This window comes from Parasteatoda tepidariorum, chromosome X2, assembly GCF_043381705.1.
Source record: "Parasteatoda tepidariorum isolate YZ-2023 chromosome X2, CAS_Ptep_4.0, whole genome shotgun sequence".
NCBI classification, from domain to species: domain Eukaryota; kingdom Metazoa; phylum Arthropoda; class Arachnida; order Araneae; family Theridiidae; genus Parasteatoda; species Parasteatoda tepidariorum.
Genome location: NC_092215.1, coordinates 28,925,719 through 28,997,807, shown reverse-complemented (window position 1 = coordinate 28,997,807; position 72,089 = coordinate 28,925,719). Strand labels below are relative to the sequence as shown.

Genomic DNA, 72,089 nt, shown 5'->3' with positions numbered 1-72,089 from the left:
TTTCTCCTCAGAATGAAGCAGCGTGACTGGAGGGCGAATCAAGAGAGAAATTTTCTAACCTCCGCTTCTCCTTGTTATTTCAATGGAAGAAAATGAATGCTGGCAAAAATCTTAAAATATGATGGTATACTTGTCTACTGGGCTGCGTTTTGTTGAAAAGAAAAATTTGTTAACGAAGAACATTATTTATTTCATTGGTAGATTAGTTTATCACTTTTTGGAACTGAAATTGTTATATTTATTATATAAATGAACTTTATGGAATGTTTAGAATGTTCTACTAAATCAAATTGAAATAAGTTTTATCAAAAAATACATTTTGATGTCTGTGATGAATTATAAATGTCAAATTATATAAAAATAGCTCAATAAATAAATTAACTTTTAACCACCATTTTTGTACTAAAAATGTAATAATACTTTCTTTAGATTTACATTATAAATAGTTATTTATTTTTCCTTCTAGTTCTACAGTTTTTCTCTAATATTTCGTATTAGTTAACTTTTTCGTTAGTAACGATTTTGAAAACTATCGCAACGTCTTATTTTAAGTAGCAATCTTATTTGGAGAACGTCATCATTACAAAGATAAAGAATGTTAAAAAAATTGATTTTAAATGTGTATCTTGAAAAAATACTTCAGTTCGAAACTGGAAATAGTATTCCAGTTTTTAAGGAAAGTTATGTACACTGTAAAAATATCGGATCAAATTACAAAATTAAGTTCCGGCACTTTCGGTGCATCATCCGTAAAATCTGTAAAATATTATAACTTAGTTTTTACTGTAATAGGTATTTAATTAAGTGATTATTAATTTAATATGTACTAATTTAAGTGATTTAATGATGTCATGGTAATTTTTACTGTAAAAATTACAGTATATCAGATTTTTTGCTCCGTAACATGTGGTTCCATAAAAATGAATTTTACGGTAAAAAGTACCGGCACTATGAGCGCCGGAACTTTTTACCGGAATTTGATCCGGAATTTTTTTAAATGTGGGGAGAGTATTGGGGCTTTGATCAATATTAGATTTTTATTTATTAGTTTGCTTGTTTGTTCTTTCATTGTATTTGTTTGTAATTTCTTAAGCACGATCATTTTTATAAAAAAAAATCTTTTAAACTGATAGAGTGCTTATAAATTAAATCTAAATTAGCGGAAAAGAAGTAAAATGTATAAAAAAAACTTTTATAAAAAAAAATAGATATTTTAAAGCGCTTTATATCGTAAACATTGTTTAAAATAAATTGCATATGATTTTCCAAAATAAACTTTCAAACTAAAGAAAATGATATGAATTAATAGTTTTAATATTTAGAAGTAATCTTTTGATTTCCTGAACTAAAGACATAATTTAAATTTGAATCTTTCTCAAATTTATAGATGCTGTAAATGGGGTGCGTTGTTTTCAGGAAACGTTTCACGACCAGCTATGGCCAATGGAAGCTCAAGATACCTCAAGCTTAGTGTATACGAAAAATTAACATTTAAAGGTCCAAACTTTCAACTGCTCTCCTGGACAAACAAACGGTACATATTCCCCAGATTGCGGTTCCATGTACTACCAATGTTCAACTTCATAGCCTTGTTATTTTGAACCAAATCCAGAAGAAAAGGGAACTCCTGGATCAAGTATTGGGAGAAATTTGCCTTCGTGGAGGACTTTTTGATGGAACTAACCCGCATTTGCTTTACAGGGAGAGGAAAACCACCCTCCCACGGTTAGCCTGATGGCAAGGGGACTCTAACCCATGATCCATCTACTACTAAGGATATTTCACGTCACCACTGTGCTCAGTGCACGCCGGATGCGGAATTTGTATCAACCAGCCATTGCTGGGATTCGAACCCGGTTCGCCTCATTGGAAGGCGAACGCTCTATCCCCTGAGCCATCACGGCTTCATGTATTTTGGGAGTCAGAAATCTAATTCCGCCGAAAAAAGTGTGCGTTTAATAAGAGAAAGCACGTTTTAATGTCCAATCTCGTAACTTAAAATATTGACTGCTCTGAATAACCTCGAATAACAAGATTGTGTCCTAGCACGTGAAAATCCGATCATTATTATAAAAAAATTATTCATGCTTATTCAATTTTTTTTTTTTTTTTTTTTCTTTTTTAATGAGATGATTATTNTTTTTTTGCATATTGCGTATTAAAAACATTAAATTAGTGGAAAAAACACCTAGCAACGCGGTTTTCAAATTTTTTTAATCGAAACTTAGTTTTGAAATCTCTATTTCATTAATGATAGTTTGTTTTTCGTTTCATTACCGATTATATTTGTTTTTGAATGATGTGATGATGTGCATTCTGTTGGCGGATTAAAATACTGCACTTTTAAGCCAAATTTAATCCCTATAAATTTAGTGAAAATTCGTAAAATCAAATAAAAATAGAAAAATTTAAAATTTTTGTGAAAAAGGGCAGAGTTAGAGCGCATGAATAACGGAATATTTATACAATATATGACATTACCAAATATGCCAATTATTTTCTGATAACAGAAATATTTGATGTTAACTCTATTGAAGTAATATTTCCTCTCGTTAAAGCAGCCATGAAAAATTTATATGCTGCAAATGTAAGCATATTTTGAAGATTATTATCAAACTTCCAGATATAGAGGAAAAGTAAAATATGTCAAAACCTTGACACTCGAAAAAAGTTAAAGTCTGCTTTCGTTTTTCAACAATTTAAATTCTTTATATACATATTTATTTTTTGGTAATAAACAATCTTTTGTTTTCATTGTCAATAGGCACAATTTATTGAAATATGAACTCAGCTATTTTTTCTAGCAAGATATGATAATAAAATTTTGAATCCTAAATACAATAAAGAATTTTATAAGTGTTATTACTCAAAAAAAAAGGATNCAGCAACTCATTTTCTGAAGTTTCTTCTTTTCTTCACAAAATTTATAATCGAAATTTCTTGATTATTTTGACGTTTTGTGAAGTCTTCTGCAAATAAATGCAGTTTGCATCTATACAAAATCAGCATAAACCATAGAAATGAAATAAAAATAGAGTGTGCACATCACGGTAATTTTTGTCCTCAGAATGAAACAACGTGACTGGAGAGCGAATCAAGAGAGAAATTTTATAACCACCGTTTCTCCTTGTTATTTCAATGGAAGAAAATGAATGCTGGCAAAAATCTTAAAATATGATGGTATACTTGTCTACTGGGCTGCGTTTTGTTGAAAAGAAAAATTTGTTAACGAAGAACATTATTTATTTCATTGGTAGATTAGTTTATCACTTTTTGGAACTGAAATTGTTATATTTATTATATAAATGAACTTTATGGAATGTTTAGAATGTTCTACTAAATCAAATTGAAATAAGTTTTATCAAAAAATACATTTTGATGTCTGTGATGAATTATAAATGTCAAATTATATAAAAATAGCTCAATAAATAAATTAACTTTTAACCACCATTTTTGTACTAAAAATGTAATAATACTTTCTTTAGATTTACATTATAAATAGTTATTTATTTTTCCTTCTAGTTCTACAGTTTTGCTCTAATATTTCGTATTAGTTAACTTTTTCGTTAGCAACGATTTTGAAAACTATCGCAACGTATTATTTTAAGTAGCAATCTTATTTGGAGAAAGTCATCATTACAAAGATAAAGAATGTTAAAAAAATTAATTTTAAATGTGTATCTTGAAAAAATACTTCAGTTCGAAACTGGAAATAGTATTCCAGTTTTTAAGGAAAGTTATGTACACTGTAAAAATATCGGATCAAATTACAAAATTAAGTTCCGGCACTTTCGGTGCATCATCCGTAAAATCTGTAAAATATTATAACTTAGTTTTTACTGTAATAGGTATTTAATTAAGTGATTATTAATTTAATATGTACTAATTTAAGTGATTTAATGATGTCATGGTAATTTTTACTGTAAAAATTACAGTATATCAGATTTTTTGCTCCGTAACATGTGGTTCCATAAAAATGAATTTTACGGTAAAAAGTACCGGCACTATGAGCGCCGGAACTTTTTACCGGAATTTGATCCGGAATTTTTTTAAATGTGGGGAGAGTATTGGGGCTTTGATCAATATTAGATTTTTATTTATTAGTTTGCTTGTTTGTTCTTTCATTGTATTTGTTTGTAATTTCTTAAGCACGATCATTTTTATAAAAAAAAATCTTTTAAACTGATAGAGTGCTTATAAATTAAATCTAAATTAGCGGAAAAGAAGTAAAATGTATAAAAAAAACTTTTATAAAAAAAAATAGATATTTTAAAGCGCTTTATATCGTAAACATTGTTTAAAATAAATTGCATATGATTTTCCAAAATAAACTTTCAAACTAAAGAAAATGATATGAATTAATAGTTTTAATATTTAGAAGTAATCTTTTGATTTCCTGAACTAAAGACATAATTTAAATTTGAATCTTTCTCAAATTTATAGATGCTGTAAATAGGGTGCGTTGTTTTCAGGAAACGTTTCACGACCAGCTATGACCAATGGAAGCTCAAGATACCTCAAGCTTAGTGTGTACGAAAAATTAACACTTAAAGGTCCAAACTTACAACTGATCTCCTGACCAAATAATCGGTGCATATTTCCCAGATTGCGGTTCCATGTATGTTTTTTTTTTAAATATATAACCGTCGTTGAACCGCCGACCCAATTTTTGGGTTTACGACTACCAATGTTCAACTCCATAGTCTCGTTATTTTGAACCCAATCCAGAAGACAAGAGAACTCTTGGATCGAGTATTAGGAGAAATTTGCCTTCGTGGAGGACTTTTTGATGGAACTAACTCGCATTTGCTTTATATGGAGAGGAAAACCACGAAAACCTCCGACGGTTAGCCTGATGGAAGGGGACTCTAACCCCTGATTCCATCTACAACTGAAGATATTTTACGTCAGCACTGTGGTCAGTGCAAGCCGGATGTGGAATTTGTATCAACCAGTCATTGCTGGGATTCGAACCCGGTTCACCTCATTGAAAGGTGAACGCTCTATCCCCTGAGCCATCACGGCTTCATGTATTTTGGGAGTCAGAAATCTAATTCCGCCGGAAAAAGTGTGCGTTTAATAAAAGAAAGCACGTTTTAATGTCCAATCTCGTAACTTAAAATATTGTCTGCTCTGAATAACCTCGAATTACAAGATTGTGTCCTAGCACGTGAAAATCCGATTATTATTATAAAAAATTATTCAGGATTATTAATTTCTTTTTGCGTATTGTGTATTAAAAGCATTAAATTAGAGAAAAAAACACCTAGTAACCCAGTTTTCAGTTTTTTTTAAATCGAATCTTAGTTTTGAAATCTCCATTTCATTAATGATACTTTGTTTTTCGTTTCATTACCGATAATATTTGTTTTTGAATGAAGTGAGAAGGTTCAGTTGCCGGATTAAAATGTTTCACTTTTGAACAGAATTTAATCCCTATAAATTTAGTGAAAATTTGTAAAATCAAATCAAAATGGAAACTTTTTGTGAAAAAGGGCAGAGTTAGGGTGCATAAATAAAGGGCTATATTTTTACAATATATGACATTACCAATTAATTTCTGACATGTCAAATCTTTAGTGTTAACTCTATTGAGTAATATTTCCTCTCGTTAAAGCATCAGTGAAAATTTTATCTGCTGCAAGTGTAAGCATATTTTGAAGATTATTATCAAACTTCCAGATATAAAGGAAAAGTAAAATTTGTAAAAACCTTGACACTCTAAAAAAGTTAGAGAGCCTGCGTTCGTTTTTCAACAACTTAAATTCTCTCTATATGTATTTATTTTTTGGTAATAAACAATCATTTTTTTTTCATTGTGAATAGGCACAATTTATTAAAATATGAACTCAGCTATTTTTTCTAGCAAGAAAGGAAAATAAAGTTTTGAATGCTAAATACAATAAAGAATTTTATAAATGTTATTACTCAAAAAAAAAAATATTCTATATATTTATTTCAAAAAATAACAGATTCTTATTAATGCCATCATTATAAAAAGCCTTGACTGTGATATTTGAAAATGTGCTCACTCTTTCACTTACTTAATTTATCAGAGCTTATGTTACGAGAGATAAAGATACACTTATCTCTCGTAACATAATATGGTCAAAACTACCAGAATATGGTGAAATTTATCATGTTTCTAGCTCTATGGGAACATCAAAAGCTCGGTAATTTTTACCGAAGTAATAATAATGATGATTTTGGTAACATTAACAATAAAATGTTCTTTTATAATATATGGTAAATTTTTACAAATCATGTAAAATTTTGTAATATTATCATACCTTAGAGCAGGTATATGAACCATTTATTCGGTTAATTTTAATTTTCAATTTGGTAATTTTTACGAATTATGCGTTGATCAGAACTATAATTTTCAAAACCAGAATTTCCGTTTAACCATTACCATATGAACGGAAAAATTGTCATAATAATGGTTGAAATACAGTATATTTTGGTTTTATTAACCAGAATTATGGCTTTTTTTACCAGAAATGCCATTACTATAGGGGAGAGTGGGGTCAATTGTAACAGGGTACGATTGTAACAGAGCAAAAATTTCGAGTGTCGGGTTCTAGATTTCATTTCTAGGTGGCGCACAAGGTGTATTTACTAAATCTACATGTACACCCCTGCTGGCAACCATTTTTTTGTACTTTTAAAAGAGTTACATCACAAAAGATATTTTCCCGCTACGTAAATACTTTTTTTGGTATTACAATATTATATTGTAACAAAGTAATTTTGTTTAAACAAATAAAAATTATTAACCGAGCATGCAAGCGGACACCTTAATTAACATTTCAAAAAAAATAATAGTTTTGTTAATTAACTAGCATTGTTTTTAACAAATGAAGCTGAAATGGCGTCTTGAGAACGATTGTAACAATAAGTAAAGGGACGATTGTAACAGCTGAAAATAAATAATCTCATGTTTACAAACCATTACTGAACTCTTTAAGAATCACCAATAGTTTCCTATATCATTTATATTATGTTGCATGTGTATTATTTTATTTGTCACCTTTCACAGCATGAATTAAAACTTTTAATCCCTTAAAGTTAAAAGTTTAACCCTTTAGGTCTCTGCTCATTATTATTTTTACTCTTAAAATATCACTACTATTTTGATCAATAAAAATATATATCACAACTATGATAATATGTATAATTAACTATGTTTTAGTTGAATTTATAAACTGTTACAATTGACCCCGTAAGTGGGGACAATTGTAACAAGTACACGACTGTCAAAAATTGTTAATAACTAACATAATAACATTTAAAATAAGGTATATATTCCTTTTTCTAGTAGAGGATAGTCTACTTTACTCGTCTGTCAATTAATACTAATAATATATAGGATTTTTTGTTAGTTAAAAATAGTTAAGTTAAGTAAAAAATGTTACAATTGACCCCATTCTCCCCTACAGCTCAATAGTTTTACCAGAAAATTTTTTCTCTCCGTGCATTTGAATAGAATTAATACCATGTTTCTAAAGTTTTAAACGTTGTTGTTGTTGTTGTTGCTACTCATCCTCCTGGTGTAGGACAACCTACACCAGATCCAAGGGACCCCTTCACCTTAGAACATCGAAAATCTTCTCCTACTCAACCAGGAGGCTCCTAAAAAATTAAGAAGGTGAGCAGGACTAGCGGGAAGGGAACAAGAGCAAGGAAAAAAACTATTTTCCCTATTCTACGTTTAACATTTAAACGTTTGTGATATAATCAACTTTTTTTAATGTTAGAAAGATGGCCATATAGCCTGTTTGGAAGGGCACTGGGCCGATGTCGAAGAGATTGTGGGTTCGATCTCCACCGGTCGAAGACTCCCCGTGTAGGCAATTGTGACTGATGCACGTTAAATCTGTCGGGTCGCAAAGTCCTCCATGTTCCCATAACGAATCAATACCTCTAGGGGTACTGATCCAGGAGCTCCCTTGTCTTCTGGATTGGGATCAAAATTATAAGGATACGGAGTTGAACGTAGGTAGTCGTAAACCCAGAATTGGGTCAGTTGTTCAACGACGGTTGTAAAATTTTAAAAAATGTTACAGAGATGGATTGGCTTAAATGTTCTTGGCTTACTCAAGATGTGGTTATCTTGGTCAAATTTTATCTTTTCTTTCATAGTTCAGGAATAATCATAGTAAATCACATGAATAGAAAATTTTAATTATTAAAAAAAAATTAAACAGGCATTATTCGTTTTCAGTCATAAAATAAACAATCACAAAAACAATTCAACCTGGCAAATGGCTTTCTTTTTCTTTGTTTCAAATTTGCGTTTTTTGGATTAAATTTACAATCACGGCTTCCATAACTGCAACTGTATCTCAGTGATACATAATGTTAAATAGCATCTTTCAAGCTTTAGGTTGCCGTGTGTTCTTGATAAAAAAAAACCTATAGCTAATTCGCAATATCTAACCAGTAAATTCTTTTTGCCCAAAAATGAGAAATCAAAGGAAAGTTGTTTATTAATCCCTTTCGTGCAGATTAAATCCTCAACAGTGAAGTATGTTTCCTAAATATGTTTTGTCTAATTTATGAGTAAATAAAAATTTAGATATTAAAAGAACAACTATATTTTAGTACTTGAAAATTGAGTTTTTGCATTCATTTAGGTACCCAATACATTCTCTTGCCAGATTTATCATCCTCTCTTTTAATCTTGATTACTGTATCAAGATCATTTGGATTTCAAGAATAGGGCTGTCTACGGGCTGAGAAGATTTATTAAATCTAGGTTTCTTTCTAGAAAAACAAAGTGCTTAATCTACAAAACTCTTGTCCGGCCAGTCTTGACATATGCCTCTGAAGCTTGGACAATGACAAGACTGGAGGAAAATTGTATCGCAATATTTGAGAGAAAGATTTTGCGGAGTATACTTGTTGGTGTAAATGAAAACAATAACTGGAGAAGGAGATTTAACTTTGAACTGTGCACGATTTATAAACAACCTGATATTATTAAATATACAAAAATAAGTAGAATGAATTGGATCGCCCACGTTGTTCGAATGAGTGACGACAACACAATAAAAAAGATACTACTTTTTAGACCCACTGGAAAAAGAAAGCGGGGAAGGCCGCGGTTGAGATAGGCAGACTCAGCGGAGTCTGATTTTCTCGCAATTAATGAAAGAAATTGGAGATCAAAGATAAATCGGAAGTCATCATGGAGAAATCTTCAGAAGAAGGCATTGGCTCACATTGGGCTGTCTGGCCAAATATGATGATGATGATGATTACAGTATCAAGAACTAAACCACCAAAAATTTAACCCCACACTGATGAACATGCGTGAACATCTCCGTCTTAAATTTTCATCTTGTCTAATTTACACTTTCTTAAAATTCGCTGAAAAAAATGGTTAAATAGCAATTTATTTAATTTGTATTTTACCTTATTCAAACAAAACAATATTATAACCATAAATAAGATGGTAAAACCATTTCTTAACCTAATGCGGCTAAACAACCAGAACTTTACCCTACCAACTAGGCCCACCTAATGAAACCACTTAGTTCCTTGCAACCTGGTACACATTATAGCCAAGAGGGCTAATCTTCCAAAACCATTGACAGACAGAATGGGGGATCGAGTCCCAGAGTTGACATCACAATATTACCTCCATTTCTTTCATTCAACACAATGAAGAGTTTACAATGTCCTGCACTCCCCAATTTGTGACCCTGGACTATTAGAATACGGTACTCTCATTGGCGCATGGTTGACAGCCTTATAAAGCTGTTAAACTATCTCCAATGTCCTATTATATTTCTATTTCACAATTTTGGAACCATGCAATTGGTTAAAAAAAACTGCATAATTTTGTATTCATTGTTTTTTAACTATACTGGTTGTAAGCTGTTTCAAAACCGTAAAGGTAAAAAAAAAAAAAAAAAAAAATTCTTTTTCGTAAACTTACGGTTAATTGGATAGATAGACTGCTGCCGGTTATTTACCATAAATTCAGAATGAGGATTCTAACAGTGTAAATGCCCTGTTCATTTGTGTTCTTTTACAGCAAAATTTAACCTATACTTGAAGTATTGTTACCCTTCTACCCTTTAATCTTCAACTACTGAGTTCAAAATTGCCAAAATCAATTTCAGAACTAAATATAAATTATTTAAAAAACTTACGGTTAAACTTACGGTTAATTGGATAGATAGACTGCTTCCGGTTATTTACCTTAAATTCAGAATGAAGATTCTAACAGTGTAAATGCCCTGTTCATTTGCGTTCTTTTACAGCAAAATTTAACCTATACTTGAAATATTGTTACCCTTCTACCCTTTAATCTTCAACTAATGAGTTCAAAATTGCCAAAATCAATTTCAGAACCAAATATGAATTATTTAGAGAAAACTTAGCATACGATGTAATAAACGCTCATATTATAAAACATTGACACTAAAGCATATTTTCATTTGCGTGGAAATTAAGATTATCTTTATCAAGAATTCTGCCCCACATTTCAGTCATAAATAAATCTGAGATAGCATTAGATTTAACATCGCCCTCTTATACTTCCATTCAATTTTTCAACATTAGGCAATAAAAAGAGGAGAAGAAAAAACATGGTCAAAACGACCACAATAAGATAAAATTTGTCATATTTCTGGCTCTTTGGGAACACCAAAAAGCGGTGTAATTTTTACAGAAGCGCTTTGGAAATAATTTTGGTGAAATTAACAATTAAATATGGTTTTATAATCTGCGATAAAAAAATTTGATTTTATAAAACTTGACTATTAAATCATGATTCCTTACAGCCTGGCTATAAAGCCATTTATTTGGTTAAGTTCACTTTTCAGTTTTGCATTTCTTACAAAATGTGTGTAATTAAGAACTATAATTTTGAAAACCAGATTTTCTGGTAAACCGTTACCATATGAGCGGAAAAATTACCATGTGAATGGTTTAAATATTGATTTTATTATGAAATATTGATTTATGAAGTATTTTGATTTTATTAACTAGAATTAGCAGTCCGGTAATTTTATCAGAATTTTTTCTCCGTGTAGATACCCTATTCATTTGTGTTTTTTTTAAAGCAAAATTTAACCTATAATTGAAAAAATATTAACCTCCTTCTATTTAAACTTCAGTATCTGAATCAAAAAATGAGCTATTACTTTAAAATTTAGTATAAAGTGTAGCAGACATAAGTGCTATAAGTAATCAAACTAATCAATTCAAACAAATCAATCATAGGTATGTCACGAATTTTTTGATCAACCTACGTAAATATGCACTTGTTCGTACATTGATTTCATGCCCGGCGAACACTTATTTCGTGTTCGGCAAATACAAATTATGATTTAATTAGACAATAGACTAAATAAAAAAAATAGACATTTTAAAGTAAAATAACATTTCAAATGTTGCATCCAAATTTTGCAAAATTTCCAAGCTATAGATTAACTGTACTATCATTATTGAAAGCATCAATTCATACGGTAGATTTAAAGTATCTAAAAGTAAAACGTTCTAAATATTTAATAGCAAGCTACATTTAAAAAAAATTTGTAAACTATTTTTAAAGAAATTTAAATATTAATAATTTAGTTTGGGTTATTTTAATTTAAAAATTTCTAGTTTATGGATTAAATTTAAAAGCAAAAAAAAATTTAAAGAGAACAAATTAAGAAATCAAAATCTTAATTTAAATAACACAAATATATTTTAAATATAGTAAAACATACAAATACACCTACTTTAGTTCACTTAAAATTTGAATTTATTTATTAAATTAAAAAAATAAATAATTTAATTTAATATTAAATTACTTATTATTATGTAATAATAAATTAATTGAATCTCATTAATTGAATTATTTGACTAGTTCTCTTAATAATTTGATTTATTTATTAAAAATTTGTGGATTAAATTTGAAAGCAAAATAATTATATTATTTTAAGTAAGAACACATGAAAAAATCAAAATTTTAATTCAAGTAATGCAAATACTGTAGATATAATAACTTACAAATTCATCTACTTTAGTTCGCTTAAAATTTGAATTTATTTATTAAATTAAAAAACTAAATAATTTAATTTAATATTAAATTATTTATTATTATGTTAATAATAAATTAATTGAATCTCATTAATTGAATAATTTGACTAGTTCTCTTAATAATTTGATTTATTTATTAAAAATTTATGGTTTAAATTTTAAAGAAGAAGAAAAATATTATTTTAAGTAAGAACACATGAAAAAATTAAAATTTTAATTCAAATAATTCAAATATTGTAAATATAATAACTTACAAATTCATCTGCTTTGGTTCACTTAATATTTTAATTTCATTAATAAACTGATTTGTTTGAGTTTATTACCTAAAGCAATATCATTTAAATATCCAAAAACTAATAATTTTTTAAATAAATAATTTTTCTATTTTCAAAACTCGTTTAACTGTAAACAACTGTTAATTATTCTGAAATAATGTCACGATTAAACCCTAACAAAGAACTAAAATTATAATCAACTTACCTTGAATATTCTATGGTAGTGTTAGTTAAGATCGTTCCTTTTACATGATTGATCTAACGAAGTTCATCTTCCAATCATGACGTATATTCTCGTTCCCACCCTCTATGTAGACACCTTTCGAACGTTTTGCTTAGAAAACAGAAGATAAACGATTTTTTATGGTTTTAAATCTTTTTCGGCTCAAGGTTGCATGTTATTGGTACTTACTGATCTTTTAGAAAGAAAAAAAAAAGGTTTATGAATTTTGTGTATGGTCCTTGAAAAGATTTTCCCTTCCTTTGTTTTCAATTATGCAGAGAGTGGGTGATGTTATTTTGATAAAATTGATAAAAGTTGATTGAAGAAGGCTTTTGAGTATATCATGATAATTCAATATTTCATCTTATAGCGTTTTGTTTTGCCTTCTAAGAATGCTTATTTTAATCGAAAACGATTCTGATCAAATTTATTTTTGAATAATTTTTTTGTCTGTTTCAATTTGTATTTGATTTTTGAGGATAATATTTAGAAAATTATTCTAAATTTACCTAATTGTTCTCATGATTTGCCTCAAAAAGTAAATTGTTTATAATTTGCTTCATTTATCCCTTCTTTTCACAAAATATAAGGAAATTTTAATGTTTACATTGTGATGATATACAATGAACTTTAGAATACTCTAAACATTTAAAAAATGTCAAGTATTCTTGCAACATCATAATTGTCTTAAATAAGATAATTGCAAAGATTTATTACATTTATCAACTTTCTAAATACAAATTTTTACCTGTAGTTCAATATTTTGGTGACCCAATTAACCTTTTATCCAATTTATCTTTCTGTATACATATAATCCAATTTATCATCTTACAACTTTAGTCAAGTGATAAAAACTTAATTATAATTAGATAATATATTGATTTATTACACCATAAGTAAAGCATTTAAATTGGAATTTGTATAACAAGGACTGAAATTATTTATTTTTTAATAAAATTCTTATTTTGCGATTAAAAATACACTATCACAGGAACGAAAAATCAAACTTTTAATTAATCATAAATAATTTACTTTTTAATTAATTACAACTTTTAAAGAAGAGAGAGAGTGGTTGTTATATTGATTAAGTTGATAAAAGTTGATTAAAAAATTATCTTGTGTATTGCATCATAATATATCAATACTTCATCGAATAGCATTATGCTTTATCTTCTAATAATGCCTCGCAATAATTTATTTATTCCAAAACGACTTTGATAAATATTATTTTCGAATTATTATTTTTATCAATGTGGCCCAATTATTTTTTTATCCAATTTATCTTTCTGTATACGTATAATCCAATTTTTCTTTTTTCAACTTCGTTTCTCAAGACAAAAAACAAGTGGTAAAAACTTAATTGTAATCAAATAAAATATTGCTTTGTTACACGGTAAATAACGCAATTTGTTAAATAAGGACTGAAATTATTGATTTTTTAATAGAATTCCTTTGCGATATAGAAAACACTGTCGAAGGAGCAAAAAATCAATCTTTTAATCAATGAAAACTAGTCCTTTTTTCGGTTTATTATAAATAAGAGAGAGAGTTATTATATTGATTAAATTAATAAAAATTTATGAAAAAATTATTTTTTCATCATATTTGTGTACTGATAGTTCAAAGTTTCATCTTATAGCATTTTGCTTTATCTTCTGATAATGTCTTTCAATTATTCATTACATCCAAAAACGATTTTGATAAAATGTTATTTATGAATTATACCTTTTAACAATTTGCATTTGATTTTTGAGAATAATATTAAGAAAATTAATTATTCCCAAATTATAATTCCTGATATTATTCCCAAAGTACATTTAACAAAATTTATATTTTAAGACGAATTATAAAAATTATTAAGTTAATTAACTTAATAATTTTATAATTGGTCTTAAAATATCAATTTTGTTAAATGTACTTAATATTATATATTAATTTTACACATTATAATATGTAATATTATTTAATATTACATAATATTTTGTATAATATTATATGTTATAATATATAATATTATGTATTATAATATATAATATTATGTATTATAATATATAATATTATGTAATATTATATAATATTTTACATAATATTATAATATGTAATGTTATATATTAATATACACATTTTATAATTAATGTTATAAAATGTAAGAAAATGTCAGTGACACACAATGCCCTTTCGTATTCTTTAAACATTAGATAGATTATGCAAAAACGCTGACGCTATTTGAATGTCCCTGCCCAGGCGCGAAAATATCCCTGCTATAAAGCGAAATATCCCTGTAAGAGAAAATATCCCTGTATAAGTGTATAGTAACTTATCTCTAAGGGTCAGAAAATAAAGTTAGTTTTATGGTTAATGCAAGAAAAATATTACACAAATTTCTCGATTAAAACAATTGTAAAGCATTATCGCAACAGCTCTAACATTACTCGTCTTTAAGAAGAGAACTCCAAAGAGTCAGTTAATTTACCAGGTCTCTAAATCTAATTTTTAAGTCACAGTTTCATATTTTTGGTGGTCCAATTTCATTTTTTTTAAATTTATTTTCGTGGTCAAATGTAAGTGATAAAATTTTAATTGTAATGACCTAAAATATCGGTTCATTCCTCCTTGGACTCTCTTTTAAAAAAAGTGACTGAAATTGTCTTGTTTTTAATAGAATTCATCGTTAAAAAATTACAAATATACTATTGGATATGCAAAAAACAAATTTTTTAATTAAATACAATTAATCCTGTATTTAATTAACTATAATTAAGAGTGAATGAATGCTATTTTGACTAAATTCTTAACGTTTTTTATTCAAGAATGTTTTTGTGTTCATCACGATAATTTAGTACTTCATCATCTAGCGTTTTCTTCTAAAAACGCTATCCAAACATTTATTTAATTGAAAAACAAATTCAATCGAATATTATTTTTAAATAACTGTTTGCCTGTTGCAATTTTGATTTAGTTTTTGAGGATATTATTAGAGAAATTTATTAATCACCTAATCATTTTTATATTTTGTCTCACAATATCAATAGTTTTTAATGTACATCAATATTTATTATGCTGGCATTTATTTTGCGATACAATATTCTTTCGAATATTATAGACATATTTCGACACAAAGAAAAGAATTCCACTCCTTTAATTTATCAACTTACTTAAAGCAATTTTTAACAATCAGAATATTACACCATAGGTAATTTTTTTTCAGCGAGTAAGTTATATACATTAAAAATCAGACTTTTTCATGAAGCTGTCTCCCAGAATATTATTCCCATACCACGCTCTGCCTTGCTCTGAGGTATCAAGATAAAATTACCAAACTTTACCACATTTACCAAATTTTATCACCTATTATAAAACCATATTTTATTGCTAATTTTTCCAAAATCAATACTAGAGTGCTTCAGTATAAATTACTGATACTTTTAGTGTTCCCATAGAGCCAGAAACAAGCTAAATTTTACCATATTCTGGTAGTTTTGACCATACTTTTTTCTTCAGTGTACAATCAACTATTCACTTTCATGGAATCAATCATATATGTGTACTTATTTTATCAATTTACACTTATTTTTATCTCAGAAGTATACTATTTTTACCTCTTTTAGATCAATGTTTTCCTTTATACATTCTGGTTTATTTTAATAACAGGCCAAGAAATATATGATCAGTACCTACACAATCATAGATGTGTACTTATTTTATCAATTTGCACTTATTTTTATCTCAGAAGTATACTATTTTTACCTCTTTCAGATCAATGTTTGCCTTTATACATTCTGGTTTATTTTTATAACAGGCCAAAAAATCTATAATCAGTACCTACACAGTCATAGATGTGTACTTATTTTATCAATTTGCACTTATTTTTATCTCGGGAGTATACTATTTTTTTCTTCTTTCAAATCAATGTTTGCCTTTATACTTTCTGGTTTATTTTAATAACAGGCCAAAAAATATATGATCTGGATGTTTTGTATCTACCACATTTGATATACATTTTTAAATTATTTGTCGAAATTGATTCATAAAGTCCTGATCATTAAGGTTAACAAATTAGCTTTTATGTAAAAAAAAGGGTTATCAAAATTTGATGAACCATTATCGAAATCAATCAGAGCAATAATAAAATTTCAACATAAAATACCTAGTTTATTTACCAATGAAAACTGGTAGTTGTTTTTAATAATCAAACTCATCTTTTTCGATCACTTTTCGTTCTATCAAATAAATGAACAGCTTTTTATATTTTTAATCTCATTTCAATGTATTTAACCTACAGAATTTAATGAAATTTTAATCAAGTTTTTATGATTGCCCTTTTAGAAGTTATAATAGAATATGTTTTAGGAATCATGCTTACGAAACAGCTTGTAAATTTGAATAAAATTATTTAAACTCAACTAAACTTTCAGAGCTGTGGAAAAAATGAGGAATTTTTTTTCTAAATTTCATTATTACCACTTACATATATTACCACTTATATATATTACCACTTATATGTATTATCACTTATATATATTACTACTTATACGTGTTACCACTTATTATACTTACCACTGTAAATTAGCTAAAATTTAGTACAATTGCGAATACTACTACTCAACTACTAATACAACTAATAACAATACTAATACAACTACTAATAATACTTTTGTACTAATACTACTACTACACCAATATTAAGCGTATTTATAGTAATAAAACACTATGTATTGAAAAATCATCAGTAGTCGTAATAATGAAAATCAATAAAAATTTCCTTTTAAATGCTTTAAATTTCTATCATAAAAACAACCACTTACAATAATATAAATAAAATGTTTTTCATTAATTCTGTTTCTAAATTCACTAAGGAACTTACTTCAAATTTCATACGCTTCTCTTGCTCAAAACAATGGATTTGGATTCTCCTAAAATATTTTTTCATGGCGTACTTAAATATTGAACAAAAAAAACGAGTTCAAGGCCTGCTTTAAGTTCATTCGATAATGATATTTATTCCTCTAAATTATAACTTTAAACGTAATGCATCGTAGTAACCAGAAGTTATAACTGCACATTATCTATCTTTGGATTATAGCTTTGATTTTAAGATAAATCGTTATGTAAAAGCATTATAAAATGACAGAAAGCTCCTCTGAGCAAATAACGAGCAAAACAAAGTATTTAGGGATCAAACTTTATAAAAACATTCTATAAGTGAACTTTTAACTTTGCTCACAATTTTTGAAATTATGGAGGTATCTCAAAATGAAATACACAAAGTTTTCAATAAAAGAGAGATATACAGGGGGTGGACAAAATAATGGAAACATTTCTATACTAATAAATTTTTACATATTTCTCCAGAAATACTTAACGAATCACTTTATAACTTCAGTAGATAAGGAGATTGACTTCTTTTAGATCATGCGATTTCTCATGCATATCAATGAAGTTTAAACCTTTTAGTGATTTGAAGGATCGACAATAAATTACAAGCGGAAAATAATTGCATATAGAATATAGCTAGCATCTATATTTATTGCATATAGAACAATCTATTGCATATAGAATATGCATATAGAATATAGAATATGCTAGAATATATGCATACGTCCCTTGACGACGAATATTACATTCACCGAGTTGCACCCTAGGCACTGCATTCATTACATTTTTATTTTAGTTACATGCTAAAGTGACATTTTCAGTTTGAAATTACACTTTATATTAAATGTAACAAAGTATAAGTGAAAAATATTAATTACTTGCTACTGGTGACTTACTTGCTACATGTTTTTTAACACCCTATGCCAAAAATTTAAACCAAAGATTTGTAACTTTTGAGACTGTTATTTTGATTACTATATGCAATAATTGTACAAAAGTTCGTAAGCCTAGTTTAAATATTTATGCAGATAAGAGCATTTTTATAAAAAAAACTAATTCTTTTGTCGCAACGTTTTTTTGCTATAACTTTAAAAAAAGTTCAATAAACTTAAACAAAATTTTTGAGCAACTTAAAATTAATTATAAAATTCTTGCTTTAAATTTTGAGAAAAATTCGTTTCAAGCTGCACAAGATATGAATAATTAAAGTAGTTCTCCCTTATACTGCGCATACTTGAGAAAAACTTTTTAAAAAAAAAATTTAAAAAAACTTAATTTTGCAGGAAATTGTATTTGGCAACTAATGAAAAAAGTCCAATTTGAACATCTTAAAAATTTAAAAAGTTTCAAGAAATTTTCAGAGTAGTTTTCGTACTTTTTGTTTAAAAAAAAAAGTTAAAATTGATAAGGGGTTTTCTACAAATATTTTGTATCACAAGGCACAATTTAATAACAAACGATAATACCTTACAACATACGTCCATACACCAAAATGTGATTTAAAAAAGAAAGAAATCAAGCGAAAAAAAAGATACTTTTATGTGGGATGATTCCTAACAAAGCCGGTGTCTTTTTTAATAAATCTTATTTAATAGTACAAAATGAAATATGTGGAAAACCACTTATCATTTTGAGCATTATTTTAAAAAGTACAAAAACTACTTCGAAAATTGCTTGAAACATTTTAAATTTTTAAGATATTCAATTTGGAATTTTTTTTTTTATTAGTTGCCTAATTCGATTCACAACAAAATTTTAAAAAAAATTCTTTTTTCCAGCGCATGCGCAGTATGAAAGAGCTACTTTAATTGCTCATATCCTGCGCAGTTTTAAGCAAATTTTTCTCAAATTTTAAAACAAAAATTATATAATTAATTTTAAATTGCTGTAAAAAGTTTAATTTTATGGAATATTTTTAAAGTTATTGCAAAAAAACGTAAGACAAGCGAGTTAGTTTTTTATAAAAATGTCCATAAATACATATAAAATATTTATAATTATCTACATTTATAATATGTATAAATACATAGATATATTATAACTGTATCTCCATAAATATTTAAGCTAGGCTTACGACATTTTGTGTGATTTTTGCATACAATATCCAAAATAACAGTCGCAAGTTACTAGTCTATTGCTGGAGTTGTTTAAAAACATTAATTTCCGTTTGTAGTTTATTGTCGGTCCCTAAAACCTCTAAAAACTTTTAACTTCGCTGATATGTAGGAAAACTTGCATGATCTAAACTTTTCTCAAGTCATAAAATAATTCGTTAAATATTTCTATTCGTTAAATAATTCTTTATAAAATATTCAAGCTAGGCTTACGACATTTTGTGTGATTTTTGCATACAATATCCAAAATAACAGTCGCAAGTTACTAGTCTATTGCTGGACTTTTTGGAATAGGTTGTTTAAAAACATTAATTTCCGTTTGTAGTTTATTGTCGGTCCCTAAAACCTCTAAAAACTTTCAACTTCGCTGATATGTAGGAAAACTCGCATGATCTAAACTTTTCTCAAGTTATAAAATAATTCGTTAAATAATTCTTTATAAAATATTCGTTAAATATTTCTATATTCGTTTAAAAAATTTCTGGAGAAATATAAAAAAGGGTATTAGTAAAGAAGTGCTTAAGCCTTATACTATATATCAAATAATAATTTACTAATGGCCATTGCCCACTGTTCGTTGATGCTCCGCAACGCCACCTTCCAAGATGGTGATGCAATCTTAAATGGTTTACTTTACATTCTTGTAGTTACCAAGCACTAATAAAAAATGTTATGTCCATTTAATAAACGCAATAACTACCCTAATTAAAAATTCAAAAATTTTAAAATGTGAGAAAATAAATGAAATGTAAAAAAATTAATGAAATATTGAAAATAAATGAAATGTAAAAAAATAAATGAAATATTAAAAATAAATGAAATGTAAAAAAATAAATGAAATATAAAAAAAATAAATGAAATATGAAGATATGAAAATAGAAAAGAAAGAAAATCTAACAATAACAATTACAAAAAAATGGGCATAGCACTTGATTTTTTTTTCTTAAGGAAAATTTTCGAGGTTAATTCCCCTAGAAAAATAAAAAAAAGGAGCACAGTTTAAGTGCCTTAACCCTTTAAAGCAAATAGGACACCGACGTCCCTTTTATAAATTTTTTTCTGCCACTCCAATTACAAGCAAAAATGTATTTGGTATTTCTTTAATTATTAAAAGCAGTCTAACAGTTACTATAAAAATCTGTAAAATTATCGGAATTATATATGTGCTATAATATAAAATCCAAAAAAATTAGTTTGAAAAGAAAAATTTCATTCACATTTAGAAATGTGTCAATAATTGCGTTTGTAAATTAAAGAAATTTTAATAATGAATAACTGTTTCTCTTAGATCTAAATAACTGCAAATGAGTGCTAATTTGAAAAATTATTGATTAGAAGTGAGCCGTGTTTGAAAGATTTTTCTTTTAACGCGGAAAAAGACACCCGTGCTTCATGCTGTATTTCTTAACCGTAAGTTATTAAAATGCTAAGTATAATATTTTTCACTTATTTTAACCTAAATGAATACAAAATAAGGGAAAAAAGTATGAAAAATGTGTTTAATAAAAATTCTGCATCAAGGAGTTGATGCTAAAAAGGAAAATGAATAACTCTGAATTATTTATTATATATTAACTATATTCTGTATAACCCCAGATTGAGCTATATATAAGCTTAAATTACTTGTGCCTTAAAACGGATAAATATCTTAAATATTTTTTTAAAAAAATGCTTTTACAAAAATCATCAAACAATGCATAGTTTGAATAATTTTTGCGTATTGAAAAATTAGATCACAAGCGCAATTTCATTTTATATTCACAAGATAATTTTCACAAAACTAAGACTTTTCAACTTCCTAACATTTTAAGACATTTTCATTATTAGCATAAGAGCGATGACTATGATGAAACAAAACTTAACAGTTGTGAAAAACTTCTTAACATTTTGAGCCATTTTCATTATTAGCTTGAGAGCGATGACTATGATGAAACAAAACTTAACAGTTGTGAATAACTTCCTAACATTTTGAGCCATTTTCATTATTAGCTAGAGAGCGATGACTATGATTAAACAAAACTTAACAGTTGTGAATAACTTCCTAACATTTTGAGCCATTTTCATTATTAGCTTGAGAGCGATGACCACGATGAAACAGAACTTAACCCAACAGTCGTGACTAATTATTACAAACTCACAACAGTAATAAAATTAGCCTATTATTCGCTATATTCATTAGTTCACGTGACGACAAAGCTTTCGAGTGACAGCCTTAAACAAATAATGATATAATTTAAACGAAGTAACTAGTGAATAATGATCGCACTGAGGGAAAGAAAATGTTCTGTTGAATGAGGTTTTTACTGATCTTGGATATTTTTACGTTGCTGATTTCAAATCTGCATTCGTTTTCCTCCTCCAAGCTACAACTTTCTTCTTAAATAACAATTTTAGTATTTTTTTTTCGCCGAAATCCACAAGTTTAAAAACATTATATAAAACTTATGATAGCATAAATGTTGCAACAAACTTATCGGAAAGTTAGGGCACATAATCAGGATTAAAATTACACACTTTCGGAAAAAAATCTCACTTTTGACGATACAACAATTCGTGAGCTGTATTTTGTTAATTATAAGAATCATTTTGTCACAAAACCATGCGATTTGTAACTAAACGCGAACTCTCAAACATATAACGAAAACGTTTCTTCAACTCGGAACCGCATCGCTGTCTCACCACCTCAAATCTACGAAAGTAATTCTTAATTTGACCAAACTAGAATGACGAAAAATGAAATATTTCTTTACTTTTGACGAAATTCGTTTCCTCGAGGAAGAGACGATACTTATTTTGTTCCTTGGACAAAATATTCCTTCGGAGCATATACCAGGANAGTATAAAAGAACTACTTTAATTGCTCATATCTTGCGCAGTTTTAAGCAAATTTTTCTCAAATTTTAAAACAAAAATTGTATAATTAATTTTAAATTACTGTAAAAAGTTGAAATTTACAGAATATTTTTAAAGTTATAGCGAAAAAACGTAAGACAAACGAATTAGTTTTTTATAAAAATGTCCATAAACATATATGAAATATTTATAAACATATATATTTATAATATGTATAAATACATAGATATATTATAAATATATCTCCATAAATATTTAAGCTATGCTTACGACATTTTGTGTGATTTTTGTATACAATATCCAAAATAACAATCGCAAGTTACTAGTCTATTGCTAGACTTTTTGGAATAGGTTGTTTAAAAACATTAATTTCCGTTTGTAGTTTATCGTCGGTCCCTAAAACCTCTAAAAGCTTTAAACTTCGCTGATATGTAGGAAAAATCGCATGATCTAAACACTTCTCAAGTTATAAAATAATTCGCTAAATATTTCTATTCGTTAAATAATTATTTATAAAATATTCAAGCTAGGCTTACGACATTTTGTGTGATTTTTGCATACAATATCCAAAATAACAGTCGCAAGTTACTAGTCTACTGCTGGACTTTTTGGAATAGGTTGTTTAAAAACATTAATTTCCGTTTGTAGTTTATTGTCGGTCCCTAAAACCTCTAAAAACTTTAAACTTCGCTGATATGTAGGAAAAATCGCATGATCTAAACACTTCTCAAGTTATAAAGTAATTCGTTAAATATTTCTATTCGTTGAATAATTGTTTATAAAATATTCGTTAAATATTTCTATTCGTTGAATAATTCTTTATAAAATATTCGTTAAATATTTCTATATTCGTTAAAAAATTTCTGGCGAAATATGAAAAAGGGTATTAGTATAGAAATGTTTAAGCCTTATACTATGTATCAAATTATAACTTACTAGTGGGCACTGCCCACTGTTCGTTGATGCTCCGCAACGTCACCTTCCAAGATTGTGATGCAATCCTATATGGTTTACTTCACATTCTTGTAGTTACCAAACACCAATAAAAAATGTTATGTCCATTTAATAAACGCAATAACTACCCTAATTAAAAATTCAAAAATTTTAAAATGTGAAAAAATAAATGAAATGTAAAAAAAATAAATGAAATATTGAAAATAAATGAAATGTAAAAAAATAAATGAAATGTAAAAAAAATAAATGAAATGTAAAAAAATAAATGAAATATAAAAAAAAAAAAATGAAATATGAAGATATGAAAATAGAAAAGAAAGAAAATCTAACAATAACAAGCTACAATAAAATGGGCATAGCATTTGATTTTTTTTTCTTAAAGAAAATTTTCGAGGTTAATTCGCTTAGAAAAATAAAAAAGGAGCACAGTTTAAGTGTCTTAACCCTTTAAAGCAAATAGGACACCGACGTCCCTTTTATAAAAAATTTTCTGCCACTCCAATTACAAGCAAAAGTATATTTGGTATTTTTTTAATTATTAAAAGCAGTCTAACAGTTTCTAAAAAAAATCTGTAAAGTTATCGGAATTATATTTGTGCTATAGTATAAAATTTTAAAAAAATTAGTTTGAAAAGAAAAATTTCTTTCACATTTAAAAATTTGTCAATAATTGCGTTTGTAAATTAAAGAAATTTTAATAATGAATAACTGTTTCTCTTAGATTTAATAACTGCAAATGAGAGCTAATTTGAAAAATTATTGATTAGAAGTGAGTCGTGTTTGAAAGGTTTTTCCTTTAACGCGGAAAAGACACCCGTGTTTCAAGCTGTATTTGTATTTCTTCACCATAAATTATTAAAAAGATATGTATAATATTTTTCACTTATTGTAATCTAAATTAATACATTATAATGGAAAAAGTATGAAAAATGTGTTTAATAAAAATTCTGCATCAAAGAGTTAATGCTAATAAAGAAAATAAATAACTCTGAATTATTTATTATATATTAACTATATTCTATATAACCCCAGATTGATCTATATATAAGCTCTTATTGTAAAAAATTACTTGCGCCTTAAAACGGATAAATATCTTATATATTTTTTTAAAAAATGCTTTTACAAAAATCATCAAACAATGCATAATTTGAATATTTTTTGCATATTAAAATATTAGATCACAAGCGCAACTTCATTTCATAATTTTCACAAAACTAAGCCTTTTCACCTTCCTATCATTTTGAGCCATTTTCATTATTAGCTTGAGAGCGATTACTATGATGGAACAAAACTTAACAGTTGTGAATAAATTCCTAACATTTTGAGCCATTTTCATTATTAGCTTGAGAGCGATGACTACGATGAAACAGAACTTAACCCAACAGTCGTGACTAATTATTACAAACTCACAACAGTAATAAAATTAGCCTATTATTCGCTATATTCATTAGTTCACGTGACGACAAAGCTTTCGAGTGACAGCCTTAAACAAATAATGATATAATTTAAACGAAGTAACTAGTGAATAATGATCGCACTGAGGGAAAGAAAATGTTCTGTTGAATGAGGTTTTTACTGATCTTGGATATTTTTACGTTGCTGATTTCAAATCTGCATTCGTTTTCCTCCTCCAAGCTACAACTTTCTTCTTAAATAACAATTTTAGTATTTTTTTTTCGCCGAAATCCACAAGTTTAAAAACATTATATAAAACTTATGATAGCATAAATGTTGCAACAAACTTATCGGAAAGTTAGGGCACATAATCAGGATTAAAATTACACACTTTCGGAAAAAAATCTCACTTTTGACGATACAACAATTCGTGAGCTGTATTTTGTTAATTATAAGAATCATTTTGTCACAAAACCATGCGATTTGTAACTAAACGCGAACTCTCAAACATATAACGAAAACGTTTCTTCAACTCGGAACCGCATCGCTGTCTCACCACCTCAAATCTACGAAAGTAATTCTTAATTTGACCAAACTAGAATGACGAAAAATGAAATATTTCTTTACTTTTGACGAAATTCGTTTCCTCGAGGAAGAGACGATACTTATTTTGTTCCTTGGACAAAATATTCCTTCGGAGCATATACCAGGAAACGGTTTCGTCAAAAACGGAGAAAGTTTCGTGAAATTTGATTATCCATTTTTTCCAGTAAATAGGAGCCCATGCCCGAAAATGTGGTCATACGCCGGTAGGGGCACTTCCCTATTTTGAACTGTTCAAGCTCAAAAACGAACTTTTTCGAAATAATCATACTTCTTTTTCAATGGCTACAGATTCTTGGCCTTCAAAATATAGGATGGGCTAGAGCAATCTGAAAAATATGGGCGTAATAGTTTAGGCAGGAAAACTAATAGTTAAGCAGCAGTGATTTTTTTTTTTAACTTCAAATGATTGATAAAAGAAAAAAAATAATAACTGAGTTTAAACACGGTTTAAAATACCATTTTTTTACTTAGTATTATTTTACAGTCAGTTAAAAGTTGAGTAATGTCAATTTCATTTACGCTATATCTCGAAAACTTTTAAAGCTGATCGAAAACATTTTTGCAAACAATTATAAGATTCGTTGATCAAAAATAGTTCTGAGCAAAAAAAAATTTTTATTATTATCTACCATTTTATTTATTAATAATCAAAAAAAAAATTAGCTGTGAGATATAAAAAGTTTTACGACATTTTAAAAAATTTATTTTTTACCGACGAAATGCAAAATTTCAACAAAATCGGTCAAATTGTTTCTGATTTATCCAAATTTTTAAAAAGTTGCTGAGTTAAAATGTTATTTCTCGAGTACTATTCAACCGATTGAATCAAATTTTTTGTTTCGTCATTTAAAAATTACATTCTTTAAAATGATGTAAAAACTTTTAACCCTTGTAATTCAAAATATTTCGACTACTATTAAATAAATCAATACAAATGCATTTAAATTATTTTTTAAATGGAATTATCCTTAGAAAAACGAATTTTATAATTCTGTGCAAAAAATTTTTGATTTGTTTTAAAAAAATTTGAAACATGGAGAAACAGGGAAGAAAAGAAAATAACACTAAGGAGTCCAAATTTTGCTTTACTGTGTAACTATTATTTTAACTATTTAGATATTTATATACTTTAAAATACTATTTAAGATAAATATTTTTCCACTTTTTGCACAGTAGTAATATTTTACCACTGAAAAGGGTTAGACCAATATCTCCTAGAAGAGAAAAACCTTTCGCCCGGATTACTTTAGTAGTGCGAAGAAACGAACATAAACAGAGTGTTAGGTGAGAGACTAAGAAATGTGTCACAACCTTCGGACAACTAAACTGAGCAGTGAGGGTTTTATAAAAAAGATGTGACAACGTTCAGACTACGAAAAGATCAGACTTCTCGCTTATGGTAACCCACGGAAAGACCTTCTCTCTTCTTGAAGGTGCTAGCTTGACCACTAAAACCACCCTTTAAACTATGTAATTATAGGGCAGAAATCTTTTTTCTGCGTTTCCACAAATTTTATATGTTATCTATAAAATTCATTTTCTTTACAACCCTGTTTTACTCCATACCTGGGACAAAACGGGGTTCTTGATTCAATTTTCTTTCTTTTTAATAAAGAAATATTACTCATTTGTTTTCTTAAAATGGCATTATATTCTAAGAATATGAAAATATAATGTGCTCATCGAAACATTTGCGATTCTTTACCTATTTAATATTTTTAAACCCTGTTCAGACCAGCTTTTCTCTGTGCAACATAAAACTTTTTTGGTTGAAGATAATTTCAGAATCATTAATCATTCGTGTGCTAAAATTAAATAACATATTCGAGTTCGGCGCTTCGAAATATGTACAAAAGAAAGTATTGTCTGAAATTGACATTTTGTGGTACATTCTGTGCCATTTCTTTGTCAGAACAATTTTAGAAGATCTAATTGCGCAAAATTGGTGAAGAACGTTACTTAACCAACAATGAAAAGTAATTTTTCTTAGTTTCTATAAGTAATTCTACCTAGTAATTCAACAAGCTGATTAAAATGAAATTCATGTTTAATAAGGAAAAGTTGATTGATTGAAAATAGTAGAAAACTGTTATCTACTATTGTAGATTGAAAATAGTAGAACTCAGTAACAATTTAGTGTAACAAATACGCAAAAAACTATTTTTTCCATACGTATATTGGTTAACGCTTACATTATATTTAACATTAAAATCATCAAATAAACTGATCTACTAAATCAATCAAATATTAAACTTTACAAGCAGAATTTGTTATTAGTATTTCAAAATAACAACAAAACATTTTAGCATAGTTTTATAATTAAACTTTCAAAATACATACTTATTCACAATAAAATTGATGCGTTTTGTTTTCTGTAAATAAGTCTGAAGTTTTAGCGTGACTGTCTATGATATTTACAACACCACGCCTCTAGTAACACGTAATGGATGCGATGACGTTAGTATTTGACTTAGTAATCTACGCTATTACCTTTGCCAAAGATTATGGTGACCATATTTACCCAGGTGTGAAGTGACCAGACGTTCTGAAATCTTGAAGACAGTCCTCAAATTTAATTGATTATTCCAAAAAATATTCAAACTCTTTAAGGATAAAAAATGTCCTCAAATGCTTTTATCCTGAGTCCTGAAATAGCCTCGAGTTTGTCCGAAAACATATAATCTTTTTTCTATGCAGTGAAATATCAAAAAAATCAGAACTACGCATGATATAAAATATTAAAAAGGAAAAGAAAAAAAGATAATTATATCTTACGGAGAATACAAAGAAAATTCAAAAAAGCACCATGCTAAACGAGGAAAACGTCATACTACTTGTTTTTAAATAATTTTCACAAAAAAATTCAACAACCCCTAATAATCATGTGCTTATTCATTTTATATGAGTTCAAATTCAGAATATTATGTGATATTTCAAAACTGCCCAATAATGTTCAATAATCAAATTTGCTGAAGATGTTTCGGCACCTGATATTAGTTATCGTTTTCAGAAAAATCTTTGTTGCACACATAAATTTATATTTTCCTTAAATATATAGGTTTCCTCAAATCATAAAATTTTTCGAGGACGCTCCGCTGATTTGATCTCAAATCAGGGTTTATAAGTCTGGACACATTACCTATAATTTGTCTACGGTAAGAACTCCCTCCACCACAAAATCTAAGGCCGTCTGCTGCTATGGAAACAAGAATAACGCATTTCAGGGAGGGTAACTTCTCCTCACTCTAGAGCTAACTCAGTAAACCGAAGAAAAAGATTCCCTTTCCCTCACCGACCAGAGTCGAATTCTGTCCTAAACAGTGACCCCCACTCCTTTCTTAAAATAGTTATACCTCGTTACCATAGTCACCGCCACGGGTTCAGGCGAATGGCTAGGGGAGTTCTTACTATAGACATACTACAGGTGGCTCTTCAAAAATATTCCTTCGTTTTCAGTGATAATATTGTCTAGAAGGTTTCTGTATCAGTAACCAGCAATCACGCCAAAATGATTGCTTAGTTTTTCTAACTTCAGGCAGTGGCTCACGAGAAAATAAAAAAAAAAACGGACGTGGTAAAAACTCGTAAACTCCCCCGGGCAAACCTCAATGATGATTATTATTAATAATAATTTGTTAAGTTTTAAATTCATTTTGTGATTGTAATGTGCGCGAACAGGTACGGATACGGAAATATCTCCTTGCTGTCAATAAAATATAAAGATGTTGACAGAGGCTGAATTATATCACTTAAGGGACCCTAAATCAACCAATTGTCGTTTTCAGTATTCCTATTGGAAGATTCACACTCCCATCCCAATGGAAACGTATTCCTATTGGTTGTTATCGTAACTGATTGATAACTGATGGATTTCCATTGGGGGCAGATAAGAGATGCGACGTCAGCTTTGACATCTCTATATTTCCATGCCAAAAATGTGTGGAGTAACTATATCTATAAACATGAGTCAACGATTTAGTGAAAAAGATAACAGAATTAAACTAGTAAAACTATTCAATTGCAAACGCCGTCTGCCAAACTGTTACTAAGCGTTGCTGGTTTTATTTATTTATTTTTTTTTTGCGACCATAAAGAGTTTTATCTGAGCAAAAATAAGTAGCCGGACGTAGTCTAATTCGTTAATCAAAACAAACACAGAGAGATGGAGTAGTAAACAAACAATGAACGAACACTAACATGAAGCTAACAGCTAGCATGAAGATTGGATCTAAATGATTTTTAATTCATTAATATCATCTTTATAAAATTCCCCATAATTTTTTTCTTATAACTTGTTTGTTCTAAATGGAAAATATGCATATTTTAAATATTTTGCTTACTGCCTAGCATATTGTTTTGATTTTAAGGAAGGGGAATTATGAAGACAGTATTCCAGAAATTTTTCCTCTTTTTCTTATTTTGTCAGTCATGATTGTATGAAACTTGATTTATTATAGAATTCCATTCACAAGATATGCATATGTAATTATAAACGATGATTGATTGTATGCAAACCTGATTAAAAAGGAACTTCTCTAGAATTTTGAATGGTTTGTTTTTAATTTATAATTACTTTTTTTTATCACGGTGTATTTTGTTTTTTCTGTCTTTTATAGTGATATTTTAAATATTATTGTTTTCGACTGAAATATAATTTCAAAACAAAATCAACAATTTTAACATAGAGTTTGTTTGAAGCTGTCTAAAATGTTTGGCGCTGCTAAGGAGGATATTTCCGAATCTTAATCTGTCGCACCAACTGCAATCGCCTAGGCGTTAAATGGATTTTATACTTTCTTTTTTTAAATTTTTTAAAAAAGAAAATTAAGTGAAGGTTTTTCTAGGAGTGGTTACTTGGGGGAGATTTCTGTATCCTGATCTGTGGCAGAATAATCTCCAAGTCTTGGATACTTACGGGCAGCGGCCCGCGAGAAGTTAAAAAAAGCATCACAGAAAGGGACCAACTCAAAAGGTATAGTTCGTATTCACCCCTGGACAAACATCTACATGTTTTTTGTTTTTTTTAAATTTTCAGGTTTAAAATCTACAGGATACGAAAATATCCCCGCTATGTGTCTAGTACTAGTTTGAGGTTGTCACCTTCTGTGATTTTTTTTTTTTAGTTTCGTGGGCCACTGCCCAGAAGTTGACAAGACTTGGTGATTATTCTACTGCAGACGATACAGAAATCTTCCCTTGCTAAAACAATGTCAATTTCATTGAAAAATATTTTTAAAGAAATAACAGAAAAAATGTTGGAACAGTAAAATTGTGTTGATTGATTAAAAAAAAAATATAAATCTTATTACAAGAAGGATCTGCTACTTTTTGTTTTTAATTATGTTTTATTTTTATGATTTTATTTTAGTTGAATTGTTTTTTATTGGTAACTTTCCAAATAACCCTATGTTATTCTTTTTCAGCATATCAGCTATCAATTATGAATACAAATGATAACGTGGATAAAAGTCTCACAAAGATAACCATACATTTTTGTGACAACCTTAAACTTGGGAGGTTATTGACAAGGCCAGTAGTGTGTATGCGAGTTATTGATTCCTCTCAAGGCTCTTTACTTAAAAAGCAAGACAAGTAATAATCCATTTAATAACTTCATTTTACTAATTTAACGAATCATTATTTAAGATACAGAGTAGAACCTCGATTATCTAACACAAACGGAATTTTGTTTAACCCCAATAGCTCCCTTCAAATTAACTTTTCAGGGGTCTGTCCAGGTCGAATTTACTACCGTTTAGCGGTACCTTCACAAATTCAACTTTAGGAAGAACGGTAGTTTCACAAAGTACTTTTACTTAAAATTTTATTTTTTTATCCCTTAAGAAACTATAAATCCATATTTTGTGTTGATCTTTTAATGTAATTTTTAGTTTTTCACAAATTATGTCTAAATTTTCACAAAATAGATACCTCTCAGAAAAACCTAGACAGACCCCTGTTTTTAAACTTTTTAAGAAACTAGAATTTGCATGAAACTTTCCAAATCATTCTACCAAGAGGTTACATTTTCTTATATCTGTCTGAAATAGCATAACTATGAATATTCTATAACTTGGATCATCTGATTTATTTATTTTTTTTTAAGGAAAAAAAGGTTAAATTTTTTGTGTTACGATAAAAAGATAAGAAGTTAAAAAATAGTCATAATAATTGACAGTCATTTGCAGTCAGAACTTGCACTAATAGCTGTAAGGAGTGACTAAAATTCTGGTACAGTAGTTTTACCTGACTATAAAAAAAAAACAAATTTTGCTTGTTTTATTTCAATAATATATAGAAAGCTGTCTCATTAAACTGTACTAACTCAATTTGAGCAAAACTTTGACATCCTGCAACCATAGAATATAACAGAATTGAATTAAAAATTAATAAATTAAAGACCTCCTCAGGAATCAGTAAATCTATATCATACTTATAACTTTCCCATTTTTAAAAAATCTGTGTTTGTTTTTATCAACTCAACACTAATGTGTTCAACATTTTTAAAATTAACATTTTTCAAGAAAAATATAACTTTTAGTTATTTGATTTTAAAAGCATTGATAAAACTAATTATTTTTTGCAAAAAATTAAACTTTCTTTAAAATTAAATTAAAATTTCTATTAAGATTATCCAAGTCAATTACATTTTCTATGTAAATGCATTATGTAATAAAACATGATTACAAATATTATAAACATATGATAATCTAATATATATGATGATCACAAACATTATAATAAACAAAATTTATGATTTAACTTTTGGTGTTTTTAAATTTCAGAGAATGTTTTCTCTTTACATAATAATGTAAGGAAAACTGTTTTTCTAAGTAAAAAGTCTGTGCACCAGAATACAGTTTTCTACTTGCAGAATCATTAGAGTTACAATCTCTTTGGCCTTGTAAAGGCAACATTTTAGACTGTATCCAGGGGTCTGTTTGAAGAAATTTGGGTCCGTTAACAGACCTTTCACAAAATATCTTTTCATAAAAACGGACCCTTCACAAAATTTATCTTTTAATCGGACCCTTCACAGATTTGTTTATCTTCATTATTGTTTTGTTAATCGAATAAAACCTTCCCAGGAAGGGGGGGGGGAGAAAGACAAATGTAAACGAGCTAAATTTTGTCTTCGGCAGACGCTTCTTCCTTTATTCGTCCGAAATTAATATTCTGCATTCAGCCGTATAGGCTAAAAACCAAATATTTGTATGTTGCATATCTAATTTAGTAGCAGCAATTGCTGTTTATTTTTTAAATTTTTATTTTTTTTAATTATAATTTTACAATGTTGAGCATAATCTTGTATGTCTTTACATTTTAAAAACTCTTTGAAAAAGTTTTTTGCAATAACAGGACCCTATTTGCACAAATTAGCAAAAGCAAGACCCTGGTGGAACGAATGTGACTTAACGTTTATTTTATATTTACAAATTACGACTAATTTTTTCACAATTTTGCAAAAACGGACCTCTCACAAAATGTCTGGACAGACCAAATAATATAAAAGAATACCTATCTAAATGTGACAGAACTAGTATAATTTTGAATGTAGGCACCAAATTTTTTAAAAAAATAATAATTCATAACTTCTAACTTATGTAATTTCTTCATAAAAGCTTTTTTAGATGACTGGTATTTCTTATTTTATTGTTTAAAAATTACTGCTATCTACATTATCCCCTACGATGTGCTAATGCATTAAGCTGTATTCGCTTTAATGAAATGTAAGCCTTTAATGCAGAAAAAGTTACATTTATATCCATTAACAGTTTTTCATATTTGTGTGTATCTTTTGTAACTTTTTTTACCTTAAACTAAAGTTTTTGTAAAATACAAGATAGGTTGTTTAAAAATTTTAAGTAGTTTTTTAAGTTTGTATTACGATATATTTTTATTTACATTTTTAGAAACAAACCAGCAGTATCCTTTTATGAAACTCAGAGAGGTAATATTGACTACATTATGCCTCTGATGACTCATCCTGCTGCTGTGGATGGTGATAAGTATGATCTTGTCTTAAACTTAATTTAGTCATTTTCACAAATTTGGATAATTTCCACACATACTCGCTTATTTAGAAATATCAGAACCTTGCTTTTTAGCTGTTAATTTTTTTTCTAAACTTATTAAAATATTCTATCTCATAAATGTAAACAAAAAAATTTTTTGCATGGTTTAAAAATGTTATACAAAATAATTTTTGAAATCATTTTTAGCCCTGTGAGGTTAAATTGTGTTTCAATTGCATTGTCACGATTTCACAAGATTGTATTTCATATTTTAAACATTTTATTGTTACAACAGCAATGCACAGAGCTGTGCTACATAATAAACTACATAATCCATATGAAAAACAATTATTAATTCTGATTAAAAAAAATATTACATAAGCTGTTCTTGATTAAGATTTAATAACAGTGATTATTTTAATGTTGATATAGTTATTAACATTGTTATATACATTTATTTATATTATTTTTATATATATATTGCTGTATAAAGTTATTTACATTACAAACATTGCTTTCATTGAGCTAATTTTTATGATTTTTATTTTCATAGATTACAGTTGTTGAAATGGGAAGAATCTTTTCTCTTACAGGAAAGCCTGGAATATCTCATTAAAAAGGAATCCAGCACAATATTGTTTTTTGAGGTACTCAACAGACTTCTAAGTTTTTATGTATTGTTCATGATTAATTTATTTTTAAATTATGTTGGTTTAATTTATTCATATCTGTTTGTGAGCAGTATTTGAAATATTAAAATTGGTTCTCTGGTCTGACACCAGTAAAACATGACTCGGATCACGAAAAAAATTTTGTTCAGTGGTCCTTTGTACAATAATCCCAATGACCAATAGAACACAAAGACATGAACCAATGGATTACTATTCACCCTTTTAAGTAGCTAAAATATGGAATTTTTGATACATTAATTTTGTGTTAAGTAATTTACCAAACATTTTTGTCATATGAAATAGTAATCTGAAAAATCCAATAAAAAAATCACTTTATTTATTTTTTTGTTAATTTCTTTGTTACTGATATTTTAATTTTATTTATTTATTTTAGTTTTATAATTTCTATATGTTAAATTTTTGCATTTTATAAAGTTAGCTTTAATTCTTCAGGCAAATTTAATTAATGATAAGATATTATTAAAATTTGTTAAAAAAAATTGTGAGCAAGAAAGTGTTCAAGTTTACAAAAATGTTTTTTAACATGTAGCTATAAGAATACAAATAGACTTAACTTTAAACAGCTTTATTTTCAGGACTACTTTTAAGATAGGTTTAGTTTTTTCCTAGGCTATCTAACCTTGTTGGAAAAATACTCATAAATATTTTAGTTCAACAACCTAGTTCATAAATACGTTCATACCCAACAATATTGTTGCTAGAAACATGCATCTTTTTTTTTTACATTGTTCACAATGCATTTGACAGAACCTAAACCAAATCAAGTATGAACTTAATTCACAGAAAAAACCACATTATGGCTTGTATGACTTATGATCAGTTTTTCTTTGAACAAAAATTAACCGGACTTGTAAGTTAAAAAAAAGATTAGCTTTAAAATATGATAGACAATTATTTGATACACCAGAAACTGGTATAGGAAAATAAAAAATTGTCAGATTAACAAACTGCTTTCTCAAATATAGTTTCTAATTTCTTAATTGGAGAGTAATATGAAATAAAAGAGATTATAATTAAGTTAACTTTTAATTCTTTCAGTCTGTATTATATATTTAAACAACATTATTTTTTTTTGCAATATCATGATTTAACTGCATATGGCTGTTGTGCTCATTCATTACTATATTCATAGCTGAAACAGATACCTATGTGATTCTTGAGATTTGCCATTGCATTGACAATAAAAAACTACTTCTTGGCATGTTGTGAAGTTTTGATAACTATGAATTTCAACTATTATTCTTCAGGTGTATATTTCACAATTTAAACATTTAGGTATTTACATTGTTTATGCCATATTGTATAATATGACCATGGGAGTTTTAAATCTTGATTCCTTAGAGATGATTTCTATCAATCATATTAACTGAAAATTATCTGAAGTTTGAGTGATGATTTGTAGTGTATCTTCTAACTTTTTGCAGTGTTTAAAACTGCATACTTTTGGTTTTAATTAAAGCTTATTAATTTTTTTCAAAATTTTTAATTCAAGCATACTCATAACTAAGTTTTATGGAATATTGAATTAAATAAAGGGGAGTATAATGGCTTTTATTTTTGAATTATGCTTAAAAATCTGTACAAATACTTCATCGTGATAAGCTAAAATTTGTACAGAGATTGAATTTTGACTTTGCTAAGATGAAATCTAAATGAGTCAGATGTCTTAGCATAAGCATAGCATAAGCTTAGCATTAGCACTTTAAGCTTGACCTTATCATCATGCTTACTTTTGTTTGGATCATTTCTTTAATTGATTCTGATATGCTCGAGCTAAATATGTTTTTTTTTACAGGTCATGGATTGTGTACCTAAATCAGTTACCAAAGATAATTATGAGAGATTACATGATAATGGAATGCGTAAAATAGCCTGGGCATTTCTAAAGGTATTTATGATTTATGTTCTCTTAATTTTGCATCTACTTATGTGAGATTTAAAATTTTAATACTTTATTTTAATTTAATATATATTAAAATAACCAAAATTCCCTTGACAAGTGTATTTTTAAGTTGTTTAAGATATAAAAAATTTTAATTTCTAACTACTTTTTATATCTTAAGTCATTGGATTAATTTAGACAGCTGAAAATTTTAATATTTATTCAAAATACTTCTTTATTTGTATCTACCTATTCTTTGTCACCCTCTTTAACACAGGACTAACAAGCCAAGTAAACTTTTTCATATTTAACAGTTTTAACATATGAAAATTTTTTAAACTAATTGTAATAGAAGATGGGACACTTTAAATTTTAGTGTTAATCTTATCAAGTCCTACCTGCAATTATTGGATTTGTTTATCTAAGCGACTGGTCAAATCCGGAGTTGTTTTTAAAATTTTTAGAGCATTTTGTAAAGCATGCAAAACCTTTATCTGGATTTCCAGTTATTGTATTTTTGAATAACAATGAAAGTCACATTACTTTTGAAGCAGTCTATATTTAATAAATACAGATTTATTGATCAATATAATTTTTTTTCTCTGTATTAAAGTTTTGTAGCTAATGCTCCAAGCTTTGAGACAATGAGCCTGGTTTGGACATTATAAAGATTAGTATTTTTTTTTTGTGGTATCTATTGTTGAGGAATATTGCATTAAGATATGTCTTAGTTGAAACAAGAATGTCAAAACTGCATGGTAAATTGAGTTTTTTTTATATATATATATAATTTCATATAAATAGGAAATTTCCTAAATTGCCAGTGTCCCATCTTCCTATAATGTTTTTACTTTTTGGTAATTATAGTGATAAGTTCTGAAGCTCAGTATTTTATTTATTTGCTTATTTTTTGGTTTCTTATCAAGCATCCAAGTCTAACTAATTCAATATTTACTTATTATTTTTTGATACATTTTCAAATTTTAGATTTCATGCTTATATTGACAGTGCATTTTCCAATTTTCCCCTACTGTGAACAATATTAAAAAATAACAAATTATAGAAAAATTTAAGCATTTAAAAGAGATACTTCTCTTTGGATGTTATATCTTATGTTATTCAGCAACTCCTTTTCATTACAACCTAATATTCTTGAATTGTATCAAAAAAAAAATACCTGTATTTGAAATTTTTTTTAAGATCTTAAAGTATTTTTATGATAATTTTTTTTCTGACTAAAAGGTGTTTAAAATTTTGTTGTGTCTGCTGTCTTTTTAAGTTTTACATTATATCTAAACTGTTTCACATCATACTTTATATTTCTGATTTTTTATTTATTTGTTGATTTTAGTTGCTTGGTTCCAATGAGGTCATAAACATTGGGCAAAGATTACGATTGCAGCTCTACAAACCTCTACCTTCACAAAAGAGAAAGAAAACGTCTGAAATTGAAGTAAGCATTCAAATTTGATTATTTGTATCTCTCAATCAAAAATGTTTAATTAGAATATTATTTTTCTGAAACTTTTTTATTATTTTTACTTTCTATATGGTGTATATCAAAATTCAAAGCAGGAGAATTATATAAGGTTGATGTAAAAAATTGTCAATGTTAGATTTGCATAGACTAATTTTAAAGAGTTTTTTTTATGATAAATCTGAACCAATCTGGCTCTACTTATTTTGATCAACAAAAAATAACTCAGCTCATAAAGTAAACAACCAAAAAAACTTCATTTGTCTTCATGTAGTTATTGTAATTGTCAGTAAACTTTTAAAATTTTAAATATAGTATTATAATGTTTTTAGTAGTATGAAAGACAACAAACAATGTGGATTTATTTGATATTCAGAAGGATTTCTCCAATCTCTAATAAATCTTAAATAGTCTCTTACCAATCCTTACCAAGTCTCTAATAAATCTTAGCACATATTCACTGTTTAGAATCAAGTGCATTTATCACATAAAATTGTATTTTATCGAATGTGACTGATGCATAGTCATATACTATTTTTTATAATGATTTTTGTTTTCTTGATGTCTCTTGCAATAATCTTGCTTGAAAAGTTTTGTCATTAATTTCGTGCTCTATTTCATTACTAGTTTTTCACTAGTAAAATTTCTTGAAACACTTTGCCCAAGTTTCAGCTTCATATTCAAAAAAATATACAAAGCATGTATTTAATTATGTATTCTCTATAGCATTTACTAAAAAATCAATAGTTTGTTAGAAAGAATGTTCTTCTTCATTTTTTCTGTTTTGATTTTATATCAAGTTATTTGATTTTATATCAAGTAACATATCACCTTTTTAGTTCATCGATGCTCACATGTCAAACCACTGGTCTCATTTTTTCTGACTAGCTTGCTGATCTGTATGTTTTCAGATAATACCCAAATTCAGCTTTCTAAAATTTACGTGTTTCATTAGTATTTCTTCTTGATTAAAATTATTTATAAAATTATCTAAGGAGAATTATTATATTCTGAAAAATATTAATATTATTTTAATATTAGTTCATACAAAGAAAGTGTTTTCTTTCTGACATATTAAGTTAGTGTTTTAATGATTAATATCAATCAATTAAAAAATCATTTATATGTCATGCATGATGATAGAACTAGATATTACAAAAGCACAGAATGAAATACAACTTTTAACAGTTTGGACACATAGTTTTAGCGACACTTTTTATAATCTTTTAAAACAAATGTCTCCATTAAAGGAATAACTAATATCTTGTGGATTGTTAATGACATTTTCTCCATTTCAAAAATTTAATAGTAAAAGAAATAATAGCAGAAGCAACAAAATTATATAAATTGATATGTATAATGTAGATTTTGTGTTCACATATGCAAGGAAAAAAATGCTACAAAAGTAAAATATCAATTTCTTTACATGTTTTTAAAGATGTTAGAGACACAATAATGAAATTAGTTGCAAAAAAATCTGTTAAGTTTTCATCAAAACTTCTCACTATATCTGTGTCATCTAACAAAAAATTAATTAAAGAAAATAAATGAAAATTGTTTAAATTAATTATAACTTGTCAAGAACAAATCACGTTTGGTGCTTTTTAAAAAACTTAAATGCAAAAATAAATAAGTGATCCAGAAATTACTCTTCTTCTAACCTATATGAACAGTTGTGTAGTTTGCACAAAAGAGTCTTAGATTTCTTTGTGTTTAATTTTATATGTTCCTCTAATTGATTAAATTGGAGTATTTAAATAAGACATTATCCTTGGCTAGAACCCAAAACTAAATTTAGAGAACCCAAGGGAATCTACAAATTACTCTAGGTGGATTAAATATATAATGTTTGTAAAGCTGAGGTTGATAAATTTCTAAGACTTCCATGTCTGAATGAGTATATAATTAAGGAGTAAGTTAATGAAGAAAACCAGCTAATTGTAGCACTTTTTTGAGAGATTAGATTCAGCAAGTAATTCAATGATTAAATAAAATACGAACTTCATAGATGCTAGTAAATGGTGTGTTTTGGTAAAAAGAATGCAATTAAAAAAATTCCATTTAAGAATTAAATGACCCTAATTTTTATTAGTTTGATAGACCACTATAAAATGGCACAATTTCCACATATTATTTGATTTGTAGCCTGGTATTAAAGTTAAATCTAAAACTATTTGAGAGTGAATAAAGAACATCACAATATGCAATACAGGGTTACTAATAATATAATTCAGTGTTTTTATTACTAAAACTTTCTTAGTCAAATGATTATTTTACAATATTCAAATTGGTATGAGAGAAACTGCAACTTTGTTAACACAGACCTAAGTAAACTTTTTTGTGTGATTCTCAAATTTTAAAAAACTTATTTGCATTATATTTGCTGCTGGTATGCTGCTTTTTAACTATGAATACAGCTCTACTTCTAAGAATTCAGCACTATAAAGTAATGAATACAATTTACCATTTTTATGACATTGTCACCATATTTCTTTTAACAAACTAATAAAGACCTCTACTGTATTTAGGTCATCAAAATATTTTATATTGTGTGTAAGATTAAAAAAATTTTACAAAATCGTGTTTAACTGACTTAGCATTTGGTAGTGAATATAGTAGACTTATTATCTGAAATAAAATGATCAATTATTTTACTCTTGAGTATTTTTGCTAGGGAAATCCCATCATGTCTTGATTTTCAGTAACATAAACCAGGATTTTTTTTTAATATAAATTCTTAATAGTAATCATCTTTCAATATAGGTGTTTCAGTGGTGGTCAAAGAGCACAAAATCTCCTCTTCAAGCTTCACTCCTTGTATCTATTGAACCTCATGAAATTTTTTCAATTGAGCCTTCTTTGCGATCAATGTTACCATTTCAAGAAGTATGGGTTTTATTTTATAATATGGGTTTTCATTTAATTTCATAATCAATGATAATAATTAGTATTATCAGAGAATTTTACTTTTCCTAGTATTCTTAAAGCTTACTTATGCTTTTCATACTTATACTATATATATATATATANATATACAGTCGGACTTCTATTTAACGAACTTTTCTCTGAAATTCCCTTTCCCTATTTTCTAAAATATTTCAGAACACTTCAAGCTTGTTAACGCTTTTGATGAGGGAAATGAACATGAATTAATTTTCGAAGCTACTGATTTGTGCAATGTTTTACTGCTCTCTCTAAAAGTTATTTTAGAAAAAGCAGCAAAATTCTTTTCCTTTTTTGTTTGCATTGCAAACAAAAAACTCAGTTCAAATTAATGGATTTTATCAGTAGCAATTTGACTTAAAAACGCATGTGGTTAATGCATGTTTAAAATTACTTTTATAATAAATGCAGTTATAATTTTATACATAAATTTATCTTCTTTCTTTTTTTTTTTTAGTTGAAAATGTATGTAGCATGATAATATAACACTGTATAATGTTTTGCTCTATTCCTGCTTTCCCTGCAGATTTTTTTTATGGTTAAAATTTATAAAATAAATAGTAGATACTAGTTTACAGGATAACGGTGTATCAATTGCTATTTTAATTATGCCTAGTGTTTATGAATTTAAACCTGTTTTGTATTGTTTAAGTATTTTAAAAGGTGATTTTTTATTTAACGAATTTTCTCTATAACGAACTTATCATCGGGATTTAGCAACTTCGTTAGATAGAGGTCCGACTGTATATATTACTGGCATCATGAAATGTTTAAACATTAGTGGTATCATTAAATGTTTAAAGTATATCTGATAAGATAATTTTTAACTTTAATTCATTATTTTAAACTTAATGAAAGTTATGAATGAGCCATGATGGCTCAGTGGTTAAGACACTAAGCTGTCAGTGTGAAATCCTTGGGTTTGATCCCTGGTAAGAGCTTGAAACCCACCAAGGGTATCAATGTATCTGGAAAGTAAAGCTGATTGGTGCACAATGCTGAACACATAGCCACTAATATGCCATTGTTCACAATATCGTACAGCTTTAACTTCTTTGACCTCCCAACCCATATTGGATTGTTATCAGAATGTTTTACGATACTTGCAAATGATGTTTAATTATTTTAAAAACATTTTTAATAATCTATTACTATTCATATTTAAAGGAAATTTTCTAAACATTTGCTTGCATTAACATATCTACTTTATTAACCCTATTTGTGGCATTTAGTTGTTTTTGTTCATGTGGAACGCATTTCTCATTTTTTAAGTGTTATAAGTGTAATTGAATCTTTCTATTGTTAAGAATAGAATTCCTTCATTAATATAACCACTCAAATTTAAAACTAGTAAATTTTTTTAAAGAAACTTAGCCTAGTAATTTTTCAATGACCTCTTGATCTATTTAAAAATTCCCCAATAATATACAAAAAAAAAACTTCAAGTNAAAAAAAAAAAACCTTCAAGTATACCTTTAGAAAATTATCTAGTGCGTTAAAGGACTAATGATCCATAACTTCGTTAAACATGTCAAGAAGATGTAAAATCGAAAATGATGAAAGTTCCAAAATAACTGTAGGGCACACTACATCTTAGTTCTTCAATAATTCATTAAAAAAATCGCATCAGCAGGACATTAAAACATCCTAAATTAGAAAAAAAAAACAGCCAAATTTTTTTAGATATCACTTTTATAATTTTTTTGCCGCATTTGTCAATTCTTTTCCCAAAATATTTTTTTCACTTGAAATTCTTTTATTTAATGTTAAATTTACTAAATTAGTAGATAATTGCAAAAACTATGCAGTGAATCTTACATTGTATTAGTAGGTAATTACTTGATTTCTTATAGTTTTAGGTACTTTTTCTAATTGACTAAAATTATCTGTGATTATTTTTCAAAAGTTAAATAACTATGATTTTTTCTTCAAATAGGAAACAACTATTTCTGTGTCTAACAAATCTATTGAAAAAACCAACTCTTCTAACAATTCAATTGAAAATTCTAATGAAAGGTACACTTAATTCTTATATTAATTTCTTTCTCAAGACAAAATTATTTCTCAATTCTGACTAAATTTTTTACATTCTTCAATGTTTTCTTCTAGTCTTTTAAACTATAATTTCACAAAATTTTAAGTAATAAGTTTATCAAGAAAAAGTTTTTTATTTTTTTAACTTATTACTAGTAACAGGATTAAAACTTGAATAGTAAAGTCTTTATTCACAATTTTCCATTTAAGTATTTCTTTAATGTTTTTTAAAAGGACTTTTTACGAAAAGTATTTTTAATTTTTTTAAGAAAATCTCCTTTTATTAGTAATTAGTTTTATAACTTAACTAGCACTTTTAATCTTCCTTTATGTACTGAAAGAAATAATTTATTTGAAAAACTTTAAATTTAAATGCCCCCATTACAAATATTACATTTAACCCCCATTTTTTAATTTGAAAATTAAATAAATAAATCTCCAAATCTCCTTCTTTGTTATAAATTAGATTAATTAAATCACATTATTAAGCAAACATATTCTTCAAATTACTAATTTATTGAATAAAAACTTAAAGTGCAACTTCACTTGTTAATTTATATAATAAAAACTTATACTTAGCTTTGAATGTATTATAGATCTGCCATCACAAGTTGGTGGGGTAAACTAAGAGTAAAGTGAAACAGTAGAGTTCATTCCAGTGATTTAGGGGAAGAAGGCAAAGAAAGGTAAAGCAAAAGAGAAACATAGAATCAGAGCAAAGTGAATAAAGACATCTTAGTTGATGTTTTATCGCCATCTTTTCACAGTCTAACCGAAATGTTTTTTTTTCCTAATGAAACATTTTGTACCAAATCTTATTACAGCTGATTTTACATATTTTTTTCACAGATTCATTTGCCAAAAAAGGATCTCTCATATTTCGTGCACTTTTTTGTTCTAACCTATGAAAAAGTGAACCCTTTTTTCTTAGCTTTTCCCCCATCCACCAACTTGTCATGGTTAAATAAAACTTCAGTTGAATTGAGTTTCTCAATATTTTTTGTGAAGTTTTACTTAATGATTTTCCTTTTTATCTGTAGCTCTAATACTGCTGGGAACTCTATATATAAATGGTCAAGAAAGGATGGAGAGCCTTGTAAAATACCTACTACCAATTCATTATCCTTAGCTACTTCAGGCTCTTGTCAAATACTAAAATTTAGCTCTTCTGGAAGGTACTAAATAGTTATAAAATTACATTTTTATTTATAAGTATTGCTTTATTTTAAACCTTTTCAGTATCATTCATCTGAATTGAACTAAAAAACTTATTTTTTTCAGCAATACTATAAATATTTATACTTTTTACCTATTAACTTTACTTAACTTTTTAATAGATAATGCTCTTCAGAATTTTAAAATAATTATATTAACCTATATACATACAATGTGTTCAATAGTCAGTGCCCATGATAAATATTTTTTGAATTCTTTTTAAAAGTAAAGTTTAAAAAATATGAAATATTTACCCCAACCTGCCCCAATTTAGGGCATATGGGTAAATGTTTATTAAAATGAAGAAAAACAGAAAAGAACATAAAATACAAAAAGTGCAAAAATACGAAAACATTACACAATCTGATGGCAACAGCAGTAAAACAATTAAAATGCTCCGAGAGTCCCGCCTTATAGTGCCGAAGCCGACGGAACCTCCCTTATAGTGAGCCAAAGACACAAATGAAAAATTTTATAACACATCGCTGGAAAGTACAGTATGACATACAATGTATCATGTGCAGCCAGTACATAGGATTAAAAAGAGTAATAATACAGAAAAGTTTAAAAAAATATGGATATTTAGGGTAACAAATCAATACCTAAGAAAGGAAGAAAAATCTCTTAAAAATCGGAAAAATTACTATTGAAAAAGATATTGGTAAAACCTGCTTAACTGCTCAAATAAACAGAGATCAGTTGGTAGGCTACATTTAGAAACACTCTCAAGAATATACTACAATTAAGCATGTCTTTATATTTTTAATCTTTTTTTCTTCCATAGTGGTTCGCCAGATTTCTTAAATATTTTTTTAGCTTAAATATTAATTTAGGACCCTCAAATGTATATAACTTTTTTCTTCACTTTTGACAAGAAGTCTAAAAATATACTTTATGGAAATATGGAAAACTCTATATATATGTATCTGGTTGGTTGGTTGGATTTTATTGGCGCAAGAGCCAGAAATGGCTATACTGCGCCAGGCACTAGGTTAAAATTTGGTCACAAGGTTAAGCCAAGGTGTTATTTTTTAAATCAGATAATAGAGTCCTATGACTTTGATAAATTTTAAAAGATTGTGATGTATAGGGTCACCAAGTAAAGATTGAAGATCAGGGTTAAAACTGCAAAAAAAAAAAATTTCTCAAGTATTTGAATTGTCTGCAGTCAGTAAAAATATGCTTAATGGTGATAACAACTTTACAGAATGAACAAACAGGTGCAGGTTCATTTTTCAATAAATGCATACGGGTATATCGTGAGTGGCCAATGCGTGACCTGTTTATTAAAACATTAGTTTTGCGGTCTATGGATAATATCTTATTGTTATCAATAGAAGGGAAAATTTCATGTAATTTATTATCATTTTGTGTATTCCAGTGTTCTTTCCAGGCTTGATAAACTGATAATTTACAAATTCGCTTGATGTCCAATGGTGCTAAAACATTCCTGCTTATATTCTGAGTACTTTTTGCAATTACATCAGCACATTCATTGCCGTGTATTATATGTATCTGAGCACATGTATATACAAACATTGCGTAAAATAAAAAAACAAAAATAATTATAATTTTTGTTCAAATGATCGAAATTTTCTCATAATACGACACAAATTTAACAGTTTCATGCCAAATAAAATGAAAAAACTAAATTTAAGTTACAAAATCAGAGATAAAATGCTACTTCCTCTGAATAAACATCTTAATTTTCTTTCTTTACCTTTAAAATAAAGAATTACAGTCTGAAAAATAAGCTCTTAACAGTCAAGTTTCAATATATCTTTGGAATCATGCAAGTGAATCAAAAGTCTTTTTTCACACAATGATAAAACTCAATTTTAAGATCATTTCTTGCAAAAAATATGGATCATAAGTTATACAAATTTTTACATGATTTGCAAAATCTAAAAGATTACCATAATGGGCAAATAGTTTTTAAGGAAAGAAAATTTTAAAAATTAGATTTTTTTCTTCTTTTTTATGTAATTTCTAAAATAAGATTTTTTTTTATTAAGAAAATTAAATTTTAAAATATGACTATATTAAAAATTTTATTGCTCAACTATTTTAATGATTCAGTATAAAATAAATTTTCTCATTTAAAATTACATGGTTAGAAATGATTAAAATTTGTATACCTTACAATTCAAAATTTTTTGCATAAAAAACAATACGAAATAGTAAGTAATCTTAAAAAATAATATTTCATGTGAAATTATTTTTCAATAAATGAGTTTTATCATTGTGTGTAAAACTTTTGTGATTTGCCCAAATAAGTCAGCTAATAATAAGTTAGCTCTAAGTGGGCTTGACTTCCAATCGCTCTCCTTACTGAATTAATCTGTTCATTTTTCCTGATTGCAGCCCTCCATACTTGTTCTAAAGTTCAAGAATTCATATCCATCTGAAAAAATACTGTTTATTCAGAGAAAGTGTTTTTGTTTTTTTACATGATTTTTAAATTTAAAACATCATGCACATGAATTAATTTACCTGTTTAAAATTATCTTGTCGAACTATTAAGATTGCATGTTAATACCTGTTAATCTGATCATTAAACCAAAATTTACTCAGCTATTCCATTTTTTATTTTCTGTACATACATACATTTTTTTGTGTTTATAAATGTCTAAGAGAGGTCTAGAAGTTTTACAAATAATTATTGAAATAACATTTTATAGATAAATATGAAAACAATCAAAAGGGTATATCTTAGAAAAGGAATCTTCCGAAATTTTCTTCAGAATTATGATAATGTTTATTTTATTTTTGTCTATTTATTTTTATAGCAAAACATTAGTAAATCCTAAATAAGACTAACTGTAATCAGAATAAAATATTTCACAATTAATAAATGTCTCATAAATAAATTAAAATAAACTTACGTTTATGTAAAACGTATGTTATTTTCTTATTATTACTTTCGCATTTTTCCCAACTTTCTTAAATAGAAGTTTAATGATTTTGTTTGTTAAAAGAATTCTTTTTTAAGTATTGTGTTGCCGCGAAATAACTTACTAAGTTTTACATGTTACATGTGGGACAGGATTACTTATTTCTGTCAGTGATTAGTCAAAAAACTTTTCAGTTTGGTATTAGATGCGATTGCTAAAGTTTTATTTGCTACACAACATGTTTATTTTATCAATTCAGAAAACTGAACAGAGTTTTACAGAAAGCAAATAATGTCAGTTTTTCCTGTTACATTTAGTTATTTTATGTCAATGAGAAAATAATAATTTGCATTTAACTATCATGTCTTTGTTGCCCAAAAGTTTATTACTTTATATCTTTTAATAATGAATCCCAAAGTACATGTGCATTATTGTACAATTAGCAATTTTAGTTACGGAGAAACTCATAAACTACTACATAACAACCAAAACTTGAACTGCAATAAAATGAAACATTTGAACTGGAAAATTATTGCTTAATACTTAAACTTGTACCCAATAACAAATTGAAATAACATTTTTTTCGGCTTATTTTAACCCTCTCAGTCCTGACTTTTATAAATATGATGCTGGCGTGCATCAAAATTCTTATTGTTTATGGAGGAATAAGACATCAAAAAAAGCAATACTCGCATTTTCTGAGAGCTTTAACACTTATAAGGAATCATTATATGTGATTAATTTTTATAAATTTATAGAGTTATGTTAAATTTACCATTCACTTTATTTACTTTTTCAAATTTCTTAGGTGTAGTTTTATTTACTTCAAGTTAAATTTTTATATTAATTAAAGTTTTCATTCATTTGTATCTTGCAGATTTCTCATAGCAGGCAGTGGTCTTTCAAGTCAGTTCTTTATATCTGTTTATGAGGTAAGTATTTTTTCATTTGTTGTAAGTATTTTTATAATGCTAATGATGGAAGTATTTCTTATTAGCTTTTTATTGTCAAAATATACACTGTGATGTATTTTCTTTAAAATATTTTAGATTCCTTCTGGAAAGTTTTTAACAAAGAAATTAGCTCATTCTGATGTAATATATGACATTGAATGGTGCAGTGATGATTCTTGTTTTATATCTACTTCAGGAGATTATAGTGTAAAGTATGTAATTTTGGATCATTCACTGCTGTCAGTCTTCACAACTGCTTAGTGTTTATAATATTTTGCTCATATCTTACATTTTTTCTTTACAGTTTAGCTGCTACTGAATTCATTTACAGTATAGTAAATTGATTAATTTCAGAAATATACAGCATAGTAAAATTACTATGTGGTCACTGTCCAATACGGTAGCAGTACCACTTGGAGGAATTAAATTTGAAGCTATCATTTTTATCTTGTCAACTATTGCAAAATGGGATAAAGATTATCAACTTAGTTGATTATTTTGACCATATTGTTTGGTAAAAAAGACATTTAGTGCACATCAATATTAATTAAGCAAATAAAGATGCATGTGTTTACAGGTTTTCATATCAGTTTTGATTTGTGTTTTTACTTTTGTGTGCAAAAAAGTTTTTTAAATGATTGTCCTTGTAACCAACTTTCATGGAGTCTCTGTTTTGTGAATCTTCGTGAATGATACAAATAAGATATTTTCAATTTAGTTTGGAGCAAATGCAAAATTGCAACAAAATTCACAAAAATGAAAAATAGTACAGCATTCAAATTTTGCAAATTAATTTATTTGTCCAAATTTACTAATGGAAAAGTGGGATGCCAGGATTGAACATCAGGAGAATGGAGTATAAAAATAATCAAGCTAGTAAAGAAAATATATAATTAGCATTACATTGATTAAAATAGCGCAAAAGTGGTCTCGCCAAAAATAATAACAAAAAATTTGGAGTATAAGTCTGATAGGTTTTCAAAAAACAGTAACACCTAATATATAGTATGGAATATAAGGTAAGACAAATGACTCCTTGTTCAATTGACCAAACTAAAAAAATTATAATATCAGTACAATGGAGTAAATATTTTCTAATAACATGTTTGGTGCATGTTGTCAGTTTCCCATGTTTAGTCCTTTATGTTTCATCACTATGTATCACCAACTTCTTAAAAAATTTAAATCAAAATACTGAAATTTATGTTATGAAATGCATTAATTTGGGTTACGAATTTACCATCAATTTAAATTGTTTTACTGTAAATGCACTCATATCAATGCAACGAAAACATACAGATTTGTTTTTTAATATGTGTAGAGATAATTTTTTAATACATTTAATTATGCATGACAATTATTCTTAAACTCTACAAGTAAGGAATTAAAACACCCATGTAATACTTCATTTCTCTATTCTTCTGAAAATATATAAACAGAATAATTTACGCAATGTGTAATTTCATTGAAGTATGATTCTTAGTTTTAAGAAAAAGTTGGTTACCTCAAGCTGAATTTTTCCTTCAAACTTTTTATGAAAAAAAAAAATCAAGATAGAGGATAGGAGATATATAAATCTTGCAACACACTTACAATTCTAATCTATTTATTTTTTTGCACGGATTGTGCACCTTCTGAAATATAACCCTTAGTTGTTTTGTACCTGTAACTATCACCCTTGCCATATTCCTCAGTAGACAGATTCTTTATCAACTTCTACTATTTTTAATTACTAAATCGCTTACTAAATTACTTTATCAATTTTTACTGCTTATATATACATATATATATTTATAATATACATTCTCTGTAGTCACGTCTGTCCTGTATTAATAAAGTGTTACATATAACTTCATTTAATGAATTGATTAAATTAATTGTCTGTGCTTAAGATTTATTAAATGTCTTGGAGACCTATATAAATTGGTATATTTTATAACAGGTTTTGACAATAAATTTACCCTTTTTCTCACAAACGAAATTTAAAATTTTTTGATATTCTTTTAATAATATGAAAACATTGGACAATACTAAATTTTTCCTTCAAACTTTTTATGAAAAAAATCAAGAAAGAGGATAGGAGATATATAAATTTTGCAACACACTTACAATTCTAAATATTTTTATATATATATAATATATAGCTTCTCTGTAGTCACGTTTGTTCTGTATTTACCATCTTAATGTTTGTCAAATGTATAGAGGTTTTAATCAATGCCTTTATTTCCTCCTTTATTCCTTAACTGCAATAAAAATAAATGATCAAATTAATTGTTGATGTAAAAGAATTGATGATGTAGCCTTTATGCAATTAAGCAATATTCTATACTTTTTTGTCTTATCACTCATTACTGACATTGACAATTGTCTGCCTAAATAGATTTTATTCATTTTTACTAACTGCACCAAAAATTACACTTTATTGACTCTTGCACCCATTTTGCATCAATGCATTGCTCCTTGAAATTTGCACTTAATCATCTTGCATTAGCATCCTATTACTACTTTTCATCATTTGCTGTGTCGGAAAATTTAATTGAATGTTAGTTTGAAGGATTAAAAAATATATCTATAGAATTTTTTTAGACTATGGTGCTCAGAATCATGGACATTTAAAGCTTCATTTGTACATCCTTCATATGTTTATGCTGCCAAATTTCAACCTGGAACTAAGAATATTATTTGTACAGCTTGTTATGATCATATTGTGCGAATATGGACATACAACAATGCTGTTCAACTTTTGCAAGAACTAGAAGGCCACAATGGTTCAGTCAACACATTATGTTGGATTGAGAGAAAAATGAAATTATTATCTGGTGACAGTCATGGCCTTATAAATGTGTGGAAAATCCCAAATATTTCAAAATATTCTATGAACCGAAATGGTAAATAGATCTTTAATGCTATTTTTTTAAACATTTAAACTAGCTTTAAACTTTAAACTATTGAAACAAATGAGAGTAAATGGGACAATTGAATGGGGGAAATGGGAGAATTAAGACAACAGTGGGAAATATCTATGTAAAGTGAGTTTACTCAATTGCTATGCAGCGTGTGACTAAAAAAATATTTGGATTGTTATTTTATTAATATTTAAATGGAAATAGAACTTGGCAATCAATAATGTAATATTTTATTATTTAAATTATCATGAAAAAATATTAAAACCATGATTTAGAAATGTTTACAAGGTTATCTAATCCTACCATTATGTAAAACTGATTGTCATCCTATTCTTCAATATTTATTTAAATGTAAAAAGGTTGCCCTTTTATTTAGTTTAAATTTAAAAAAATGATTTGGATTCTGTAATTATGAATTCCATTTTCTTTCAAATATATCTAAATATTTCTTTCAAATATATCTCTGTGATTTGTTACCTCAAAAAAATTTAATTTTTTTTCCTTTATAGCAGCTGTTATACATTGTATATTTAATAAAAATTATTAAATATTTCCATCAAAAAGCGTACATATATGTCTAGTTAATGCCTTTTCATACAAGCTCTGACTCATAAATACTTTTTTCTGAGCTTCTAGTTAAAAAGAAATCATGCTATTTTATCCCTTAAATTATTTACTTTCTTTTAAAATTATTATGAAAACACCATTTAAATTTGGAACAATTGTTTTTCTTGTAATGTTTGATTTTTCTGTAAAAAGTTTCTGTAATAATACTTTTTTATCTTTCGCATATGTCTTCTTATATATTGATACATGTGTAATATGTATGTTAATTCTTGGGATATTTTATTAATAAGTTTTTCATTGTTTATAATTTTTTAATTTGATTTGTATTTATCGTATCTTTCATCTCTTTTTAGAAAGAAAATTTGAGAAGTATGTTCATGTAAAGGAACTAAATATCCCTGCAATTAAGGTACAGTTGTTGAGGCTATTTAACCTTTGACTTATTTTGTTCAAGGTAATGTGCCTGCCTTTCTCAAATGTATTAATACCTTTTCATTTTTAAAAATGAAGAAGAATTTAGATACTTTAATATATATAATTTCATGTTTCTAAATTCATTTTTTGTGACTAGTTTAGAAAAGGAAAAATTTTATAGGACTCTCAAACCCATTTTCATTTTAGTTTTTAAAAGTTCAGGTTTTGTTTTTGAACTGAACATTTGTCAACTTTATCCTGGTTGTTCAGTCTGATATTCATTATCAAGAATCTGATACTCATAACTGTTTTTGTTTCTTGAGCATCAATTTATATTACTACACGTAAAATTCAAAAAATTTTTGATAACTAGCATGAACAGTGTCTTTCTCTTGTTTGTAATTCTAAATCGTTTCATTCTCTATTAAAAAATTGTATTTTTTTATATAAAATTTGAATTTATTTGCAAAGCAGATCGTTTTAATCTTTAACATGCATGATAATTTAATTTCATCATGTAGACAATATACAAAAAATATATCTTAAATAACAATCAAATTCCTCACATACAAAAATGTTAATTAATTGATTAAAAATCTTAAATATGCTAATTAATTAGTACATCCAATATAAGCTACTAAATCAGACATAAAAATGTATTTTCCTTGAATAAACATCTTTCATAATGGCAAAAAATGGTTTGGGTTTGAGTTACTTAAAAGAAAATTACTTTTTGCATATTTTATCAAATCTCTTCCAATATATACAGGAATCAAAATATATTTGTGCACAATTAATAAAATTAATTTATCCACTGGTAATTCTATGAGAAATATATTTTTCAATAATTATTGTTTTTTATTATTTTATTAATTAATAATCAAAACTTTTCGTATCTTGTGGTATATTATTTTTTTACATCATTTTAGTATGTCATATTTTATGTTTCAAAATCCAGCAAAATGAAAGCTTTTGTTTAGCACTTGTTTATTTACTATCTATAATAAACATTTTAACTCATGTACAATTTGAAAAGAAATTTTAACGGCACTGTAATAGGAAAGATAAAGATTATGATAAACTTTTTTTTTTCAAATTCCATTTTGGTTTGCTCACCATTGTAAAGAAGTATTTAATTCTAGCATATTGAGAATCCAATCATTTCTGTTTTTAAAAGTGGCATTAGTTACTCTTTTATTTAAAATAATCTTTTTAAGAGTATTTTGGATTTTGTTTTTATTTTAATAACTTCCTTAAGTTTGTTATTTTTCAACATTTATTCATATAAACTCAAAAAATAAGAGGAAGAAAAAAGAAAATTTTCTTGTGTTGACAGCCAATTTGTTTCATTTCTGTATACATTTCTAGCTATACATAATGGAACCATAAAAATGCTTTTATTTCTTAATTTCAGATAACATCTGTTGATAAAATTATTGATGGCCTTTCAGATGTTGTTCATGTATTTTGCGGGGATGGTAGCGTTCGATCAGTTGATTTCATAAAGTGAGTTCTTGAACTACCAAGACATTAACTCATTGAAAAATATCTATTTTTAACACTTTATTTGTTGTAATTAATCTGTATCACAAATATTTTTTCTTCCTATTTATTTAATAAGATTTGTAAATATTTTTCAAATTTTTTTTAAATATGAACTTAATATATAAATTTCCTCAATTCTCTTTGTTTTTAATTCTTATTTATTATCTTATTTATAATTATTTATGAAAATATGTATTCAAAAATAAATATCGGTATGAAATAGTAGGGATTCTTTTATTTTATTTATCATAAAGCTCTCCCTTGTTATAACAAACAAAATATGAGGTTTTACAAAAATTTTAACATTCAAGTTTTCTGAAATAGTTAAAAAAATACGTTATAATTATTAATGCATGCATAATAATGTGGATTTCTGCAATGTTTGTGTTTCAATTTTTTGCATAGCATTCAATAATGATGAGATAAATTATAATCGATCACATTTTAATCAAGAAAAGTTTGAACTTAGTATTTAAAATATTCATTTTATTTTAAATTGAGTTTCTTTAATTTTGAAATAGCTGTAATTAGCCTGTTTTTCTTAGAGATCAAGTCTTATTCCAATATGAATTACCTATGAAACCTCAAAATCCCTTATCTGGATGCTGTTCACCTTGTGGAAATTTGCTTTTTCTCTCTAGCAGTAATGGAAGCATTTGTGTATGGAATACAAAATCAAGTGAGTATTTAACCTTTACATAAGTTTTTACTTTTTTTCATAAAAACTTATCCGATTTTCTAATTTCACTCTATTACATTAGAATAAATGTTTTTAACTTTAAAATTATAACTCACTTTTTTTTTGTTTTTCAAAATTTTAGTGTGCTAAGCAAGAGAAACAAGAGGAAAGAAGAGGTCTCAAAATGAAAACTAAATTTAAATTTTTTAATTAACTGTATAAACTATCAAAATTGCAATTCATGTCAAAAACTAGTAGAATTACAAGAAAGCTAGTAGAATAACAAGAAAAATGGCATAAATTGGTCTTCAAAAATCTTACATTATCATCTGGTAGATATTACTTTTAACAGAATTTCTGTTTAAAGTTTTTCATAGTCTGTCAATAGGTCAGTTTTTATTTAAACTCAAATATTTAAATTAAATGTAGTAAGCCAAAAAAGCAAGGAAAAAGAAGTTTTCAGCATAAATACTGAAATTTTAATGTTATTTTGATTGAACTGTTTAAACTCCATTAAATTTACTAGTCATATCTTTAAATAAAAATTAAACCCTAAGTATTTAGAAAAACAAGAGAAAGGCTTAAATTAGGCCTCAAAAATCTTGTGTTAACTTTGATAAATTTTACGTTTAGTAGAATTTTTGTTTTAACATGTTTTATAGTCTCTCAATTGATTAGTTTTTTTTAAATTGTAGTAGTATGTAGACTAAAGTCACTGGACACTTATGACTTTTGGTGGTGGCTTTTTTTTTTACTATTACTCTCTTAAAATATACATTGTCCACCAGAGGTTGAAATATTTTAGCAAAGCTAATCTTTGCATAATTAGCATATTTTAATTTCTACCTTTCTGTCTGAATAATTAATTTTTGAAATTTGTGAATTTTATGTTATTTAAAATTTTATGTTTATTGTTTATGTAGAACACATTGATGCTACATTGCCAAATAACCTACATCCTTGTCAATTATCATGTATTGAATACCATCCATATGAGCACATGTTTGCTGTCAGCTCATTGGAAGAAACTATATGTGTACACATTTACACATTCAGCAACAAAAGTAAGCATAAAACCACATTAATTTGATTTTAGGTAAATAACAATTTAATGATAAAATAATTTACTTAACTGAAATTCACGAGCATTATTCTTTATTTTCTATTGATGGAAAAAAATGTATTTCTGTTTTAATTGATTTTTTGCCCTAGTCTTAGTTGTCTGAAATATTTAAAAAAGGATACACATCATTCTTTAAAATAACCCATTTTGTTCAAAGGTTAATTACAATTTAAAAGTAAAAGCTATATATCTTATATTAACCTTTACTGAGGATATATATGCTAAATTGTATTAAACTTTTATGCTCTATAAAGAATTTTTTATTGCATTGCATACAAATTTATATCCATGTTCTCATTATAGTTGAAAGTCAAAACATTAAATAATATTCAAAAATTTCTCCATTTCACAATTTAATATAATAACCTTTTAACTTGTTAAAATTCAAAGTTATGTTCTAAATCTATACTGTTATTATAAACTTTATACCTCAATTGTATATTTTCAGTATAAATTCACTCGAAACATAGTTTTTTAATAGCATATTTTGTTTATTTTTCTGTTTTTTTTTTTAAAAAGTGTACTATATTTTTTAAAAAAAGGTTTCTAATTCTTTAGCTGAAGAGATGTCAACAAATTCAACAGTTCTGGATTCAACTAAAAAAGCAACTCCTAAAGAAAGCAAAAAATCTCCCAAAAACAAAGGGGCTTTCTGTAGTTTGGAAGCATCAAGTGAACCATCTTTTGAAGAAAAAAATAGAGTATATATTTTTTTTATATTTGAAATATTTATGAAGAAATATATTTTTTGCTTTTTCTGAGCAATTCTTAGTACTTTTGAAATTTAACTCATTAATTTTTTTAATTTTTTCTTTGATATTAACTTTAAAAATTTAAATAGTTTGTTTTATCAATGGTTAAAAGACTTCTTTAGTTAACAAATCGTGAAACTATAAAAATATTAAATAATTTTAAACTAAGACAACATTAGATTTTAATTTATTTTCATTACTTCATGAAAACTTAAAACATATACCTCTTAAAAGCAACATGGGTTAAAACTTGTGAGATTTTTTTCTTTAATTTTATTAAAATTTGTTACAAAAGTTTGGGATTAATTTTTGTCCATCCATCCATCCATTTCCATCTACTTTACATGCTTCTTTAATCAATACTTGATGTATAGAAGAGTAGTAAAAATCAAACTAAGTACTTCCAAGTTCTTATTTCAAGTAATGTTTCAACACACATATTTAAATCTTGGAAAACAGGTAAAATTATCAAGTGTAGATTAAAATTCTATTTCAGTATAGCATTATTTGAATTTATTTTTAAATGTATAAAGGTTTTTTAATTAATTCTGTTCAAAACTAAGATTTAAGTTACAAATAGCTGTTTTTACTAAATAAACCTAAAGCTGTATTGTTGTTTTTGAAATTTGTTTCGGTGGTTTATTTCAGTTTTTTTTATCTATTTAGTTGACAAAAGTTTTTCATTTTTGGCATTTTCAAGCATTATAATTTTGACATAAGATTTTAGTAGAGTAACTATACCATTTCATCAAAATCTTGGCTTTACATTCTATCTTCTAGTTTAAATTTTTGAATATTTAGTTTCTCGTCTGGTTGTGTCTAAATGGTTTCTCTTTTTCACTTAAAGTGAGTGGCGTAATTTTAATGTATGTTCGAGGGGCATCCTACTTACCATACAACTCTTAATTAATCAAGAAGTGATGTTTAATTTGAGAGGGGGTTTTGACCCCCAAACCCTCCCTTAAACTGCACCACTGCTTAAAGTAAATATGTACTATTACATCATTTATCTGTTAAATATTATACTTAATGGCAGTCAACCTAATATCTTTTTTTTTAAGCTGAAACCAACTAAGTTTCTTGATTTATTATTACAAACATACTGAAATAATTTTTTAAGCCTAAGTCATATAATTATTGTATGTTATGGTAAAATGCAGAGGTAAATTGGAGTCTGGACAGCTATTCCAGTGTATCTCAAGGGTTTTCAACCACTCAATTGATTTATTTGGCTATAACTTACTTGGCCACTACTTCTTACCAATCTGCTATTCATGCACTTAGTTATTAAATCCAAAAATTATGTTCATACCCAGATAACAAAAATCTTAACTTTGATGCTTAATTTTATTTTATTGTTATTATTTTGCTTTTTGAAATTTTTTAATTTAAATTCTAAAATTAATTGGTTTAATTATCTAGTAAATGTGTTTTTTTTTTTTTTTTTTTTTTTTTTTTAAAAACCTTNCAAGAAGATATGGCAAGAAAATATTCACCAAATTCTTATTCACATGAAAGAAAAACTATTGGTCATTTATATGAATCGGGTAATATTTAGTTCTTTAATTTGGAAAAATGTCATGTTTGTATGCTTTTATTTTGTTTGAAAACTCTCATATTATACTTTGTATTTTTACATTTAAGTTCATTAGTGTATGAGCAATTTAATTTATTTTTCTACAAAATTTTTTTAAAAAAATTTTAACCCTGTACAAAGCCAGTGCAAAAAAAAAACATTATAATGTTCAATCATGTCTCCATTATGTCTGGTTTTTATGCATTGTAAAAATTAATGATAAAAACTTATTAATAATTTGGCTATATTTCAATTATTATCTTTGAACAGAAAGGAAAGCATCCAGGTATTTTTGTATATTGTTTTGCAAATAAGCTAACTGTCAGTTGTAAGTTGTAAGTCAGTTGTTTTCAGTCATTAAATTTTTCAAATTGTTTTATTGTTATTATTATTACAAGTATTATTATTTTTTTTTTTTGCTAACTTTGGTCAAGATCAATAACTTGACCAGAAATAAAATTATGTCATATATCATAGCTCATCTTCCTTAAAGAACATTGCTGTTTCTTCAATAGTTTTGAATGTTATATCAAATTTTGTGCTGTTGCTAAAAACTGCTTAATATCATAAAGCAAGTTAGTCATATTTTAGTAAAATTTGATATTTGACAATTAGAAAAGTTAAGAATTTTATCTTTATAATCAAGATACTTAAATTAAAAAAGTTTTATCTATTCTGCTGACCTTATCCAGTGCTGGAGTGCAAAATCATTTTACATTGCAACACTCTTTTTGGTTCTTTTTAAGTAAAAAAGAGCTGCATTCTTTCCATTAAACAACTCAGAAAAAGATAATTAGGGGAATGATTTTTGGAATTAAACTTTGTTTTTTTTATTATTATTATCATACAATTATTTTTCTCCTGATGGATGTATTGTTCTCTGATACAGTAAAAAATGAACGCTTAATGTTTATTTAAAAGAATAGTTCTAGTTTGTTTTAAAAAAAAGTTATGTATCAAAGACATCATGATGGATATTTAGGGCAGATTAAAAGTAGAAGATACTTAATCTTATTATTAAATTACTAAGTAATAAATCAATTTATGTCCTTGTTGTTGCACTCTTTTAAAGTTGGTGATACATAATTTAAAATTCACTATCTTTTGATGAAGTCCAAGAAAATGAGTTTAAATTGTTAAGCTTCTCCTAATTTCATTGTGTTAAAACTTAAATTTTATGAATAATGGCTTAGTTCATTTGCTGTTATTAGTTTTATAAAACTTTTTATTTTATTCTATTTCTTGAATTTAACTGAATGTTTTATTTTAGATTCATCTATTTCTCAAAAGTCTTTAGAAAATTTTGATCACAATGGAAAATCTCAAACAGTAAGTATAATTTGTTTACTGTATTTTCTTATTAGTTGTTAATGAATGAGAGTTTCTATTTATGTTGTCAGTAGTGAAAAAATATTAACTCCAGGTCAGATTAACTAATAATAGCAGAAGGAATGAAGCCTTTTCATTTAACTAAATGAATATGTGAATTTTTTTCACATATATTTTTTATATATATGTTGCAATATTATCAAATATACTTCCATAGTATGTTAAAAAATGAAAATTGTTTGATTGACTATGTTGACACCCAATCACATCAAATCATAGCAAATAATCATAGTTATGTAAAAACTTATTGTGTTTTTACGTAACTATGATTATTTTTAAAAATATTCTGTTATAGTATGTATCTGAGTTTACCATTATGCATCTAAAAACATATTTCATTCATAAAAATCAAGTTTTACTCCTTATCAACCTTTATTAGAAAATACTCTTTTTATGTTGTTTTTAAAATCTCTACAGTGATGTTACTGGCACTCTAATACATGTTAAATGTTTAAAAAAAAGTGAAAAAGTTGCATGCAGAGGCAAAAATTCATATTCATCATTAAGCATGTAAGTATTCACTCAAATTAGGCTGTTGCTTAGTACAATATCTGCAGTAAAAGATAGTCTTTATTTTCTTTCAAGACACATGTTTGCAAAATTCTTTTACGTGCTATTGCACATTAATGTTCGATAAATAATTTTGCTTACCTTTATATGATTGAAAATTCTTTCTTAGTTTATGATAAATATATATGTGTAAATAATATTTTTATGAGTTTTTTTTTTTTTAAATTTTCAGAATTGCATTTTTTCTTAAAAAGATTTTCTTTGATTTTTAGAAAAACATAAACTGTGCCCCTGTGGCAGAATTTTTTCGAACTTACTGCGAAATAACTGTCTAGCACTATTATCTCTCTGCAAGATACTTTTAATAATAACAATATATGCTACTAATTTAAAATAACAAAAACGCTGTGTTTGCCAAAAAAAAACTGCATTTATTTTTTTTAGCTGAATATGTAATTTTTTTTATTCTAGCGTTACGAGAGATATTCTTACATTTGTTGGGGGCCACTAATTATTTCCTTGTTCACATTTTGTGAATTATCATCAGATTACAAAAATCATGAAATTCATAATAATAACTACCGAAATAAAGATTGACGACAAGATTTCTTCAAAATTCAAATGTGTGTTTCGTTTCAGTTGTTGTAATAAATAATATTGTATTAAAAATATCAGATTTTAAAAACTATGTGGAAAATTATTGCTATAATTGCTAAATAAATCGATAGAATCATTGCGTTAAAAGTAAATACTCAAATGCATTATTCAAATTTCTGTCTGAAATGTTATGTTGTTGCATATGAAATGTCAGATTTTTATTGTAAATTTAAATAACTTTTTTTAAAAACTATTTTATTAATCAAAGTATAAACTGTCACAAATCACCACATTTTTGCCAACGTGTTATTAGTTTATGGCTACTACTTTCATAAAAATTTGACTCTCTGGTGACAATAAAAGATTGAAAGTCATTTTTGATTTCCTCTAGATAGTGAATTTATTTGTCTTCAATTCGAACTATTTATTAAATAGTCATTGTTAAACAATTATGTATGAATATTTTTTATTTCTTCCATTTCTTAAAGTGTCTTCTGATTTTTCCCCTATCTTCCAATCTCCTTGAAGAAATAGGTTCTTCCTGACAGAATGCCAACCCTGCTACAAACATAAGTGTGACACTGGTTTTTGTTGACTATATCGTTTTGTTGTACATTATATCATTTTATTGTACATTATGTATGATCACAATCATTGAAACTGTTGCTGTAGTTAAGGAGATTTTGCATGAAGCATACCCATATAAAATTCAGACACCAAACACTTGTTAAACTGTTACAAAGAAATCAAATATGAAAATTATTATTGGAACTATATTCATTCAGATATATATGTGAATGATGAGTTATGAGAATTTTTCAAAAACATACAATTTCACTTAGTTGTAAACAGTTTTACACTTACTTATATTAAAGAATTAATATCTCAAGAAACGTGTTAATTCAATTAAAATTTGAGAGATAATGTAAATAATCTCTCAAATTTTAATCATTGAGGAACATATATATATATACATTTCACGAAAAATATAAGAACTGATGAAATGTTAGAACAAATTGTTGCAAAAATATTTCTTTTTAATTTAAGTACATTCTTTATCATACAGAAATAAAATAAGAACATTATTAATAAAGATTTCATTAAAAAAAGTGATTACAAAAGAAATACCATCTAGGCTTGGAAAGCAAATGCTTAAAAAATTCACTTCTCAAGTTTCTTTTTTTGGAGATATTTCCTTTGACATTTCTAAAAAAATTGCAATTTCATTCTTTGGTTATAATAGTGGAATAACTCCTTTTTCACCTCTATGCTTCTCACTATTTTGTAATGCATAATAGAAGACACAATTGTAAAAATGGAGCATAGTGCAGTGAGACATTTTTATAACTTCTGGACATTTATCTTTTCATAGAGAAATTTTTTATAAATTTCCCGATTAATCCTCTTATTTTATTTATCTTCAGATTTTTTATTCAGTTATATTCAAAAAAAGAATTTTTTTTAGAAAAATCTGGGTGAAACAGAAACTGCAACAATTAACTCTCATTAACTTTTCAAATATGATGGTTTTAAAATTAAAGTATGAAGTAAAATTAAATTATGGCTGTTAAAAAAATATCCTCAAAGGTGAATTTGCATTTTCAATAATGTTACAATAGGTGGAATGAGAAAAATTTATTATTTTACTTCCTTTTGCTAAATATCATAGAGGTATGTACATAGAATTGTTGTATGCGCTAGGGAACATACATACTATTTATTTAGTTTCCCGTTTTTCTTCCTATCTTATACCAGCTCTGAATATTATTAATATTTGACACAGTATTATTATTTGATTTCTTTTGATGTATTCATTATGCATATCATATGTATCATTATAAACATACTTATGTTTTTTTTTCTTTCAGCTAACAGCACTCATTACTCAGTCTGGTCAATATGATGTTATTGCGGTTACTGACAGCTCTTCTAAGTCGGATGGTTATGCGTAAGTTGATTACATAATAAAGTTGATTGTATAAATATTTTCTCTTTTAAGGAGAATGTGTGTCACATGACCAATTTTTTATGCTAATGCTGATTTTATAGGAAGGGTGAATTTCAGGCACAAATATATCAAAAATTAGGGTTTTGATTTTAGTTAGAAATTTTTTATGACAAAGTTTACTTGCATTTAACCATGTGTAGTTGTTTTGTTAGGGTTTCATTCTGTATTTATTCAACCTTAACATTTTGTTGAGATTTCATAATTAAAGTAACATTCATTTAATAAAGACCAAACTACACATTACAATATTATATTGATTGTGTATAGTAGTTTAAAACGAATAGAATGAGTATGTATTACCCAACAAAATCAATTATTATTTTCAAAATTTTTCCAAACAAGTTAGCATTAGTGGGAAAAGATAATACAAATTATTAAATAAATTTATAAAAGCAACTTAGAAGTATCACTTACTATCCTTGCACATAAATATTTATCTACTTTCTTTTCATGAAATTTTATACTTCTATGTGTTTTGCTTAACAGATTTCACCCCAAAATTTTCATAAACATGACTCTAGGCATTATGATATTTTTCATTACTTAGTTATATTGCAAATTTAGCTAAAAAAAATATCCATTTTCAATATTTTTTTAATCACATCATTTACTAATATATATTAGGGAAAAAAATAGTGACAGTGTTTATTCTTAATCTGCAGCAGTCAATCTTCAACTAGTGGCCCACCTCCAATAATGCAAAGAAGTTCCAAAAGATCTCAGAGACGAAGGAAGCTGAAGGAACTTAATAAAACCTAAGTCAAAACAATTCTTCAAAACTGGATGACTGTAACTAACTGGATGACAAAACTAAATGACTATTTTCAATAAAACAAACATATTGTTTTTTATGTACATTAGTTTATGATATTTAATAAAATTTGTTTGTGTATTGTTTATTGTGCTGTATTTTGATTATAATTACAATGAGTTTTTGATATCTTCTAAGCCATTTTGCTAAAATGTAAAAATTGTTTCAAAATATTACACTCACTACATAGTTCTTTCCCTTACAGAAATTATGTATGAAATTTTTATTGATGCTTTTTTACTCTTTACTCTTGAAAGCTCTTTTTCCTAATTGTATTGCTCATGCTTTTTTTTAATATTTTTGAAATCTCTATTTTTTCAGCTGTAGCTTATATCTCAAATGACAAATTTAAGTTTATAAAAACGCTTAAATTTGTCAGAAACTTAAATTATTGCTAGACTATCCATAAACAAAACTATTACTTCCCTGAAGGGACTAAGCAAGGCTATACTATTGCTCTAGTTCCATGATAATTTAAAAATATATATTTTATCCCATCATTTTACAAGCATTTTTCTCTCAGTCAGCTGTATGTTACACCTGACCAATCTCTTTGATGATGAAATTAATGCTTGATATAACTACTCCTGCCCCCTAAGGAAAACTAGTGTTATAATGTGTGTTATATTCATTATATTGTAGTGTTGTATTAAGCTCAGTCCAAACTTTAATGCATAACTTGAAAAACTTGATATATTTTAAAAAAAAGAGTTTTTGAACAAATTTTGAAAACACTTAGGTTCACAAATTAATAATTAACAGAGCTATTTTTTTTTATTTCATTTAAATATGCAATTATACACATTTCTCTTTGGGAAAGACATTGCTTCAATACTTGAGCCACAATTGAATTATTGATGGTAAGGCTTAAAAAGAATAACTAAGATGCACCAGCTGCATAAAATGTCTATAATTTTAAAAGCTACTGCAATGACTAAGCGAAACCAAAGAATTGTCAAGTTCTTATAACTCAAAAATATATCTCTTATGTGGGATTAACAGTTCACACATAAAATAAAACTTTTAAGAAATAAAAATATGACATTTTCCCATTGTAAAGAAATTAACTAAAATATATCAAGGGAATTATTTCCAAGTTCTAAAATATCTTCATTTAATTTATTAGCAATATTGGGGATACGTGATAAACATTTCCTCAATCAATCTTGAAGTTTAAAACTTTTTTATGGGCCATGAGAGTTTTGGGATATGTATAGATTAAAGGATATCTAATTCAAAATTTTTGATCTTCAAGACCCCTTTGTTATTGTTTACTATTTTCATGAAAAATTCAACTAGTTGTGTAATCCTGATTCTCATCATGTGATAGTATGAACCATTTTAATCATGAATCTGCCCTTCAAGTCTGAGAAATTGACCATTATGGTGGTCTGGTCAAGCATCATGTTCAATGGCTACAGTCGCTTCCCTATATTTGATAAAGCTTTTAACTAATGTGAGGTATGGGGATGAAGTTTTGAGGTCTTATATTTGCCTTTTCAGAGGTGCATTTGCCATTTATTGGACAAAAATGCATGACCTTATAGAGTTTATCCCGCTGAAGATTTTAGGGAAAGAATGTTTGCCAGATGAATTAGCCAGACAGATCACGCGACCTCAATCCTGTGAAACGCTTCAGGCACCCTCTAGCGATGACAATTGGAACTTGCTCTACCAATGTTTCTGAACTAGTAAGACTAATATCAACATGAACTCTTGCCTTATCTCCAGTTTGAAATTGGTATGCAAGGCTTGTATATCTTTTAAAAGAAGTTTCTACTTCCTATTAACCCATATTTTATTTGATTCTCTAATTACTGCTTCAGACCTACAACTCTGATGAAAGTTTTGTAGGTTCGTGCATGTGTAAATATTGAATGATTAGTATATTATATTGTATGAACCTATGTTCTAACTAAATTTGATCAAAATCTGTCCAGTATTACTTGAGACAATCGAGCAGATTTGAAAATCATCTTAATTTTAAAGACTAGTAAGTATAAATTTGGTTTTAAACATCATTTTCAGTAATATGTTGCTGACATAATAAATAACAAGGGAATCCTAGTCTCCACAAAAATAGGTTTTTACATGAATCAGAAAATTAGCTGTCTTGAAGTAAACATGTTGATGGTTTAGAACAATTACATGGGTGTGTAACGTTTTTAAAAAGTGCTTAAAGATGTTCATTTTTGATTTACATTTTTAAAAGCCCTTGAAGGTGCTTTTTTTATTTGGTGTTTGTAAAAAGTGCTTAATTTTTTATCCTTTAAGAAGAGATTTTTTCTTTGCCGTATCGATTGTCGTTCTAAATTACAAAACATTCATGATTTTTATAATTTTCCCTGCAATATTTATCAGAAACTATTTATTTTATCATAATTATGTAAGGTTTTTGAAAATGTTTTTGAATTTTATTGATTTTATGTTTATAAATTAGGAACTTTAAAAGGTTAGGAAAAAAATTTTGTTACTGCACAGATCCTAGTTATGATTTTTTTTTTTGAAAGGTGATTAAAAATATTTTGAGTGCTTAAAAAGTACTTAAAAGGTGCTTTTTTTTATGAAAAATCTAGCTACGCACCCTGTTACATATAACAGTCCTGATCTTAGGCTTTTTAAAAATTTATGGCAATTTAATTAAACTCCATAATTGAAGATAACTCTAATAATATTTATATTTGTTTTTAATGTGGGGACCAATTAGTCAATATCCCTCTGACACATCTATAAAATTATCCATATATATCAATAAAAATATTGTTTCATATCTTTAAAATGGAAATTATTTTAGAAGCTGAATGAGTGATTAAAATGAATGAATGACTTATTTCACCTTTCCTACACTCAGAGGCAAGGGCGCCGGCAGAAAAATTTAAAAGGGGGTGCAACGCTCTAACAAACTACCCCCCCCACACACACACACACAAAAAAAAAAATATTAAAAATATTCTGTTATTATATTTTGTTTTGTTATTAGATATACTTTCATCTGTTAATTCTTTCAAGATACATTTCTTCATTGTTAACAAGATATTTAAAAAAAGTACGAATCTCTTGTACTTGCAAATTTTACCACGAGAAACTGTATTGATTGCGCTGGCATAGCTACTGACTTTGAAACACAAATAACTANTGCTCAAAATGCATTTTTATATAAATGGATGTGGCCTTAAATGCGTGTTTTAAAAAATATACACATTTCAAAATGTTTGTTCAAGGAAACGGACTCAGCTTGCAATCTAAAAAGTAAAGCATTCTTACAACAACGGTTGTGGGCCAGGGAGCCACAATTTTGTGATCCACGATGTGATTGTGGCAGTGTGGTCAGCATTGTACTCAAACCACTTTTGCACCCCAGACAGACTGGTATCCATTGATCTGAAGCTAGACTTGAAGCCGCCACTAGTATCTCAGTTCTTCACAATGACAGTTCAGTGCCTTAATCACTAACCATCATGTCTCACAGCTGGCTTGTAATACATGTTTTAAAAAATGGAATATCATGTTCATTTTTGTAAAACATGTATTTCAAGCTATGTCTATTTTCTTAAACATGTATTTTCAACTCTGTCCAAAATAAAATGTTAAAAAAACTCACCAACAATATGCTAAAAATGTAAGAATGTATTTGAACTGATTTCACTATGTTGCTGCTACTAATTTTAATTCAGAGAAATTAGCATTTATTAGCAAGAGAATTTATTGGTGTAAAACAAACATCTGAGCTGAAGGGCAGAAATTGGTTTTAACCACAAGGATGCGGGTGAAGATTTTTTCAAGCAACAAACCGTTTTTGACTTTTCACTGCAACTTTCTGCTATCTATCTAGCCTTAACCATATGCTTCACCAATGTAAATATAAAGCTGCAAGTTAGCGCAAAGAGCTCGTCGCGCTTTTCTACAATCGATCAACCGGAGAGAAAAAATTTTCAAAATTTCTCCGTAATTATTCAAATGAATATTAATTTCAAATTCTTTAATTGAAATGATAACTAAACTAAAATTTCTTGGTTGGCAGATTCTTTTGAAAAACGAGGGGAAAAGATTTATTAAAACGAATTTTATACTTAAAGTTTTCGCTTAACTGAAATAAGGGAGGAAAAAAATTCCAAAAAAAACTAAAACTATCACAAACAGCTTAAAAACTAATGATAGCACCATTGACATTTTCATATCAGAATATTCTTTAAATAATATTTCAAAAATGTGTAAATGTTCATCCAATTTTGTAAGTGATAAGTGCCTATGGAGAAACGTTTTCGAAACAATATCGAACCATGAAGTTTTTATTTAATTTCTTTCTTTTTGCTTCATAATAAGTTATAAAATTCATGAAAGTTATTTCTTTAAATAATCTGAATGACTTTAAATGTTTTACATGTGATATATTGCAGATTAATGGAGATATTAAAGGTAATGTTTTAACCTCATCCTTCTTCCTCCCGCCAAAATGACTCGGTGTAATTTCGCCCCCTATTTTTCGTGCCCGTGATCTTTTTAGACTGGAGTGTTCAAAGGCAACGCACCAAAAAGATTAAAACAATCTATTTCTCTTGTCTGGGAATCATGATTATTTCTCAATCTATACTCCAGATGGAAGTACCAGGGTATTTGTAATGTGTTTAGAGATAGTTCGTTTATTTTAAACTAGATGCCAGCACTCATCAAACAAGTAAGCTAAAGATTAACCTAAAAATTAATAAATAACATTTATTGTACAGTGTGAGAAAAAAACGAACCACCCTGAATAATTTTTTACCTAATGATCTGATCTTCACGCTCTACGATACAATCTTAAAGTTTCGAGGGTGGTGACCTCAAATATATTAATTAATTAGTGCAGATGATATTTTAAGTTACGAAATCAGCCACAAAAACGCACTTTCTTTTTATAAACATACCTTTTTTTAAACGGATTAAAATTTTTGACCACCTTTATATAGAGGGTAGCCGCAATCTGGGAAATATGGTCCCCATAATTTGGTCAGGAGAGCGATCCAAAGTTTGATGTTAATTTTACTTCTTGCTTATTTCGCTATATCTCGAGTACTTTTAAGCGAATTGAAAAATGTTTACATACAATTATAAAATTCGTTTACCCAAGATAATTCCGTGCAAAAAATAAATTTTAGTTAATATTTATAATTTTATTTAATATTAGTCGAAAAAATTTTGAATTTAGGGTATACAATTTCTTACATAATTTTAAAGTACGTAATTTTACATGGTGAAATATTAAATTCGAGCGAAATTGGTTGAAAAGTTCTTGAAAAAAATCGAATTTTAAATATACGACTTTTTTAGAATTCGATTTCTTGGGAAGTATTCAACCGATTTCGCTCAAATTTTTTATTTTGCCATGTAAAATTATTTACTTTCAAATTATTCAGAAAACTGTATAACTTACCATTCAAAGTTTTCTTCGATTATTTTTAAATAAAATAATAAATTTTAACCAAAATTTATTTTTGCATGAAATTATCTTTGGGTAAACAAATTTTATAATTGTATGCAAAAATATTTCAATTCGTTCAAAAAGTTCCCGAGACTAAACGGAATAGGCAAAAAAGTATAATTAACGATATATGGTTCAAACTTTGGATCTCTCTCTCATGACCATATTTCAAACTATGGGGACCATATTTCCCAAATTGCGGCTATCCCTAATAACTTGGGGGTCAAAAATCTGAATCCGTCGAGTAAAAGGTGTGTTTATTCAGAGAAAGTACGTTTTTGTGTCTGATTTCATAATTTAAAGTATCGTTCGCACTAATTAATTAGCATATTGAGGTCATTATTGAATTTATTATTGAGGTCATCCCCTTACACCATTAAGGTTGAGTCTTAGAATGTGAAGATCCGATCATTGGATCAAAAGTTATTCAGGTGGTCAGTTTTTTTTTTGGGGGGGGGAGGTATTCATCATATTGGTGGCTATAACCTACAACGTTCTGCGCTCGTGTGTGTAATTTACAATTTGTAAGCAATAAAATAAAAAATACTTTACTTTATACCTACTTAAAAGATAATGAAATTTAATATTTCAATAGGTCAGTTAGATTTTTCTTTTTTTTGGGGTTTTTAACAGGTGAACATACTACAGAAACAGTACGTTTATAATAAATTTATAAATATGTGGAAGAAAATGCATTGAGTATTACTCAAATTATTCTGACATTTGAGAGAAATTTATAACAGAGCAGTAAATAATTCTGACATTATCTGAATTTTTTTTTTTTATTGATAATTTTTTTTTAGGTTTTCAACAGGTGAACATGCGACATAAACAGTACATTTATAATAAATTAATAAATATGTGGAAAAAAATGCATTGAGTATTACTTAAATTATTCTGACATTTGAGAGAAATTTATAACAGAGCAGTAAATAATTAAGGTTAATTATTTAACACATTCTTCGAAAACCTTGAGTTACGTTTATGATGAGTGCCGCTTATAAAGTAAAAATAACTCAATTACTACTTAAGTTATTCAAGGTTAATTGCCTTTTTTTTCTTCCTTTCTTCTTTTAAATATATTATAGCTAAACATAAGAAGTTAAATAAAATTTAATTCAACTGTTTGGATTTATCGAGGTTATTAAAATCTAAATTGAATTACCGAATTACAATCAATTCTATACTTGAAAGTAATCACTGTCGCCTTTTTCGCTGTTATCGGATTTCAACAGTTCCTTACGTTTTCTCGCCTAGCATCCAAAATAGTGTGCTTGAAAACTCAAATTATGATAGATCGCTTATTACCTATCGATCTTATTACTTAGCTTTGTTAAAGTACGTGAGATTCGATAGCTTATTACTTAGCTTTGTTAATGTACGTTGTTTAATAAATTTCCTATAAAAAATTATATTTTGTATCATAACTATAAAGATATTTAATGTTCTAAGAAACTCGATTTGAATTGCAATTGATGAGACTTCATACTATATTAGAAACTCAGAAAATATTAAAATTATCGTTACAAAAAGGCGGAAACGATCCTAGCTGCTCATTTACATATATTATATTTTATATAATTTTTTTTTAATTATTAACAATTTGAATAATTTTTTTACTAAAGGAGATCTTTTTAAAATACTGCTTCCAAGTGCTAAATTAGCACACAGAGGCGTAACTTATGTTTACAGTACATGGCCCCCTACAATGCCCCCTTACAATGACCGGCAATAGAGGGGGCTTTTAATGAAATATAAGTTTCAGATAAAGTAAAAACCTAAATCAACTGCACTTGTTATTATTTTCTTTTTTTAAGAAAAAAATTTACGTAGAATTAAATTTTGCAACTTTACATAAAGATTTTTAAGACATAACTCGATAAATCATAAATTTTCATTTTATTCTGTTTAAAATTTAACGTTGCTAATTTAACGTCACTAATGTAGTTTCGATTACACTTAAATGTTTCTGATTGTGTTTAGTGTTTTTATTGAATTATAAGGGTTTTTCTTTCTTTTTTTTTTCTGTAGACTTTTTTCATTCAATATATCTTCAATTTGTCAAAAATAATAATTGATTAATTTTTTGACTGTAAAAATGACTGTTTGATTTTTAGGTAAATCGAATAAAATTTTGAAGACTTTATTAGCAAATAAAACTGGACATATTTTGCAGAAAAAAACATTTTACTCTGGAATTTCGTTTTAATTTTTTTCAAAAAATTTGACACTCCTTTAGGCTGCGCCTGGGGACAGATATATTCTTTTGCCCCACCCCCTACTAACTAAGTCACTGTTGGTTCAGTTATATAATTCCTCTGAAATTAAATTGTGCTTTAAACATTGAGCCAATATACCCTCTCATAAAGGTCATTTTAGCGGAATCATTGGAATTATATTAAATTGATTAAAAAGCTGCCCAGGAAGTTATATATTAAATTAAATATCGTAACTGTATTATGTAATGGAATATTCATTTTAACTGTAAAAATAAAGTTGTTTCGAATGTTAATAGCTCATTTATTGGCCGCAGACAAACTGTGCTGCTATCTGGAGAACTACTTATCAGAATGTTGATCTAATGTAAGGTCACCCCCCAAAAAAATAAGTTCAGTGCTCTGCTTTGAAAAAAAAATTTAAACTAAAAAAATGAAGAAAAACTTTTTGTGGTATTATTTCATCCCATATTTACTAACAGGCACAAATGCTATTTTCACACTTGCTTTAATTTTTACCTTTCTAAGTTAGAAAACGTTACATGAAATTGGAGATAACCGTTTGAGAACTGTAGAAGCTCATAATTTCCGGTGGAAGAAACTGTTGGAGAGAGCCTTGATCTGCAACAGGCTGTAGAGCTACAGAAGAAGAAATGTGTATTGTATTGTTAAAAGCTTGTAGACCAAAAAACCCTGTATTATTATGCAGTGCTTAGAATATCTTCTGCATAGCCAACAACATATGAATTCACATATCTTTTCATTTTTGCTTTCCTCTTTGTTCTTTTTTTTTTTTTTTTTTTTAGATCTTAAAAGCAAAACTAGATTACTTTAATTTTATAAGGGTTTTCAGTTTTCAATTTTACTAAATTTAATTCAAGGCTGAAAAATCAGCAATATTAATAATATTTCTGAATGAATTTGTTCGAGGATACAAAAAGAAAATAAAAGCTACTACTGATATTTATACTTATTCAAGAACAAATTCATTCAATTGAAATAAAATTTTATAAAAGAATTATCAGGGTTCCAGTAACTTATGATAGTGAAACTTGCCCTTAGGTGAATAACGATGAAAATAAAATCAAAATTTAAGAGAGAAAAGTTTGGTACAATTCAAATAAACAATTAGCAGTGAATTAGAAATAATAACTCAGTTAGAAATAATAGTGAGCGTGACCGTTTGATTGTACAGAAAATACATAATTTGTTTCGCAAAATCAAGATGCTTGGCATGGCTGTGTAGTATAGGAAAAAAGGTTGAAAATATGGGTTTGAGAAAAATCTTGAATTGGAAATCAATGAACTCAAAACCTAAAAACAGATGATTACATGCTGTAACAAATGAACAAGCTATAATACAGTCGAACCTCGATATAACGTTAGTCCATATATCATGAGTGAACAAAAGTAAAATGAATATTAACTCATAGCTAAATAAATACTTATACGTTAAAGTACCTATAAATTAATATTTCATAGGTGAACTCTTAAGTTATTTGTGTTGTTATGCACCAAATCTATTTCAAATAAAAGTGTTTTTAGTTAACGTCCGTAAAAGGATAAAACATTGTTTTTCAAACGCGTGAACCCTTTTACTTATTTAACTTCTTTCTAATTTGCTGACCTCATTTGTGTCTAATGTCATTTTAAAAGGACTACTTTTTTTCAAAAAAAAAAACCTAAGCGGTTGCACTAGTGGTTTATTATTCAGATTTTTTTTTAAAGAAATGAGTTCGATTTGTCTATCATAATATATTAATAATATAAATACTTATATTCGGATCTGAAGTCAAAACACAGTTTAGTTTTTTAAGGTTTAAGTTATAGGTAACAAAAAACTTCGATTACCCATAAATAACTACCTGTTATAGGTAACCTATAACTAAGAGGTTACCTATAACAAGTAACCTCTTTGTTGGTATTCGCAACTTAAAATATCATCTGCGCTAATTTTATTTTTGAAGTCGTCGTTGAACAGCCGACCCAATTTTTGGGGTTTACGACTACTAATGTTCAACTCCATAGCTTTGTGATTTTAAACGTAATCTAGAAGACAAGGGAACTCCTGGATCAAGTAATGGGAGAAATTTGCCTTC

General features: G+C 27.2%; 3 protein-coding genes across 3 annotated transcripts in view; 2 read left to right on the top strand and 1 right to left on the bottom strand.

Annotated features, from left to right (window-relative positions):
* Positions 1 to 12,658, bottom strand: part of LOC107454184 (CRISP/Allergen/PR-1) — a 65,997-nt gene extending 53,339 nt beyond the window's left edge. Inside the window, exon 1 of the mRNA XM_043041031.2 lies at positions 12,520 to 12,658. The gene's annotated coding sequence lies outside the window, so the exon portion shown is untranslated. The remainder of the gene's footprint in view (positions 1 to 12,519) is intronic.
* A 16,772-nt stretch (positions 12,659 to 29,430) lies between these two features.
* LOC107454186 (jouberin) lies at positions 29,431 to 55,456 on the top strand. Its single transcript, XM_043040986.2, has 17 exons — positions 29,431 to 29,884; positions 30,758 to 30,926; positions 33,248 to 33,343; positions 33,903 to 33,996; positions 35,837 to 35,929; positions 37,275 to 37,376; positions 40,164 to 40,286; positions 42,280 to 42,359; positions 43,418 to 43,552; positions 47,364 to 47,418; positions 47,536 to 47,651; positions 50,026 to 50,327; positions 51,266 to 51,321; positions 52,741 to 52,832; positions 53,417 to 53,550; positions 54,474 to 54,614; positions 55,232 to 55,456. The coding sequence occupies exons 2-17, from the start codon at positions 30,775 to 30,777 to the stop codon at positions 55,432 to 55,434; spliced, it is 1,974 nt and encodes a 657-aa protein (XP_042896920.2). The 5' UTR covers positions 29,431 to 29,884; positions 30,758 to 30,774; the 3' UTR covers positions 55,435 to 55,456.
* Positions 55,457 to 56,899: 1,443 nt separating this feature from the next.
* On the top strand, positions 56,900 to 62,404 carry LOC122268332 (uncharacterized). The gene is made up of 4 exons (XM_043041036.2): positions 56,900 to 56,972; positions 58,272 to 58,330; positions 61,366 to 61,445; positions 62,168 to 62,404. Exons 1-4 carry the CDS (start codon positions 56,903 to 56,905, stop codon positions 62,262 to 62,264), a joined length of 306 nt encoding a protein of 101 aa, XP_042896970.1. The 5' UTR covers positions 56,900 to 56,902; the 3' UTR covers positions 62,265 to 62,404.
* The last annotated feature ends 9,685 nt before the right edge of the window (positions 62,405 to 72,089 follow it).

What these genes read in the sequence shown, in the direction of transcription:
- LOC107454186 (XM_043040986.2), top strand. Translation starts at nt 30,775, where the DNA reads ATGAATACAAATGATAACGTGGATAAAAGTCTCACAAAGATAACCATA. An exon ending in GCACAATATTGTTTTTTGAG is followed by an intron (nt 33,997 to 35,836) that starts GTACTCAACAGA and finishes TTTTTTTTACAG; the next exon opens with GTCATGGATTGTGTACCTAA. An exon ending in TTACACATTCAGCAACAAAA is followed by an intron (nt 54,615 to 55,231) that starts GTAAGCATAAAA and finishes CTAATTCTTTAG; the next exon opens with CTGAAGAGATGTCAACAAAT.
- LOC122268332 (XM_043041036.2), top strand. Translation starts at nt 56,903, where the DNA reads ATGGCAAGAAAATATTCACCAAATTCTTATTCACATGAAAGAAAAACT. An exon ending in TGGTCATTTATATGAATCGG is followed by an intron (nt 56,973 to 58,271) that starts GTAATATTTAGT and finishes GTTTTATTTTAG; the next exon opens with ATTCATCTATTTCTCAAAAG. An exon ending in ACAATGGAAAATCTCAAACA is followed by an intron (nt 58,331 to 61,365) that starts GTAAGTATAATT and finishes TTTTTCTTTCAG; the next exon opens with CTAACAGCACTCATTACTCA.